The sequence below is a fragment of the Nannobrachium achirus genome (assembly GCF_963921795.1).
Source record: "Nannobrachium achirus genome assembly, chromosome: 1".
NCBI lineage: Eukaryota > Metazoa > Chordata > Actinopteri > Myctophiformes > Myctophidae > Nannobrachium > Nannobrachium achirus.
In genome coordinates this window covers 20,132,723-20,204,811 of record NC_137810.1, presented here as the reverse complement: position 1 = coordinate 20,204,811, position 72,089 = coordinate 20,132,723, and positions in this window count along the sequence as shown.

The window sequence follows — 72,089 nt, the reverse complement described above, 5'->3', positions numbered from 1 at the left end:
TGTTTGGTCAGTTTTTATGGTATAGTTGTCTCCTGAAGGTTCTGTGGTGCAAAAACTAAGTGTGATTAAAATGCGTAGATTTTTTTAATCGCGTAAATTTTCTGTATTGAATTAATCGCAATTAATCAGTTAAAGTCCCAGCCTTAATATATATATATATATATATATATATATATATATATATATATATATATATATATATATATATACATTAATACAAATCATGAAGGGTCCCGACCCACAGGCTGACTACCACTACCCTAGGGGCAGTGTTTCTCAACCGCCGTTCCATGGGCGTTTTGGGCATATTTGACTGGACTAGTAACTGAGCTTTATATTGTCTTGTGTCTACACTACAGTCCTCAAAGGAGAGTACTTGCAAATTGCCAGTCCCTGGCACATATTAAAGGGTTGAGAAGCACTGCTCCAGGGCACCTCAGTGGTTCATTGTTCTTTGATTTTTTGGAGTAACTGTGTTCAACTCAACTGTGCGGATGTTCTAGCCAAGTATAATATTGCTTTACATTTCCATAGCATTTTATTCTTTCAGTGACTGGTACCAGGTAGCTAATAGGGATTATAAATCCCACCTAAGTAGCCTACAGGCATGATTGGAACGTCGTTTGACATCCAAATATTGCTTATCATCAAAGCAGGAACGTGATTTTACCTTGTGTATGTTTGCAGTGCAGAAGCCCTCGAATGAAATGTGGACCTAATTACATTTTATCTGATGCCCCACAGCGGGTCCTGCCCTCGGAGAAATTAATATCGGAGTGTCCACTGCACCCTGTCTCAATTACATTTATTTTCAAACACATCATGCTGCCATTCCTCTTGTTAATGTGTAATGTGGGAAGTGCATAATGCTCTCTCGTCAGGCCCCAAAGACCAACAGAAGGGCTGCTGTACTGTTGCCTGCTAATGTACCTGTTTTAGCGAAGGAAAGGAGAAGAAAAATCAGGAACAACACAGAAAACTCTGCCAAGCTTTCTCGCTCACCTGCATGGGCTGTCTCGCTGTCGCCCAAACCTGTTACTTTGAATTTCCTGCGCCGCGTGCATGTGTACGGCATTCGGCGAACAATCTGTCACCGTGTTCGGAAGCTTCAAAGTAAGGACTGTGTTGTTTACAGTTTTGTGGCTTGAAAGAGAAGTCTGCTGCTGCAGCCAGCTTCGCTGGGACTGGGGGTGCCTCATGGGGTTCCACTGCCTGCCTGCTGTGGCCACGTTGTACTCTATACCCACTCCTCCAGTGGAGAAGCAGTCTGCTCTCTTCTGTACTGTAGTTGTTTTGCAGTGTTCTCACAACGTGTGGTAATAATGCCACGGCTCCACTATGTGGGCGTACTCTTGGCCCTGTGATGACTCACGGGGATGCAGACAGTGACCCAGGAATGGTGCTATATGGAGATGAGAATGCACATAATGAGCCTCATAGGCTAACTTGAAAGTTTGTTACAGGAACTGCTTGTTTATGTATATGTGCAGTGGGGGTCAGGGTGCACAATGTACTAAGAACACAGCAGCTGCAATGAGACTGTAATGGATGGCTGGTCGTGAGAGAGAGAGAGAGAGAGAGAGAAAGAGTGTGCATGTGTGCATGTGTTGCAGTTGCGGTCTTATATCATGGAATAGTGTTGCTCAGCTACCTGGCTGGCATCAGAAAATACGATGTATTCATATTCATGACTGTATACACTGGCAGCTGTTGATTGCTCGTAAATATAACATAACACCATGGAAATAAATGAATGTAATTCCTCTCATTAGTGGAAACAATATATACATTATCTGCATAACATTAATCAAAGATTTTCCCCTCAACTGTTCAGGCACTAATAAGGCCATCAATAATATTTCCTCATTATTCGTAGAAATCATCGTTGTCGTAACAAGTCATTACCAGCAATTGGTTGTATTGTTCTGCAAAATGTAATGAAGTATGTAGGCTGTCGATGCAACCCACACTGTGCAACACAACGGAATAACTGCATTCTCATAAAATAATCAGTTTCCACCCACATACTGTCAGCAGGGAATATAGCTGTGCTGGTGTACCTTTCACTCACTTCTGTTCAACCTTTAGCAGAAGAGCATCATCTTGTGTGATGTTTCCTTCCTGAAGAATGAGGATGAAACCCCTTAAAGGGATATTACACTTTCAAAAAAGTCCCTCTCCACATACACACCCATTGTAACTTCAAACTCCATTTTAACCATGATAGATTCATTAAAAACACACATTATTTTTTCTGGTGACTCATAATACCTTCCTAATACGTGAGCAGACCGTGTTTTTTCAATAACCTTTTTCTTTTATTTTTAATAATTCTTTGGGAAAATGGAAAACATTAAATACAATAATATTTTATTGAAAATAAATGAAAAAAGTTATTGAAAAAACACGGTCTGCTCACGTATTAGGAGGGTATTATGAGTCACCAGAAAAAATAATGTGTGTTTCTAATGAATCTATCATGGTTAAAATGGAGTTTGAAGTTACAATGGGTGTGTATGTGGAGAAGGCCTGGGCGTGTTGGAGCTGGTAACATTTACATCAAATATCTAAATACTGAATGAAGCAAATTAAAAACTGTTCAGGGTGTTCATACAAGCCTGATTAGACCTACAAGTTTTTTTGAAAGTGTAATATCCCTTTAAATGATACACTTTGACAAAAAGTATAAACTTCATTATTTATTAGCAGAAGCTCAGTAATTACATTTGAAGGTGTTGACAAGGGTACCAGTTTTAATGCTGGCTGTTAATGTGAGTCGGGCCACCCTTACATGATTGCAAAAATAGCAAATCTACAAGGTCATTGCACTGAGACGCATTGTGAACTTGAAGATATGCTACACATCTTGTGAACATTTTAACGTAGATTTATTTTGCGGTGCCAGCCGCTTTACATTTGACCGTGTGTGTCTGTCCATCGGTCCGAGTGCAGCATAAACAGCTGCAGCTGATTGCAACAAAAATGCAACCGATTACGCTAATTAAACACAAACAGGAGACAGTGCAAAACATATGCCACTTAAAGACAAGGCACACACACACACATACACACACACACACACACACAAGCCAGCACCGCACAAAGGCATGCGAAGTGCGAGCACGCACGCACGCACGCACGCACGCACGCACGCACGCACGCACGCACGCACGCACGCACGCACACACACACACACACACACACACACACACACACACACACACACACACAGGCCCAACACCGTCAGCACACTCATCAAATAGAGTAGTACCGTATGAATACCAGCACCCACACATCAAACAGAGTAGTACCGCCTGAAAACCCACACACGCTCATCAAACAGAGTAATGACATGCCACAGTTTCCCCCAGAATAGGGATGTTTGATTTCATGTGGTAAAAAAAAAAAAAAAGATTGGTTACTTGCCTCAGCCACAAAACCAGTGTTTTTTAATCGTATTTGTGGAGCTGATAGATCGGTTACTTACCTCGGCCATAAAACCACTGTTTTGTAACCGTATTTGTGGAGCTGATAGAATTTCTGCATTGCTGAGTACATTTGAGTACAGACCCAGTACAGAACTAGAGCCGGCTGTCAGTGTGTGGCCCTGTTTTTTTCTTGTTGTGGTGAGAGAGAGAGAGACAGCAACATGGTAGCACCATCACAGGCATTATATAAAAATAAAACCCCAGACAATCTCTGGGCCACTGCTTAATCCGCTCAAATAAATACCTGACACTCAATTTCCAGCAAGGCCGTCCAGAGATTCTTTGAAGGCTACTGTCAGCATTGAGGTCAACTCCATCTGCTGAAGGACAGGGGTGGATGGCCGTTCCCTTTTCGCTCAGCAACATGACCCACTGTGGGCCATAGAAAAGATGCATATCGTCGTTGTCGGGTGAAAACCTTGTATGTCCAAAACCGTTCGTTTTGCATTTATCATTTTAAAAATGATTTAAACTAGTGAAAACAGCTGATCTACAAGCACACAACGCCTCGCACCGCAAGGCGTTGTGTGCTTGTAGATCGGCTGTTTTCACTACTTTTGTGCCACGGCCTTGTATGATGAAGCAGGGCTTTACTTTGCTAAAGAACGTACACATTAATGAAACTTGGATATACGAGGATTCCACCCGACAATGACGATATGGAAGATTAAGGCTGTAAATAGTGATGCCACCATGTACAGTAGCATGGCCATGTCCTATGACATATTAACGAGACTGACAATGTCATATGGAACTGTATCACACACTAACATGCATTGAGATGAACAGATGCCAAAAGCAATCTTCTGCAGTAGCAACTGTATACAGGGCCGTTTTTAGCTATAGGCGGACTAGGCGGTCGCCTAGAGCGCCACCTAGAGGGGGCGCCAAGGGGGCGCCGAAATGGAGGGAGTGGACCCAAACCAGCCCAAAACCGACCCAAAACCGACTAAATTCACGGCAAAACCCGCAAAAATCGCAAAGCGCGCGCGGGAGTGGGGGGGCGCATTCGAGAGAGCTCGCCTAGAGCGCCGATTAGGCGCGCTACGGCCCTGACTGTATACTGCAGGAGTTACTGCAAATGACACGGTTGTGAAAGAACTTTCTCTGGGTACATTTATTTGATTCATTATAAAAAGTCACTCTTAAAGATGGGGTGCCATGATTCCCCCCCCCCCCCCCCTCTCTAAAACATGATTATCAGCTATTATGATTATACTAGGAGGAAGATTTTTTCCAAAAAAGTGTACAGAAAGAGTTAAAATTAGGTTTTTATGTGGCCACACCCACCAGTTCATTAAGTATGCCTGGTTGTCATGGTGGGTGGTGACCCAGCTGCAGTTTGCCACACCCACAGTGTTGGGTGAATGGTAAAAGGGGAGTGGTTGATTCTATGATGTAATTGTATCTGTGTTTTTGGACCGGCACTTTTGACCCACAAGGTTGCAGCCTCCAGGAAAAAAAACCTAAATACAAAGGGAATACATAATTGCTCTTAACAACCACACCAGGGGGTCTAATGAAGTAATGTCAACCTATAGACACATGAAAAACAGAAAAAGTACAAATCTATGGCACCGCCTCTTTAAGGGATCTACAGTGTGCACTGTGCAGTCCTTCTTGTTTGCCTTTGGATCTCTGTTAGTTTTGGCTCCTGGCTTCAAAAAGGTTTTTGTGTGCAACGTCATTTCATCCTTTCATTCAGGGTTTTAATTGTAATTAATTGGGGCATTACAATGGAAGGTATTATAGTACATTGTTTGCTGTTGTCCTTTCTCGAACACGCACACACGTGTGCACGCACGCACGCACGCACGCGCGCGCACACACACACACACACACACACACACACACACACACACACACACACACACACACACACACACACACACACACACACACACACACACACACACATACACACACACACACAAGACACAATACCACCCCCACTTGTTCTTTGTCTTGGCGCAATTTAAAAATGTCTTCAGTTGATGAGGACTCCAAAGGAGGAGTAAAATATATTGCATGGAAGCTCTTAGAAGGACAAAAAAGGCATTCCTTCCTGTGCTTCTCCAGAGAGTTTTTAAATCCTATTTTCGAAAAGAAAAGCATACTCACAGGGTTGGGGAGGGGGAGCTTTATAAAGTCAGCGTACAAGAGCATACAGCCCCATATCACTCTTCACAGTTGCTGCATTTATCCTCTAATTCCTGATTATTCTGCAGTGAGCTGCTAGGTGTGCTCGGTTTACAAGAGAATAGAAGACTGATTTCTTCCCTGGGGGTGCAGTAGCTGAATGCATTCCTTTTTTTTCTCCTTTAAATTAGAGCTTTAAATTTTAATGGAAACTGCTCAGCGATTTTGTGAAGCAGAGGTGATTATCATTGGGAATAATGGATTTTAAGAACAAGTCACTCACTCATAGTTTTATTTTCCTTTTTTCTTTTTCTGGTCATTGGACTGTATTATTGGCCGTTTTCTAGCATTGGGACATCATTTTGGCTCTTTATTCAATCTTCAGGCACTTTAGCCACTTCAGGGATCCTAGGCTTACTTCATACTCGGTTGTACGTGTCGCATGGTGTAATAGCACATCTACAAGCTCATAATACATCGGCACCATGCTGTGAGCTTGTAGATCTACCTGTGACACAGCCACACAACAAGGTATAAATCAGGCTTTAGGCTTTATAGAGATTATTGTTGTTGTTTATTTATTTTTGTCATTATTAGTATCTGAGGAAACACTAGCTTATATTAAAATAGTTTTTTGTGGACTTTATTCAGATACCTTGATTGTGAAGAAAGATAGAGAAGGAACAATGAAATAATTGCTGTACTTGAAGGACGTCATGATGAACCAGACTCAGTTTACAGCCTCATTCCCTGTTTAGAGCTCAAGAGACCCCATGCTTATGATTTAAAATAAAGAAACGTTTTGAAAGTCCGGCCTTTATGCACAGCTTAATCACCCAACAGCATGCTCTTAAGCTCTCATTAGAATTGTTTAGTTATTGGCGGGACATACGCCAAAGAGGGAAGATGAACAGAGGGATGGACGTGTGAGCAAAACACTAACAGGAAACCGACAGCAATATGTCTTGTTTGAGTGGCACGGACTCTACTAATTATTCATTCCTCTAATTGAAGAAGTAAGGGGTGGGAATCAATAACTTCATTGAGCCTCCCTCGTTCTGGCATGCATGGCTCTTGTAGTTAAGACCAGACGGCGTAGATGGGTCTTTTATCAGCACCAGGGCGCGCTGTGTTTACAACACATCCCTTATCTCTCCCAACTCCCATCTCTCCTCCATCAAGAATCCAATTATGTTCCCGATATTAACCCCTTTGGAGAATTAACCCCGGCCTCGCACCTCGGCTCTTTGAGTAAATAAAAGTAGGCGAGGAACCTGCTGCCATTTTTAAATGAGGAAATAAATAATTGATGTTGTGTTTCGCCTTTCTCGCTCTGTGCGCCACTGATCCTGCCCACCTGGAGGGCTGCTAAATAAGTTCCTACACTGGCTGAGCACAGCACAGCAGTCCATTGATCCCCGCCCTGCAGAAAGGCTCTCCCCTCAGGTGGGCATCAGAAGGTGGAGGAGAAAGGGTATGAAAAGAACGACGTGGGGGCAGGGATGGAATACATACAGTAGTGTACAAAAGATCGACACGCACGCACGCACGCACGCACACACACACACACAGGCACAAACACACACACACACACACACACACACACACACACACACACACACACACACACACACACACACACACACACACACACACACACACCACATTGTACAAAATAACTCACCTGCCCTCGAGATAGTATAGATGGAAAGAGAGTCATAATGTGTGTGTGTCCATACATTATGTGTGTCTACTGTATGTGTGCATGCATGCTGCATGCGAGAGAGAGAGAGAGAGATGTAGTGGGTATGAATGAGCACGACTGTTTCTGCACTGCCCTGGTCAATAGGAATACGCTTGTCCTTGATGCAGGGATTAAATTATAGGTTTTGCAAAACAATGTTCATTATTCAATTGTCTCATATTTTATTCTGACAATAAAAATTACAATCAATCTATCGGTCAATCAATCAAACAAACAAACCACTGGAGAACGGTTGTGTGCAATCCATCTCCGGTCAGGGGAGAGTACCGAGGAGTTGTGATGGTGGAGAGCCATCTACTGTAAACGCCTACAGCCACAACTGGAGAGAAGCAGTCATTCATTAAACACACACGCACAACACACACAACGCACGCACGCACGCACGCACGCACGCACACACACACACACACACACACACACACACACACACACACACACACACACACACACACACACACACACACACACACACACACACACACACACACGCACGCACTCTCTCTTTCTCACAAGCTCCACTGCTATCCTTGCCCCCTCTACGCAAAGATCCAGTTCCAAAGGCAGGGACTCTAACTCAATGTGATTTCATTCATCACCCAGAATTAGATTTTGTGTTGCTATTTAATAATTTACATCTCCTGAAAAGCACTCTTAGATTTCAATCTCGGTTGCAAACAACACTGAGATGACGACTGGAGGAAACTACGGCTAGCGGCTGTGATTTCCCTTAGTGAATAGCACAAGGGGTGAAAATCCTGTGTAAACACTGTGGCAAAGGATGAATTGTTATTTGAGTCTCGGGTCTTGTTGCGACACATTATGAGCTTGTACATCTGCTATTTTTGCCTATGTTTGTTTTCACTGAATGCCCAGAATAGGGTGCATGTGGCCAGACATATATTACTGTGTAGATAATCAGCAGAGGCTTTTTTCTTTCTTTTTCTTTTTTTGCACCGGTAGATTTGTCTGGTTTCCAGGCTAGTTAGGGACTAGCCTAGTTGAGCTGGGCCACTTCTAAGGACTAGAGGGGCGGATACAACTTGCGCTGAAATCCAACACCTATGTGCCCGCCTCTATGCCCCGCCCTATATGCGCCCATGAGCTCTTCCATCACAATCGCGTTGTCCTGCTTGTTATTCTTAATGATTAATGAAATGGAAAATACAAGGCTCACTCCCGGGACTCCCTGTTTCCCAGGTGTTTCGCCCAGGAACCACAGTTCCGGGGGAGCTTACCCAGGCTTTTCCTTTGTAGATATATAGATGGTTACTAGTGTGGAACTGGTAGAAAATGTTAAGTATACTGCATTATGATGTACTATATAATGTTAAGACTGGGCTGGCAGTATTGGCTCACCATTCTTGTAGGCCCAGTTTCTATTGGCGTGAATTACTTTAGATCCAGCTATACTTAAAATAAGTGGTCTTTTCTTCAATATTACGGTAAACACAGGAACAATTCAATCTTGGTAAGATGACTGTGTTCAAATAATAAATGACTATTAATGCTAATGGACAGGAGATTAGTCTATTTTATGGGTGGCATTTAATTTTAATTGGTTAACGCACGCACGCACGCACGCACGCACGCACGCACACACACACACACACACACACACACACACACACACACACACACACACACACACACACACACACACACACACACACACACACACACACACACACACACACACACACACACAAACATGCCCTCTGCTTCTCTCTCTTTCTCTCTCACTGTACTTGCCAGATGGGACTTATTAGCATACCAGTGAGCACCATCATAAAAACACAACCCAAATTGAATAATTTTTGGACAGCAACAATGAGTTGCATGCACTTTTATAATAAGGTGGTCGGCACCGAGGGAATCTGTGAATGATTTTCCTCCAGTTAATTCCAAGTGCTACTGTGTAACAAAGTTGTGTTTATAAAAAAAAAAAAACATTTAGCATCCTTCTTCAAAACACATTTCAACAACAACATACCCAAAACACATTTCAACCACACCAACAATACATGAGGTCATTCACACTTACCGGTACGTTTAAACAATGCCATTGTTTTGTATAGACAGATTGTAAGACCCTGAGGCGGATGCTGAGGCTTCTTTCAACGAAAATGTGCATCTGAAACTAAAACATTTTAATGGCAGGAGTGGGGTTAATGTAGCTGGGTGCAATGGATGAGGCAACGTAGGGTGGCAAAATGCACACAGATCAAAACAGATTAAAATGCTCAAACCCGGTATGCATTGACAGTTGACGTGGAAACCAAAATGACATACAGTACAGTACAGTATAATGCAGGCAACCGTATCATGTGGTGGGGGTTCGAGATGAGGGTATAAAGTAAACACACGGCTTCCCAGGCTTATAGTTTCAACCATCAGCAAGTGTGGGGCAAAAACAAATCCTGTAACACAGTGACTCCACAATGAGAGGAAGAGAGTCAGAGCGGCCTATTTGACATAGATCAGTGGCTCTCAAACCTTTACATTTCAAGGTCTTCCCTTAACTCTGACAGTGTACAAAATGGAACCAAATGGACCAAGACTGGCCCATTTGGTTCCATTTGTACACTGTTAGAGTTACAGACTTGTAAGGGTCAATTTAGACCCCCATAAAGGAACCTATAGAGAATCCCTGAAACCCACTTTGAGAACCACTGCCATATACTGTAGATGACACAGGTTTTCATCAGGTCTGCCCTTCTTATCAACCGTGTCATGCCCTCTGTTCTGTAAGATCTTTATACTTCGTTGTGTGACACCGGTGTGCAACCAAGTGTAATGGGGCTTTAAAGACACACCCCATGAGTCCTTCACAATATCTTCCCTTCTGTTTCTGTGTGTGCGTGTGCGTGTGCACGCATGGGTGTTCGTGTGTTCTTGTCCTGCTGCTCACTCACTTGGATCCTGCACACCTTTCCATCCATCAGCTCTACAGTGGTAGTGACATGCTTCACATCTGCCAAACCTTTGTGTTTTGGTTCCTAGTTTGTACAAACTTTTTTCCTTGCGCCAGGATTTTTTCCTTGCGTCAGGATTGTAGTTTGCCTGCTAAACATGCTTGCCTGCCAGTGTGCCTGGCTGCCATTCACCGTCGCTATTAAATTCCCAACCATTCTAAACATTCTTAAACCTCGCCTTATCTCCCGCGTGTCTGTGTTCTGCGTTTGGGTTCGTTCTGAACTTCATAACAGCGTCAATAACTGAGGGATTTCTGAGGGGGATTTGACTGGGCTCAGACTGGTGAGCAGTGATCCCTGATGCCGAGCTGTCTTATCTGACAAGGGTGTGTGTGTGTGTGTGTGTGTGTGTGTGTGTGTGTGTGTGTGTGTGTGTGTGTGTGTGTGTGTGTGTGTGTGTGTGTGTGTGTGTGTGTGTGTGTGTGTGTGTGTGTGTGTGTGTGTGTGTGTGTGTGTGTGTGTCAGAGAGAGTAAGCGCACTGTTTCTTTACAGTATGTTTGTCTTGAATGTTGTTTGGTATGTGTACTATTTGATGGTGTATATAGTGTTTGATACTGTTATGTGTTCAGTGTTTGTGTACTGTTTGAAGGGTGTTACATATTGTCATTTCCAGTAGAAACCTTGTATGTCTTTTCAGAAAAAAGAAAAATACAAAGGAAAAGAAAACAATTGACCTAATGTAGTTATTGTACTCACAAGCTTTTGTTAATACAAAAAGCAGTAATATAAAAACAAATGCATATCTACTAGGTCACATAACGCATCCATGCTAAGTGTTGTGAGCTTGTGTGTGTATGACAAAGTAGGATATTCATTTACAAAAAAAAAAAAAAGTTGAAATATGGAAATACAAGGTTTCTGCTCAATGGCAACAATATGCATGTGTGTATTAGGGCATTAACCAAAAAGTGGACAAGTCCACTCACTCCCACCAGAGATAGTCGAAAGTCGAAGTTGAAAAAGAAAATAATAATAATACTTTCTATTGTTAAAATAGCAGATCTACATGCTCACAACGCCTCGCGATTTTGAGCATATAGATCGTCTATTTTCACAATTTCTGCCTCTATATTTGACAATTTGGAAAATGTTTAATTATTTTTTAATTAATGAATTAATTCATTTGCCATTTTAGAGTATTAAAAAGTCCTTAAATTGGCACTTTAGAAATGTGAAGATACCCTCTATAGTATACACTTAAACTTTATGTTGGTTTGTTTACAGTTGAGTGAGAAAACAATGTTTCACATTAAGTTAATCATCTGGGGACCCCCCAAAATAATTGGGGGGTCGTGACGTGTGATGACGTCATCAAACGATAAAGTCGACTTCAACTCAACTTTTTTCTGAGTCGAGTCACCTTGCAAAAATCATCGTTAATGCCCTAGTGTGTATGTATTTGTTCACGGGGTATGACATGATTCTTTATTTATTATTGCCGTGTATTTGTGTTTACTTGCATGTGTGCGTGCCTGTGGCCCCACAGTGGATCACTAGACAGTGGGGCCTTTTCCACTAAAAGAACCTTGGTTCAAGAACCAGTGCCGTTCAACTTTCTTGGAAGCCAGCGCCCAGTGAGTAGCCTAGTTGACCCCACAAAGAGCTTGAGGGCATGTTATAGCTCCATCTCAGTGGTGTAAAGTAACATTTACTCAAGTACTTCTACTCCATTACATCTCAGAGACAAAATGTATCTTTTACTCCACTACAATTATTTGAAAACTTTAGTTACTAGTTACTTTTTGATTATTATTACAAAACATACATCACCCACTTCAGCCCTATACATTTCTGCCATTTGAAAGTAGCCGATCTACAAGCTCACAATACGTCTACTTTTTTATTCATTTGAAAACTTGTGAAATGGTTCTGCATTATGAGTATACGTTTGGTACTTTACCAAATTACTGTACTTTTACCCAAGTACATTTTGAAATCCGGACTTTTATTTGTAACAGAGTATTTCTATATTGCAGTATTGATACTTTTACTGAAGTAAAAAATGCTAGCACTTTTCCCACATCACTGCATGTTATCCCCCCCCCCCCCCCCCAATCCTCCTCTTCTCTCTCCTTCTGCTCATCCCTCATCCATGGCGTCTGCACAGACTGTAGCAGAGATTATGTCTGCCTGTCAGCCTCTGCTCTGACAGGTTAGTGCACATTGATTTATTTATCCCTCCACCCCACCTCATCCTGCACTCATGAAAAATATAGCGTGATTGGCACATATCCCCGGCTCTTGATTGTTGCTGCTGCACAAGATTCTACGGGGGGAGTCACTACTCTGGTTTTGATACACAGGCAAAGCTCTGCTGACAACCAGAACTGTGTACTATACTGTAGGTGTGGCGAGCAGTCAACGCCTCTTTATCAGTAAACGCAGACATTCTCTTGTCTCCCAGATGTCTCCCTGGGGAGATGTCATTAAATGCCGAGTCATAAACTGAGCAGGGTTTGACTATATTTCCATATCCACACTCTGAGGAATTCTCACAACAGCTAGGTATGTAAAACATCATCATTCTGTATCTTTTTGGAGATGTGTATGCTAATTTGTCTGCATGAATGGAGGAGGCATCCTTTAAAGAGAGACTGATGAGGTTTGGATGAAGGACAATCTTTTAATTGCTGTTGTGCTTAGAGCTATGAAATTGTGTTTCCCCCAGTACGCAACTAAACCCTGTTACCGGTGCCAAAGTGAAGGCGTTTTCTTCCAGCGATTCTCAACTCGTAGGCAGGGTCCCACTGGTGGGCCGGGAGTATATTGCAAGTGGGCCCCCAAATAATTGCCAAAACATTAAGATTTTAAAAGGTTATGTTTAAAGAAATGTCATGGATTTCTTTTTGTGATACCAAAACATTAGTATACTACATAAGTTCCACTGATTCAAGCCAGAAAAGTTTTCTGAGAACACAATCTATTGATTGCTCATTAAAATAATCATTTACTGATAAATGTATGCAATGATTGTGGTCCATTCCGCTGCTGTGAGAGGTCATGGGTGGGCCCGCGAACCCTTTCAAGATTTTCTATGGGGCCCAGGGGCCCTAATAGACAAAAGGTTGACAACCGCTGTTTTATTGTCCATAATCGATTGCATCATAACCTTCCTTCATATCCTCCATAACCTTCCTGTTATATGACCTGTTATGTGATCGTTTCCTCTCTCTCTCTTCTCTTCCTGTAACTGCAATGTCAAGAGCTTGCACAAAGAGAAATTCCACCCACTCTTTTACACCGTACGTGATTTGAAGTTGATTCTGAACATTTACCTTTATGTTGGTGCACGTTACAAGCATACCAAACACACGCAAAAATATATCTATATATGGCTAGCAAAAGATCTTAAGTGACACCTCCAAAATAAGTGTTAATGCATGTGTACAGTACAGTATGAGATCAATATAATAGTTGAATGAGAAAAAAAGTGAATACATACTTTAGTATGTCAAGGTGTTTGATGTTTAGCTTTTTCGACAAAAACACACATTTTATATCACCAGGGAGCTCATCACATTTTATTGGGTTTAGGAGAGGGAACACTAGAAATCTCTGTTGGAACTGTTACTCCCGCGACACGAGTCCGGATAAGCGGTTGAAGATGGATGGATGGATTATTTACAGTTGAGCCTTACCTCCAAATTTGTATCCCATGTCAAGGGCACGTGAGCTTTCTGTAAATACATTTCAATTTAGCAAATTGTGGTTTTATTTCTGAGAACACAAATTTGTAAATGCTCACTTATTCTCGATTCAATATTAAAGGGATTCAAGACTTACTTTAGATGTGACCATATTGTAGATTAAGAAGGATGAGAGTTTGTCAAGCATATTTCCACACGGACTGGGTCTGTCTGGGAGCATGGCTCATTAGCTGTTTCCCTTCCATAGAACACCTCTGTCTGAACAACATCTTTGAGACAGATTTAACGAGGCCTCACTATATCATTATATCATTAATATCACTATCTAGACAATCTCCATTTTGCCTGCAGCACACCACTCGTGCACCTAGTCACTGGGGATTTTCTTTGCGAGTGCTTTACTTTGACTTGTATGGCATTTCTGAGGCGTCACAAATTCGTGCTGTTAATCTTAATTGAGGGACTATGAAAGGCCCTCAACGTGCATACAGGGAAGTGCCTCAGAATCTTTTCATGAATGCAGTAGGAGGGTTTAGGTTGAATCATTATACAAGGAAACTATCATATCGTCGTTTCAAATTTGTACATTCTTTCGCAAAGAAGTAAAGCCCTGCTTCATCTTACAAGGCCGTCGCACAAAAGTAGTGAAAACAGCAGATCTACAAGCACACAACGCCTCGCTTGTAGATCGGCTGTTTTCACTAGTTTGAATCATTTTTAAAATGATAAATAATACAAGGTTTTCACCCGACAACGACGATATTCTATTTATCCTCTCAGAATACGTTTTGAAAGTGATCAGAAGATTGTCAGATATAAATGGTATAAAAGTAAATCTCAATGCTGGAATGAAATAACACAACTAGAATGTGTTCAGAAGAGCTAAGACCTCTGCTCATGACAATCTTGTCACGGTGTTGCAGTGCCTCATTTGGCCAATATAACTTCATGATGCATTTCCCTACACATGGAGTAGCTACCAGCACTCAGTGGCCTCTGGAGGTTGACAGTGAAACAATGTGACCAGTTAATCATTTCTCCCTGGGTCCATGATAAACCTTTTCTCACAGTAATGTGGGGTTATGTTAAACTGATCAGAAGTGATGTGCCTTTATATCACAGGCCATGCCCCACTGCCATACACCCCTTATTGCTATTTGGCGTAAAAGGTTAAGCCAGCCGCATACTATAAATGATGCTATACCTTTTTAGGCTTGGGGAGGACCTCTTGAACCGAACAACATTCTGTGAGAACAAAACTGTTTTATACTTGATGCGGCTCCTCTCTGGGTTCTGAACTTGACCCACCCACTGTATTTTTTTTCTTTTTACGATATTTTTTAGGCCTTTTTCTGCCTTTATTGATAGGTGTACAACAGTAGGCTGACAGGGACACGCAGCAAAGGTCTTCAGGATCGGGACTCGAACCTGCAACACTGCAAGGGCTGGATTACCCTAGGTGCCGGAAACAAGGATTTTAATACAAATCTTAACTGTTTCTTTACGTCAACCTTTGACATGCTTTGACATTAGTTTCACAGATTCTGGTGACAGATGAAATCATTGCCATCTGGTTGTGTTTGTAGTAAAACACGAGCTGCCCATTAGACTGATATCCCAATGTTAGATTAGTGTGAGGTTAGGGTTGGTTATAATGCGTGCCATTGGACCAATGGGTATTAATGGGTCGTCGGGCTAATGGCACGGCACTCTCCTATCCTCCTCATCCGGCCTTTCCTTAAAACTGTCTATGATATATTGACACTGACAGATTGCGGAAATAAAACCATATGACTCAGAAGCACACTCACATACAATGTTCAGTTTGTGGAGGTGTTCGGCTAGTTAGAAAATCTCGAAGAACTACCTAAGCAAATCTCGGCACTTCTTTTCTCCATGCACAATGGTGTCATGTTGTTCTTATTGACCTTCCAAAGCCTCGTTCTAGTTCACTTGGGAGTCTGCTGCAGTCTTTTATTCAGTTCTTCCTTGGCTCAGTACAAACCTTTCCACCAAGTTTTGTGCAAATACCTTTGTTATTGCTCAAAATGATCCTGCTAACAATGACAGATGAAGGGACAGACAGAGAAACAGATGGCGGAAAACTGAAAATGTTCAGTTTAGAACACATTTTGTCTATCACATATCCAACTACAGTACTATATCCTCCAAACTGACAAGACTTCTTTCCTGGTTTTATTGATTGATTGAATATTTTATTAGACAAAAATGGAGAACAGTACAAGTATAGTCAATACAATAAAGTATAGTACAGTATAGTACAAGTACAGCTAAACACCCTGCCTAAAAGGAGCATCCCAAATAAGTCCTTTTACAGTGGTCTGCCGGATAGACGGACTCCAGTTGCCACAATGAGAATTACGATTGTGTTACTGAAAGTAGCTGAATAACACTGTACTGTATGTAGCTTAGTATTCACTAAATAATAGTTTTGCAGCAAACTATACTCCACAACACTACAACAAACTTCATGAGCTATATTTGTTAGTCCATTTATTATAAGAGAAATGACTAATGAAGCAGTGCCAGGGCTAGTTTCGTACTCTGTTCCGTGTATGTGCGGTCCATTGTATTTCTTTTTTTAGACTTTACTTTCCCACTAGTCCAAATGGAAATCACCATCATAATATGCCCCATTAGTCCAAAAGCAGTTCTGATGTCTTTGTTATTTCCTGACTGTCAGACATATCTGCATCTCAGCATGGGTCCATGACTCACCGCCATCTGGATATCTGGAAAAAATAAATCTCACTCTTGGTAGGCACAATTATTTTAAGCACTCTGCTGTAGGAGAGTTTCAAACCGCACACACTTTCTGGGCACAACTTAAATCGCTCTGAATCCTGTCAAAACAGACAACAAAGAATGAATGCATAAACACTGCTCTGGAACCGATGTGGCATCTACCCGGTGTGAGCCCGTGTTCTGGGTCCACAGTTTACATGCACTGTCTCAGTGTGAGGCAGCAAATGAAGGTGATCCGCTGTAAGAAAGTGCATCGCATTAGACTGACAGACAGGGGAATTGGGAGAAGCAGTGCTGGAAGCACACTGGCAGTGACGGCAGTGCCAGATGGGAGAGGGAAGCTCTGCCCATGAGAGCCGCCAGTAAGCAGAGACAAGTGGTGCCAGCCCAACTGTGTCTAACAGGAGGTCCAGCTATTTAATCAAACCCAACACTGAAACCGCACCAGTGCCAGATGCAATTCAAATCCTCCTTATATAACCCAAATGCCAATTAGCTTTATATAGCTCCCCACCACACCCACAGTCAGAGCTCTTAAAGGAGCTGTTTAATATCTTTGGTGGGATCAATTTAATCTTTAATAGCAAGGCAGATTGAAGATGTGATGTTTTTGTTTGCATGTGATGGAATCCAGCGAGTATAAGCACAAAGTATGAATGTTTGATCGTACATTACAGCTCACAGTTCTGTGTCTGTGTTGATACTGAGGTACAGCATACTGTACAGTATGTACTTGTGGTCACATTTTCAATTTCAAATGTATTTAATGTCAGTGTCAACCTTATTCTCAAGAAACTAGTCACATTATAGATGATGAGTGGATGTTTCTGCATCGTACTGAGGAGTATATTCTACAAAAAAAATACAATAAATTGCAGCTGTCTTGTATATATGCTAACGCTTCATGCCTATGTATGTTTTGGTCAATTTCCAAGCAGTTACGTGCCATTTCTGATGTTGTTGCCTCCTGCTGGGAGCTAACAATGTAAATATTATGTCTCTTTATGATGGCTGCCATGTGTCTGTCTGAACTATGAGATTATTGGAGAAACATGAAGAGGGGATCAGAGGCCACACAAACAGGAAATAACTTGAAATGACTTGAGTAAATTTAGAGGCGTTAGATGTTCATCACTTTGATATGGCTTCACGGGTGCGACAAGGCCAGAGCCGTCATGGGGGCTGGGAGTCTCTTCTGTTGATAGAAAGGACACAATCCTTGTCAGCAAAGTCATCTTTTTCAGCGTGCAACATCTGTGCTCATTCTGTGCCGCGCTGTAAGCAAGCCATTAATCTAAACCACCACTGCTCCTTATCGCACATGAGACGACAGACACGCTCACACTATGTATAGACAGTGAAAAATAGATATCAGATTCCCCCCCCTCCACTACATTCATCCGTGTCTCTCTTTCTGTGGCTGCACTGTGCTGTTATCAACCACCAAAATGCCCCTCTCTCTGCCTTGAGAGGTCATTTGAATTTGACACGGGGGTGTATTATCCACTTCTCTGAACAATTCAACAGACAAAAAAAAGGGAAGAAAAAAAAGAAGAAAGAAAAGAAGCAACTCCTCCAGAAATAGCACGGTGCCTTTTGACCTCTGTTTCAGGAGTGCCATTGCTCGTGCACTAGCTGGATCAATGCACAGTGGTGATGACGCAGTGGCATTTCCATGAGGCGATGGATGCTGTGGGGTCTATAAGGCAACATACTGTAGTGGCATTTGCATAGGGATGTTGTTGGCGGTGCATGGGAGAAACGAAGGGGGGGAGGGGGGGTCGTGTAAGGCCTGGTTGCACAGCAGTTATCACCACGTCCTTCACTGATGGTGTTCGACAGTCGTTTTGCCCTACCTGTGGTGGTGCGGCGATGGAACGTGAAATATTCTATTTTCTTTACACCATCTGCAATTCCAGCAGCGACCCAGGTAATGGCATGGGTCTGCACGTCCCGGCCGCCATCCATCGGTGGGTGGCAAATGAATAGATTTAAATAAAGATTTGAATTGCATCTGTAGCGCAGAGAGGCAGGTCATTTAGACCTAACTCTTCCCACCCTTTCTGAGCACAGCGGGTCTTTCAAACGTGAGGACAAGATGTGCAGCAAGGGGTTCTGAATGGAGCCAATCTCAAAAGTTATTCATATCAAGTACGAATACATTTCATATTAAGAGAGCCATGTTGAAGCTGCGCCGAGGTGTGTCTTCTACAGAAAATAGTTTATGCTCTGGAAATGATTACCAAAAACTACCATTATACAGAGTCAGAGTGACATCGTATGAATAAGTCTAAATTGGTGTAATTTTTCCCAAACATCTGACTTAGCACTTTTTCGTGAGAGTCATTAGGACTTATCATTATCCTCATTCAAGTGGTTAACATTTCTAAATGGAATTTAAATTGCATGGTAGGATTTTGACTGCCGTAAATTATTTTGGTATGGTCATTGGTCATACGTTCACAGATATGTTATAATATTCCATTAGAATTTCAAAACTTGTCTCTCAAAGTCTGGAGTTCTAATTGCAATGAGTGTTTATCGGATTGAAACGGATTTGGTGCATTATACGCATGAAACCACTTTACAACTTTTCCACTGTTTGTAGTTGAAATATTGGCCTGATATACTGACGTACCCAGGGGCGTCACCAGGGGTAGGAAAGTGGGACTGAGTTACCAGGGCCCCAAGGTGGAGGGGCCCTAGTAACTTTAGCTATTGAAAAAATAGCAGATATACAAGCTCACAGCGCGGCACCGAGTGCCGCGCTGCGAGCTTGTAGATCTGCTATTTTTGAAAAGTCGTGAAAATGTGCGCAAATCTTTGAATATATGTGTTTTTTAAGTGAACATTTGTAACTCAAATTTTGCTTCTGGGGGGGGGGGGGGTCCCTGGAACAAAATATTTTGAGATGGGGGGTCCTTCACATGAAAAAGTTTGAGCATCACTGACATGAAAACATAGGTTTCTTGGCACACATTTTCACGATTTTTCAAAAATAGCAGATCTACAAGCTCGCAGCGCGGCACTCGGTGCCGCGCTGTGAGCTTGTATATCTGCTATTTTTCAATAGTTAACGTTCATGGGGAGGCCCGCAGTGAATCCTTGTACCCTGGGCCCAGAATTTGGTGTGACGACCCTGGAGGTACCAAGCTTAGACTGTTATCAGACATCATATTGTGTTGATATATTGGAGTCTAGAGACTTTGCAAGAGACACCTAGCATGAAATCGTTATATTGGCTCTCATCAAAAGATGGCATTGGCTGATACACGCACCTAACTGAAGCTTCAGGTGAGTTACTGTCTGCTGACCTTGTTATCAAACATCAGTGTCATGGTTGTTTGTATTGTGAAGTTAATAGTACAAGCAAAGTGACCTTTCAGGTATGCAGCTTTCGGAGCACTGCAGTTCAAATCACTCCTATTTCATGCTCCTGTGTCTCCTCTTTGTCTGTTGTATAAACAATACAACAAACAAAGAGGAGATTCTATAAGAATTCAAGATATCATGTCAACTGATTAAGGTTAATTAAACAAATAAATACAAAACTACCTCAGGGAGAAAATGCTTTAATGAAATGCATCCAATTTGTATTTTTCAAAATGATCGAGCTCCTTTGATATCTGTGTGATCAAGAGATTGCTCATTGTACTCAATTGTCTCAGTAGATTAATATCACACCAGTGAGCTACTCAAGCACTAACAATGATTGTAGGGAGAAATATATATATATAGCTTGGAAATAGCTAAAATGATTGATTGATTGGGGGAAAATACATCACCATGTCCAAGAGAAGGAATTTCCATATTTTCTATACTGTCTCAGAAACTGCTTACCTTTTCTCTAAACTGACCACCAAGCGCAGGGCTGTGACAGAGTGCTTCTGTTATAAGACTGGTTGTGATGCAGCAGTTCTGGGCTGGCTGACCTTTGTAATGTGGCCTGTGTTTGCTTTATAAGTGCTCCTCTCTTCCAGGCTCATCCTGAACCTTTTTCCAAAATGTCTGAAGATTTTCAAAAGCTCACAGTGCGTTGCATCGCGATGTGTTGTGAACTTGTGGATCTGCTATTTTCATTATTAACAAATAAATAAATATAACATTGTACAGCAAAGTATAAAACAAGGCTTAATCAATCTAATCAATATAGTGAGTCGATTATAATTAGTTCAACAATTCCATTCAACATTTGTCACACTGATTTGTTGATGGATAAAGAATAAGGCCGCTCTCGATTACCGGTATGCAAAATTAATTGAGAATGTAATCAACAGATTAGCACTAAAAAGTTGCTTGTTTGTTTATGTACCTCTTGAAATCAAATAATCTTTTGAAGTAAAGTCTTGTATGGTTAAACAATGATGCCATGCAACAAACAGTTGCAATGGCTATACCTGATTTTGGCCCAGGCTTGAGTTTTTCTTTTTCTTTTTTTTCCCTCTCACACACCTCCCTGTGAAAAGGAATCTGTAATTGATTTTCACAGGGGACAAAACAGAATGTGCTCCTATTACCTTCTATGATTGAATATCATCATGTGTCATTACAGTGGGAGTGTAGGCCTACTGTATGTAGCTGAGAATACATCTGAGAGGTTCAGTATCTTATCTCTACCTTTATGCATGATAAGCCAGAGGGTCTGTGGTCTGCAATATCTATGAACAAATCACTCCATCTTGCCAGATTTGTGTGTTTGTCGAGAGCCCTCGCCTGTGCGCGCCTCATAGAACAATCATATCACACCTTAACAGTAGTGCTGAGAATGCAAGGCTGGGTCTATTGAAAAGCTGTTTCTTTTGTGACACGCGACACATAGCATCTGCAAGTCATCCGACACATTGCAGAATTATATCTTCCCCTCTCCAGAGATGAGTTGTGCCCATGAAGACAAACTGCAGTGATGAATCTCCATAATCTGCCCTCCTCCTTCACAGTCACTCTGAACGTGCAGTCACTGCTCTAGAGACAAGTGAAACCTGGACGTGCCTGTATGGATTGGATCCTGCAGGGTTCGATTTTTTGGGGGGAAAAGGAGTGGGGGAAAAAGTATACCGTACATCTTCGTATGACAAATATAGTGAAAATAGCCCATACAAGCTCTGTTTGCTATTTGTGATTATTATTATTCTTTTTACAATTTTTAAAAATGATCAAATCTGACCAATATACGAGTAGGGACCAGGGCCGGCTTTGTCGAGCGTCTAGACCAGTGGTTTTCAAAGTATGGGTGACGGGGCACCCTGGGGTGCCGTGATGGCAGTCCAGGGGTGCCTCAGAATAATTTGAAGATATTTGGAATTCATCAATATCACTACATCAATATCACTTCATTATGTGAAGACCTGATTTGCACTGTACTTGAGGAGTTATTTTTCCATCTACGGCCAACTCTCTTCACCAAAAATAGCAAAGAAACCCTGTTCTAGACGATCACAGTTGGCCCTTATTCGGGGAAGGGGGGCCGGGCGGGGAGGGTGATATTTGTCACCGCAGGTACACTTACGGGCTGGGCAGCACCTGTCAGCGGCAGTCATGAGTCAGTAGGATACAACAGCAGTGAGGAATTAATTGGCATAAGACTAAATTGGGGAGAAAAAGGGGTCATTACCATGCTGAGTTGTGATGGGCATTTCGGTCAAACGTTTTTTTCTTTCTTTTTTTTTTTTTGCCACAGACATACAACATGATTGGTTGATAATAATATTATATTAATATTATTACCAGACCTAGCCATAAATGTATACCAGTGGGCTCTGAATGTGCCATATAGTGTCTAAGTCAATGGGCTTCACATCGTAAAACAATACTAGTTCTAGATTAATGTCCTATCTATTCTGAAGAAAACCTTGACACTAGTGAGTCAGGTACTGTAGAATACCTTTATACTGGCTGAATAATGACTATAGGCATCAATGAAACATGGTCCAAGTCTATTCCATGTTTGGGATTTCAATAATTTGGTCTTATCAGTACAGTCAGTGCTTTCACCACACATTATGAACAAAAGAAGAATATTCTAATGAAAAAAGTAAGGAGTTAAGTAATATTTGCAATGGTGGACATACAGTACTGTAGTCTTTCCACATACTTATTTGTCTGTGGCAAACACAAGATTGATGCATCTTTGGAATAGTCTTCACAGCTTAATTGTCTGATAAAGACAGCACACATGTTCTACTTTTTGTCATGTCTTCCTAAAACAAGCATGCATTTCAATGTATAATGGCAGTCTTTATTCCTTTATGCCATGAATATAACCTGATCACAACAACTATTGTTTTTCTTTCATGGTTAGACCATTTTAAAACCCTAATTCTGTCAAACAACTAATCAACTCAACTTCAATAGTTCTTTCCCTTGCAATGTCTGCTCGATGAAAAAATAAAAGACAATAACTGTATTATTTTCTTTTCTTTTTTTTCATAATTTCTTGTTCTGAGTAAGAATAAAATGTGTCACAATTGCGTTGAGTAAAGAGTAACACTTTAATGCAAGCCTCTGTAATAATCGGCAAGACAAAAGCCAGCGATTCTTTATGTGCCTGTGCGTCTGACAACACTGAGAAGCACTGACAGGGAGTATGCAGAGAGAAGAGGTTGAAGTTCCGCTCTGCTCCAGAGTGGGCTTGTCGGCAGCAATCAGATTTGTGTGATGAGCTCCTGATGAGAGGGTAATGTGCACTGCAGCATCATTGTCAGGCACGTGCACATAGACATCAAAGGGGGCTTGGGCCCCTGCCCTTTTATCCGTCGTTTAAAAGTGCCCACTCCAGACCATGAATGCAAGTAGCATATTTTCAATATTTTCAACAAAAGGCCCCTTTAGATATTTCAGTCCCTGCCCTCTCTAACATTTTCTGCACGTCCCTGATCATTGTCCTCCGTCCTCATCTCGCAGTGCAGCTTCCTCCATGTAGTTTGGGTTTTCATTGCTTCCCTCACCCCTCTTTTCCTACTAATCATGAAATCCAATTTAGAGGCAGGATGACTACACAGAAGGTTCCACTTCTCCTGTCCGTTTATGAACCTCAGACATTCTTAGGATCTTGAAACATTGTTGGCTTTAGTTTGCAAAGCTCACAGATCTTTCGATTTTCACCCGATAGCGTGCGCGTGTGTACTGTATGTCTGTCCTTTGCAGTCCCGAAGGGAGTACAGCACCGCGTGTGAAGTCGATGAGCAGTTTTCCAGAACTGGCATGCGGCTCAGTTACTGTACATGTGAAGTCCCTGCTCCATTCCTTTCTTGCTATTTTATTATTACATTGTCAGCCCGAACCTGACCTGTCAGGCCGGGTCCCGCTGGGTCTGGGCTGAAATTGAGAACTCTAATCCATTCTAGTCACCAGGTCTTATTCACGTAGGTTGGATAGATGTGAGTTTACTAGGAAGATATATCTTGGACAATTATGTTCTTATGTTTTACTTATATTTTGTTTGTTGAGAATGCTAAGAATATTATTTAGATGATTGCATTTGGTTTAGATGATAGGTTTATTGTTTAAGTGTTATTGAGGCACTATGATCTCTCACTGCACTCTCCTTGTTTGACTATTTACCTTGTTGTTTATTGACTAGAGTTCATACTCATACTCTGCTTATTCTGATCTCATGCTGCTCTGGATAAGAGTCAGCACAGCTACACAACATCAACACGTCAACACAACTGCACAAAATTCACACAGACACGCACACACGCACACGCGCACGCACGCACACGCACACACACACACACACACACACACACACACACACACACACACACACACACACACACACACACGTAAAGCGTCGTTCCCACTGGTCACGATAAAGATAACTATAACGATATGTCGGCATTCACATCAATTACTGTATGTCTGCGTTATCGTTGTGGTGTGGACGCTATCATATTACCATCCACATGAGTTGAGAACAAATTTTAAAACAATATCTTTATCTTTGTCATGCTTGATGGTGGGAACGTCACTTAAAATGTATATAAGATGTGTGAAACTCTACCAAAAGTTTCAAATAGGTCAAGTAGGTGTCATTAATACACAATAAGAAATAACATGGTACTTTAACCTCTAAATATCAACTTCACAATAATATACTTTGAATACACATTGTTGTATATATGGCACATTAATGTTTATTTGGAGGCTAGTAGTTCTCAAACTGTGCTGTCACACACTGGTGGTGTGCCTTGGCTTGAGAGCTGGACAGGTGTGCCTTGTTTGCCTGGGCAAGTCTTGCCCTAGTGAATTAGCTTGCTAGTTGAGACCAGCTGCCAATGGGAAGGATTACGAAATGTAACCGATGCTTGCTTGCTTGCTTGCTTGCTTGCTTGCTTGCTTGCTTGCTTTCTTTCTTTCTTTCTTTCACTCACTCACGCTCACATAAAATGTGTGCATAACAAGTAGTGTTTACTATGCTGTTTGAATGACACCAGAGGACCCAAAACATACATAATTTCACAAGACACTAGAGGAACTGAACGGTCCAGAGAATTGTGATCCTTCGGGGAAAACAAACAAATAGAGTGCAGTGCATGTCTAGTATGTATTTTTATGCCAGTGTACATAATTATTTAGAGCTGCACATACATATGCATATACATATATTATTTATAGAGAGCATATAACATTAATAATCATTTCATGGTATATTCAACCAGCTAGCTGCATTATTCTTGGATGCATCTTTCTGATACTGTTCCTCTCATTACAAGTGCCTTGTGGTTAAAGATGCAACCTGTGTGGAGGGATGATCTTGCTCTTCTCAACTCTGCTGAGACAGCCGTCTCTGCTGTCTCCCAAGGATCCTCCTAATCCTAACCCTAACCCACACACAAACATGTATATACACACTTGCACACATACCCGCCCATTCCCTGTTCTATCTCCTCCCATCCAAAAAACGTTATCAGAGCATCTCATCGCACACCACCCGTCTCAGTAATAGTTTTTATGCTCAAGCAATCAGGTTGCTTAACGAAGAGATGAAAGCGAGACCTAGGTAGTCATGTGCACTGTACGCAGTTACACTGTATGGTTTTTGTTGTTTTTGGGTTGTCTTGGGTGACTTGTTGTTGTCTTGTTGTTGTGGGTTGATGTTTTTGTGTGTAATAAGGCTGAGAGTGCTCCTGGCACAAGCATTTCATTGTATGTCTGTACCTGTATGGATATGCATGTGACTAATAAACCTAAACCTAAACTTAGCTTCACACAATTCCAGGCTATTTTGTGATCCTAAAACTGTGTTTTGTTATATTGTGTAGATTCTTGTCTAATATGACTAATAATAAAACAAAGGAAATCCACATTCTATCAGACCCTATCACAGATGGTTAAATGAACACTGCAGATTTTACTGTGTTACCCTGATATATTCACAACGCTGCAGCATATTAGATCTGATAAAACTGAAAGAGAGAGAGAGAGGGAAAGAGAGAGTGTGTGCCCCCGTGTGCGTGTGTGCATGTTGCCCACAGTTTACTATATTTCCCTTATTTGGGCTGTCTATGTCAGCCACAGATGCCATCACTCCGTCTAGTGTCCAGATAATTACAGGACTTGGCACAGCCCTTCCAAAGGCAACAATTATGGCATTGTGTAAAAGGTGAATGAATTAATTGCATACAGCTCTGACAGCCAAACCAGCAACACAAAGTCTTTCTTGTCTTGTGTGGTTATCACTATTTTCATAACCTCCTCCTTGAAAACAAAAAAACTTTTTTTTTTTTTTTTTTGTGAATCATGTTATAATGAGAAAAGCAAACTGTATTTGCAGGATAGAGGATGCAACTTGAACATCCAACCAAAACCTGATCTGGTCCTTCATTATGTTATGTTTTGCTTGGTTTATGCCTTCTGCTCAATGCATTGTCTGTAAAGTGTTTTCGTATCAAAGTCAGTGGTGAGTTTAATAGTGAAACCCTTTGTTCAAGCTCATAGGAATGCTTCTCCAACCATGCTGAGGAGCTGTTAAATGCAATCTTAAATATTTGCTAATATGGATAATAACTAATCTTTCACTGTCTGTTTTCGTATCTTCTTGCTGTTTCTTGAGGGAACGATAACGATTTGTTTGTTCAGTTATGAAATAAACTTGAATCACATACTGTAGATGGCCGGTCAAATTAACAGAGGCTTTGTTGGAGTCGGACTGGATGAATCAATATAAGAAATAACATAGGAAATAAAGTCCTACCCCCCAACCCGCCCTCATTCTATCTCACCCCTCTCACTGCTGAAAGTGTGAAAAAATCAAGTTTATATTAAAAGTTACCTATCGATGTTTTGTGATTACATTTCTTGGTTTGGCTCCTTCATTAAAATCTATAAAGCACTGCGGTGCATTAGTCTTGTCAAGCTGGGCTGATCTCTGTGGAGAGGTGATCTGGCAGTGGGCTCTCCAATATGGAGTGATGAGTGATGTGTCATGTGTAAATTGTTCCACATCGGATCATTCATTATTGATTTCTGTCTGTTGGCGCTGGGATCTTTTGAGACCTGAGCTTCAATGGGAAAAAGTGATTACTTTTTCATCATCCAATGGATATTTCATCATTAGTTCCTCTTCCTTCTACCCAAATATTGCCAGCTGCCCTCATGACAGGCAATTATGCCCCGGACATGTCAATCATTTTCCCTCTGATTCCATGTACAGACGTACATCACACACAGTCCATTTACAATTTTTCACTTGGAGTGTGAAAGTTCTATGCGTGTGGTAACTGTGGTTGTGCAGCATGACGTGTTTTGAGCTTGTAGATTATTTGGGGTTTATCTCAGATGGTCCATTTGGTTACATTTGTACACTCTCAGAGTTAAATGAACTCTTGGGACTTTACACTGTACCCATGCACTGAATGTGACACAGATTTCTCCACTGTTTCAGTCTGCTTTGCACTTTCCATGGACTGCTGATCTGTGCACTGCCATAAGATCCCACTGATGTGCAATACTAATGATAATGCTAGTCGTTCTCCGCATGCTGAGGTAAATATAAAGGCACATTGGAGTTGGCATTTAAATGCAAATGCTGGTTTGAATTGGCAAAATGATCATACCGAAATACTCCCACTGGCAGTTGAAATGTTGTGCACATATCTCTGTTACTTTATGCAGGGCTATAACAGTAACGAGGATGGCGATAATGGTGATTACAGAAATATCGCTGTCATTTTACAAGGTGGATTGGAATGCGATGGAGCAAAAATAAAAGCGAGGTAGAGATGAAGGGAAGCTGGGAGGGTATGACATTGTGTACATAAACAGCTCTTGTTCTATGTTCAGAGTGAAACTGCTCGTAGATTGTCCCATCTGGAGGCATGGCGGGAGGTGGGCTGACTTGACAGGAGAGTATCTGATGTGTTAGCGGGAGGATGGGCTCCTGCTGAACTGCACCACAGCACAGCATACCACATACAGTACCACACCACATCACTGCACAGTAGTGCACACCACATCACACTACACCACATCAGATCAAATCACATCACATCACATCACAGGCAGATAGATAGAACAAGAGTACAGAGAGAAGCCCTCGTGCTTATCATCATGGGTTTATAAACTTGCACGTTTAAGCCTGAAGCATATACTCCAAATAAAATTTAAAGTTTTTCAGCTTTGGGCAGGTCAATAAAGACACAATTATTTAATTGCGGCACTAATTAAGAAACACTTTGACTTGCCGAAATTTGTTTCAGCAGTTGTTGCAGATTTCTTAACACCACAGAGACATGTGCACATCATGTGTGATTGGTCAGAAACTCAACGCATTGTTGTTGTGAACAGTTTTGAAGAAAGTTAGCTGAGGAGGTTAGGAGGTACAAACCTTTATAATCTATTCTCTATCTGTGGGACTACAAACGCAACCAGAGAGCAATTAATTTATGGAGAGATAGCTCACACTGTGTGCTATCTCAAAAGACAAATTATGTCAAAGCATGTTGGAGGTTGATTTAAACAAACATAGTGGAGAGGATCTGTGGTGAAATTACCATTCCAGCATACAGTGTGCAAGGTTTAATGTTCAGAAGTCAGAGTGGAGCAAAGCGTATAAAACTCTTTCATCATCAGAGAACTTTTTGGCAAGACCTGACAGAATTTGGAGTATGCTTTGCTGCAAGCTTTATAAGAAGATATAATGTGAGTGCATGCATGCGCACATCATTCTGAGCACAAGCATGCATAAAATGCATGCACGTACATGCAGGCACACACACACGCACGCACACATGCACATATGTATGCCTACGCACGCACTCACGGACAAACACACGGACAAACACACACACACACACACACACACACACACACACACACACACACACACACACACACACACACACACACACACACACACACACACACACACACACACACACTTTGAATACTTTATTTGGTTCCACAAATTACATTTCATAAACAGGGAAACAAATATATCAGGGTTAATCAATACTGAGCACTTATGGGTACACATAGCACCTCCTTCTCCACACGGAAAAGAAATATATGCACATATATGATCAAATATATGCACATGTATGATCATATATGCATCATATATGTTGCATATATGCCATATTGAGGATAATATATGTGCATATATGTGGATATATAAGACATATATGTGTCATATACGGCTTATATATATCCACATATATGCCATAGTCATGGTCATATATTTGCATATATGTCATCCATAATGCCTCATATATGTTCATATATGTCTGACCTTTTGCATGTATGTCATAAATAATGCCTCATATATGCTCATATATGTCTGACCTTTTGCATACATGTCATACATAATGCCTCATATATATGCTTATATATGTATGACCTTTTGCATATATGTCATACATAATGCCTCATATATATAGCTCATATGTCTGACGTTTTGCATACATGCCATACATAATGCCTACATCTCACTTTTATTTGCAAAATAATGTGCATATAAGTTTAATATAACACAATTTATCATAGTACTGCAGGTCACCCCGGTTGCTGGGGGGCCGACTTATGGCCTTTTTAGCGTGCTGCGGTCTACGAATGGCTGTTTCCGCGCCACCGAGGCGGACGCGTGGATACCGGCCCCGGCTCTCCCGGTCGCTCCTAGGCCTAGTTACGGCATTTTATGTGCACTGCAGTGGAGGGGGTGCCTCACTAGGGGGTGCAATCACTTTTGGATCTGTTCTGGAGCAGCTGGAGTCGGTGGCCCCCCGGGAATTCCCCATGAGCAGCCCTGTTGGGGTCATTTTTGCACTTTTTGGAAGCTGGAACAGGGGGCCCCTGGAGCTCCGGGGGTCCTGGGAGGGGTGGAGGTTGTGGTTTGCCAGGCAAGGACTGTGTGTGCAAAGTTTGGCATGGATTGGGGCATCGGTGGCAGAGATATGAGTTGGGGAAAAGTGTGACGTGACGGACAGCCAGCATTTTCACGCGACGGGACCAACTACATCGGACTCAATGTAAAAAATCAAGTCAGAATAAGTATATTTTATCTGAAAAAATATATAATTGATGCCGTCCAATTTTTTTTTATATAAAACTAATTATGTATAATACAGATTTATTAATATAATTATAGGCTATTAATTATATTATTAAAATTATATAGTATGTATTATAATTATAATAGGTGTAATAATTATTGTTATTATCATTATCAATCAATTTATTATCTTTGCATACAGTAAGTGTTGCATACAGTAAGTGTTGTTCATCACATGAGAAACAATGCATTGTTGCATCAGCAGTTATAGGGTTAAGTGCCCAAACTTGGTTAGACCAGTGACATCACACAGTGCTTTGACAGTGCTCTGCCTTGCAGCAGACTGAAACTGGATTGAACCGGTTTGTTTGAATTGCTTTCAGTGACTCACTGCCAGTCTGCCACTGCCAGTGAGTGTAGGCTGAAGGCTCTCTCATGGACTACATTTATATCTCCTTTTGGTAGGTGAAATTTAAACAATACATAACCACTGGATAATGTAACTGTTACATGTTTGTTAAGAATGTTGTCTGTGGTGTTTTTGTCTGTGGTTTTTCCTGAAGGGCCCATGCTAACCAGTAGACAAATACAAAGCTAATGCTAACGCTAGCTGATGCTAAAGTTATTACAATACATCCTAAAGGAACTGAATGTTCCAACTGTGTTGAATAGCTTATACTATGCCCTTTTGATAGAAGTGGCAGTTATTTTGTTTAGTGTTATCAATGCTTTGCTGTGTACTGTAGTATGTGTGGCTAACAAAGCTAACATTAGTTAGCAACTGTTCCATGTTAGCAGCATGTGTTGTTTGTAGCTAACATAGCTAATGACAATTTGCTAGTTGTTCAATGGTAGCAGAGAGTGTACAAATGGAATCAAACAACCCCTAACAGGTTAATTTGGTTCCATTTGTACACTGTTAGAGTTACATGTAAGGGGAGACCTTGACATTGTAATCTGTTGTTGACTGTTAGCCATGCAAGCCCCCAAAATAATCACATTTGAACTGCATGGGGACCTCCCAAAATATTCAAATTTTAACTGGGGACCCTCCACCCACCAAGCACTTGGAATGCAGTGAGCTTGTAGATCTTCTATTTTCACATTTGTTGCCTCTTTCTTATATCAGCTGACAATTTGGCCAATGTTTGACCAGTTCTTATTTAGTGTTGTTTACTTTTGATATTAGATCTTATAGTGGAGCTGATGTTAACACCACTGACACTAGCCAGACAAAATGACACACATCTGACACTCAAAGGAGGCATGTGCTTGATCCATCATCATGTGTCAGATCATTTAATTTAATTTCTGGAATCAAATTGGTGTGTGTGTGTGTGTGTGTGTGTGTGTGTGTGTGTGTGTGTGTGTGTGTGTGTGTGTGTGTGTGTGTGTGTGTGTGTGTGTGTGTGTGTGTGTGTGTGTGTGTGTGTGTGTGTGTGTGCACTGTAGGAAGAGTCCTTCAAGGCGTGATAAAGAGGACTACGCAAATCATTGCCTTGTTTCCATACCTGGCCGATCCCCAGGGCACTTTGGGCTATGTAAGTACATAATACAAGTCTAACTTCTTTACTCCTCACTCCTGGAATTGCTCAAAAAGACAAGAGTGCGATTTAAACTAAATTTCAACACATTTTCTATATGCTGACCCTTTCTCCTAACCCCAACAAGTCGATCGCCACAGATGTCAGACCTGTTGACCTTGACTTTAGCAATTCTCCAGACAAGGGCATGTGTTTAGTTTTTTAAGGAGAAAAAATAAAACAGGTTCTTGTTTTTTAGGAGCCTTATTACAATCCAGCAGATGGGAGTGGGTTTTTTGCATGGAGAGTGAAAACACTTCAAAACGAAGCCTCAGGGGGACAAAAGAAGAGAAGAAACACTCAGCCACTGACAGGTATGTGATTTTGATTATAGTTAGAATTTCACATGTTAAATTATGTTTTAATGTGCATAGGCCTATAGTGCATTTTTTGCTACTGTGGTGGGCATCGCAAGGGGGTCCAGTAAAAAGACAAGTGGCCCTCTGGTGTAAGGGGTAAAAACTGTCTCAACGTTTTTGAGAAACTAAACCCAACATCACATTGTAGCAAATCGCGTGGGTGCCCACTAGGCCACTTGTTCCCAAGCAGTGGGTCGGGATCCATATGTGGGTCGCAGACACATTTTTTAACGTCCCTTATATTTGTATTGTTTTTTAAAAAAAATTTTTCCAAAACATTTTCATAAACAGTCTCCAAAAAGCTAAGGTTTTCATGAAAAAAAAATCAATACAATGATTTTACGAAGTAATTTCATTAAAGAAATAAAAGTAGTTAGTGAAAATGGCCTAAACTAGTGAAAACAGCAGATCTACAAGCTCACAGTGCGTCGCACCGCATTGTGAGCTTGTAGATCTGCTGTTTTCACTAGCTTGGGTCCTGGGCAAATGTCTAATTTCTCTTGAGCTAATAGTTTGGGAACCACTGTTCTAAGCCATGGCCCATTGGTCAGAACTAGTCCCAAGTCCCAACATACCTTTCTCCTAACCCCAACAAGTACATACCTTTCTCCTAACCCCAACAAGTTGATCGCCACAGATATCAGACCTGTTGACCTTGACTTTAGCAATTCTCCAGACAAGGGCATGTGTTTAGTTTTTTAAGGAGAAAAAATAAAACACGTTCTTGTTTTTTAGGAGCAGTATTACAATCCAGTATATGGGAGTGGGTTTCTTCAGCTAACGACAGAAACCCAGTGTCTTGAGGGCATCGCACTGATGATGGTCAAGGAGAAGATGAAACAGACCTTCACCCATCGCCAAACAATGGTTCATGACCCAGTGAAGTCCTCTGAAATATTCACCACCTTTACAAGATTTCTTGACATTGCAGGAATGGTATGTCGCTCTTACACTGTCATGCCTTAAAATCAAACTGAAATGAAAAATTACTTTAAACAGATCACATCCCTGGTCATAGGGTGAACCCATTAAAATGTATGCCATGTCGTCTGTATTCCATCATGTCTGCAAAATGGAGATACAGGATTTCAGTCTGATGTTTGGTGATGACATCGCTGCAGAAGTGGCCTACTTACTCACTACATGCAGTAAGTCCTTGAACAAAGCTGTGGACTCAACCAAACAGGCGACCATGTAGATCTGCTTCATAACGCTGAATCCACAACAGAAGAACTGGAAAATGGTACGCTGGAATTAAAGGAATAATACTAATGGAAGAGGGAATTGGTTTTGAAACCAAAATGTAAACATATTTTAGTAAACATTTCTTTGTTTCCCCCCCACCCTTGTATTTTCAGGATGGGACAGTGAAATGTCCTCCATCTTGCCTTATCCACCAGATGCCACCCTCACCTCAAGGCCGCAACAAGAGACCAGGAAAGCTCTCAGCCCGACAAGCCATTGACCACCTTTTGAAGTTTATCTAGGTAAGGTTACAGTTCTATTAAAGTTTAAGATGGCTCACTGTACTGTCCCTAATATTCACCCTTAAAACTATACTTTTGTGAAATTATGCGATGACCATGCTCATCTGTAATCAGCGACTGCCCTGTGATATGTGTCTGCTTCTAAATCTAAATCTAAATACTGAATGGAGAAATTCAAAAACTGTCCTGGGTGTTCCCAAAAGCCTGATTAGATGCTAAAATGACAAAAAGTAATTTTGAAATTGGAATATCTCTTTAAGTTACTCTAGACCCCCGGGTGTGTTGTTATAAATATCCCCTACCCTGGCTGGGTCACCCACCATTCACAAAAAATGAAGCATAGTGTTGCAGTTGTCAATTATGTCAGCTCATTTCTTTGTCTCACTTGAAACTTTACATTTTCTGTTTACTGGAGAGATGGGGAGAGAAGGTTGCTGTTGAACATGACAATCCCTGCTACTGAGAAAATAATTATTCCATAGCAATGGCATAGCAATGACTGTTATCAGAATATAGCGCTATTTAACACTTATTTGTTGTTACTCAACCTTTGAATATGTTGGGATTGTCATAATATTTTTTCCTCTTCATTCCAGGCATTGAACACCTGCAAGCTCTACAGGGACTTGTTGAGATGGTTGGGGACATGGAGATGGCAGATCCAATGTGAAAGGTTTAGGTGTTGGCCATTGAGGTGCAAGAGCTATATCCAGGTATGTATAAATGTATTATGGATTTTACATTTTTGATGATACGATTATAGTCCAGGTAAAAATTTGGGAGGTAGACGAACATGTTCAATTTACATTTCACACTACAGTGAGAAGATTAACTATCTTAACTATATCCCATACTACGCTTTGTGATCTGTTAGAGCTAGAACATGAAGTTTCCTTTAGGCCTGCTTTACACTGGCAGTCAAATCCAGCCTCAGATTGGAATCCGATTGGATTAAATGGTCACATGGAACCAATCAGATTCCAACCCGGATGTGACACAGATCTGATTCAGGCTGGGTTTGGCTGCCAGTGTAAACCAGGCCTATAATTAGATCTCACAATGGTCTGTTTCCATGGTCCACTTGAAGAGCAGAAACTTTGTGAAATGTGTTAATCATGGAATCTCTGTTCACTGGCTGTGGACTCTGTGTTCTCGTTGGAACAGGCAGCCATTCACCACAGTGCTAAGAAGGACTGCAGTCGCCTGTCTCACCAGCTGTTTGACAAATTCTTCACAACTGAAGAACTGGAAGGATGCAGTTGTCACAGGGAGGCATGGTGTTGTTCCAGAGCTCGAGGGCAAACATATGCTGGACCCCACCAAAGTGGAAAAGATTCAAAGTAAGTTTATCTTACACTTGACTTGTGGGTTTTGTGAAGTATATTCAGATATACAGTATGATGTCACCATTGCATTGGTTATGTGGGAAATATGTGTCTGATACATTGTGCAGTAGTTAGTTAAGAAATGCATTCAACTTGATGTTGCAGTGGTGAGTCTCCCAGTCTAGTCAAATACTTTTTAATGTAATATTGTAACATCCCCCACTGACTGAGCAAAGGACCGAACATGGGGAAAACAGCCCCATATAGAACCTCACCCTCCGCTGCATACCGTTGTGCTCCTCGAGATGAGGTCCTATGTGGTTATCCCTGGGCTGCAGTAGAATGCCTCCACGCCGAGGTAGAGGTTCTATCCAAAAAGTAAAGGTAGTTCCATGCTCCCAGAGTATGATTTTCCATCCCGCGGTGCATAACAGTATGCAGCAGAGGTTCTATATGGGCGAGGGGAAAACATGTTTAATGTGCCATTATAGCTAATTTAATCTTCTCTGTCTCCAATCTTAAGGTACAGCACCGAAGCTGGATGGAAGGCAGTATCGGTGGAAACATCAAGACTGGTTGGACAACGCTGAGGTGATTCACCGTAAGGGGAAGAGCAGGCTGTTCTTCCTGAGAAGACTGGGATCGTTTAGCCACCAAACTGTTATGGCAGTTTTTATTTTTTATTAATGTGGAATAACGTGCTGGGGAGGAACTGAGCGAGTGACACCTTCAACTCAACAGACTGGTGAGGAAGGCGAGCTCCGTTGTTGGGTTCTCCTTGTAGGGGTGGAGGATTGACCAGGGTGCAAATGGCTAGAAAGCTGGATACAAACTTGAAGAAATCCTCCCACCCCCTCCACCTTCCTTGGATAGACAGAGGATCCGATAGATTCATCTACCCAGGACTGAGATGTGAGAGACTGGGAAAGTCCTTTGTGAATGTTATACAATGAGAGACACTGCGGTCGTTTGGACAACTGTAACTAAACTGGAATAATTGTTACTGACTGTTCCTGTGCGGCTTTGCTGGGAGTCCAGCCCATGTCACTTCTGCTTTTTTGCACTGACCAATGGACATTTTGCATTCTCTGTAAGTATGTGCCTGTATGTTAATTACTGCCCACACAAAATGCCACACACACACACACACACACACACACACACACACACACACACACACACACACACACACACACACACACACACACACACACACACAATGTGTGGCCATTAATGTGCCAGGCTACAGCAGTCGATATGTCGTCAGTTCAGTTTTCAAATGGAACATACAGTATCAGTGTCAGTTGAGTTCTGCTTGTATGTGAATAAATGCTAATAATGACTTCAAGATTGTGTGTTTTATTTTGTATTCCTGTAGGTATATATAGAGAGTATGGTATGTGTATCATTTAACACATATATGTACATGTATGCCACACATATATGTGCATGTAGCGTCACATATATGTGTGGCATACACGCATGTATATGAGTGGCATATATGCCCATATATGGGCTGCTTACATGTACATATATGTGTGGCATATATGTGATATATATATGGCCATATATGTGCTGGACATATATGAACATATATGTATATATATGCACATGTATGTACATATAGGCGCCAATTTTGGGTTATGTGCATATATGTTTATACATATATGTGGCATATATAAAAAAAATATATGTACATATATTTTCTTTCCGTGTGGGCACTGCTAAGCTGCCAATAATAGCTGAAACAGAGCAGACAAACACACACACACGCACGCACGCACGCACGCACGCACGCACGCACGCACACACGCACACACACACACACACACAAGCCATACATTTATCCTTCATATTTGGCATAGTAGGAGGAAAGTAGAGGCTCGTTATAGCCATCAAATGCTGCTTACCATGAGGACTCCTGTTGTCCTGGTGGTTAACCAGACAGTAGTGAATGCAGTCTCCTTACAGTGAAGAGACTCCACAATGTCTCTCTTTTTCACTCTCCTTTCTTTCTGAATCAGCACATGACTTTCGCACTGTTATAACAATATCATGTCTAGCAGAGGCAAGCAGAGTGTCCAATATGCCAAATGGACACATAAAAAGAGACATTAATGGACTGAAGAGGGGCATAAATCTGCCAGCTCAATCCTGCACTCCAACGCCGGTGAGACCTGGCCAAAGGCAATAAGAGGAAAAGATGCTCTGGGTGAGGGGTTTGTCCCTGGTAACTGAATATAAATAAGTGCCAGTACACATCACACATGTTACACAGGAGGGTGTAAATGTAATTATTTCTTCATTTCAGGCAAAACATGTCATGTTCTGTTTTGAAAATAAACACAAGAAAGTTACAGGTAAAAAGAAAAAAAAAGTAAGAATAATAGTGTTGTGGAAAAGTGGATTGTTTCCGTAATATAATTCAATAAATGAAACTTATAGAAACTAATAGATTAATTGCACACAAAGTGAAATATAAGCTTTTTTGTTTGGTAATTATTATGGCTACAAATGAAAAAAATCCACTATTTCAATCAGAATATTCTGTGAGACCAATCAAAAAAGGATTCATAATACAGAAATATCAACCATCTGAAAAGTATGTTCATTATATGCACTTAGGTCTGGGCTACTTTTGAACAAATGACTCGTTCAATGCGATGTGCATGGCATGGAGGCCATCAGCCTGTGGCACTGTTGAGGTATATAGAAGCTCAGATTTTCATTGATGGCGGCCTTCAGCTTGTATGCATTTTAGGGTCTGGTGTCTGACCGTGTCTCTCATCTTCCTCTTGACAGTACCCCATAGATCCTTTATGGGGTTCAGGTCAGGAGAGTTGGCAGGTCGATCAAGCACAGTAATACCATGGTCAGCTAACCAGATATTAGTTGTTTTAGCACTGTGGAAAAGTACCAGGTCAGGCTGGAAAAGAAAATCAAGAATCTCCATAAAGCTTGTGATTTGCATTTGTGATGCATTTGATTTATTACCCTGTGCTGTCCTTGCGTATTGTAAATCGCTCTGGATTAAGAACATCTGCTAAATGCCTAAATTGTAAATTGTAATTGCTTGTCCGCAGACGGAAGCATTAGATGCTCAATAATCTCCTAGTGAATGGCTGCATTGCCTCTAGACCTGACCAACACAGTAGATGACATGGCACCCCAAAACATTATGCACTGTAGAAACATCACACACTTCAAAGCATCCTGGATTATGTGCCTCTCCACTCTTCCTCCAGACTCTGGGACTTTGATTTCCAAAAGAAAAACAAAGTATGCATTTGTCTGAAAAGAGGCAGTAATGCGTGTGAAAGGAACCCCAACCACAAACAGACTGCAGTATATACTGCAGTACAACTTTATTTCATCTTCCATCGTCTCCTAAGTATACCTTGTTTTGCCGTGCTACTCCTCCACATTTTTGGTGGCACGCACTTGGGCCATATGTCAAATCGACCGGCTTCATCGGGACACGCATGCGTGCATTTTGCTAAGACATACTTTATATAGTTTAATTTATATAAATGTATTTGTGAATACATTTTCTCCATTGACTTTAATAGCCTACAAAGAATATACATAAAAATATTTTCCCAAATATGGAGATGGCTGACGTCATAGACCACATGATACTGACACAGTATGTCTATATATGGGCTTTCCAAGATATGGGCTTAATATTGATGACATCAGGGATCTCCATGCTGTATGTGGGCATATTAGTGAATACATTTTCCCCATTGACTTGAATGGGGAAACTTCAAGACGAAATTCATTTGCGAAATTTGCGTCACAGCAACCACCCTTGCAATTTCCAATTGCATCTTTCTAGTATTATCCTATTAAAATTGGCTTAAGGGAGGACCTCTGTTGTCACGCTCGTCACCATGACTCAGCCAAAACCATTATAAGGAGTTCCCAATGCAGATATGCCCAAATATGGAGTGCGTTGCCTAATCTCAATGTGTCATCATGGCATCAGGCACAAACAAATCAGTCAGCTCCATTCATGGGCACAAAAAAAAGGGCCCATAAATGGGCATAATTGATTGCCACGTACAGTAGTAGCCTAGTTGTGAGGGTCACGTAGCAGCCCAAACTCTAGATTGACCCGAACCTCTAGTAGCGATACAACTAAAATATATAATGACCTTTCAGATGACAAGGACATCTATAGACAGCGATGGAAGCTGTATGCCCAAGCCAACATGCTGTGTGCTCGCAAATGTAGCATGCTCACTACCTGTTAAGATATCTCTTTTTAGATCCTTTTGTACACCACTGTGTACTGCCCACCTTTGGTGTCGCTACAGACAAGGCATGAGACGACTCACAGTGGCCTAATGACTGCATGAGGCTGCATGCTGCTGAGCGCTCTGAGAAGCTGCAGTGCAAGCCAGATGTTTGTCAGTGTCAGGGTACCCACCTGCTCTGCTGTGCTACGCAACCTTATGTACAGGTTTATGTGTAGGGCATCAGAGTCAGTTAATGACATCATCGCTGTTATAATGGACCCTACACGACCCTACACGCAGTTCTGTCAGATTCTCATCTAGACTGTGTGTAGCGATATGAACTCTGCCTGCGTTCGTTGTGTTGTGATAGAAGTCACTCAAGTCTCTGACGAAGCTTGGCAGCAGCCATTTATTGACGGTCACTGGCAATAAGGACAATAGGACACAATCAGGACCAGCGCAGCTTCACAACGTCAGAAAACAGAGCATGTGTCTTCTCAATAACAGACTGAGAAGAGTTTTTATGACGCAAGAAATAAACGTGATGCCCCAAACTAAACATTTCTCAAATAGAGATTACACCAGTAGTTGGAGTATTGTTTCACAGGTTGCTGATCAACTCTCCCACCCAAACAACAACAAAGTAGACAACAATAATTGCAAACCAAAGACTGAACCAGATCGCTATACAGTATGCTGTCACGCTTTATGCCGCGTTATGAACTTGCCGTCACGTTTGGGTTTTTTGTGCTTACAGTCATCAGTGAGTTCAGGTTCCGGTTATTGAGTTGGTGAAATAGGCTCTCTCACTCTCTCTCTTGCCTCCCTCACCCTACCCTTATACTCGCTGACATCAGCCCAAATCAAAGCCCAAGTCAGCATGCTGATTTGTGCAGACTTTGGACATGTCCAGTCCATAATATGGGCATATCGTTTGCCGATTTGCGCTGACACCAGGCATGTAGAACATACTGTATCCACGAGTTTCCTACGCCCCATAGTGCATTGCGCAAACGTTTGCATCGATCTTCCGGCGCCGATTTACAAGCTCTCAACGGGTTGCATCTGCGACGCAACGTGAGCTTGTATGTCTGCTGTTAAACCCGGAAGTTTGGTCCGGATAGTCTCCAGTAAACTCCCGCGGAAACTTGTGGATATGGATCATATATGGTATATCTGCACACAGACACCACCAAAGACACCTGCACAACTTGAACTTTATGTAGCAGATAGATCATCATAGGTGGTTGACACATAACGATAGATGAGAACAAGAGAGAGGGAGTACGAATTAGCAGGTCTTTGCTTCCTCAGGCAACGTAGAGTAAAATCACTGTGTATTTTTTATTCAGTGCACTCACCACTTCACTCTGTGCTCTCCCCTTACAAATGATGCAGAACATTACTTCATTCAAACTGTTGTTTTAAAGACTTTTTTTGCTGAAAATTGCTGTCGTAGGTAGACAGATTGGGGCACTAATTACTTATCACCAGTAAGACTCCCTAATCGGGAGATAAGCGACCAACGGTCGCTTATCTACAAATAGGCCAAAAGTTTGTTTTTACCAATTATTACACTCTATGTGAACATTTACATCAACAAATCCCAAGTACAGGGCATCATCTGGGATACAATCCCTTTTATGCCCATATATGGAGATCCCTAACATAATCCCTTTCATGCCCATATATGGAGATCCCTAACAGAATCCCTTTTATGCCCATATATGGAGATCCCTAACAGCATCCCTTTTATGCCCATGGAGATCACTAACAGCTAACAGAATCCCTTTTATGCCCATATATGGAGATCCCTAACAGAATCCCTTTTATGCCCATATATGGAGATCCCTAACAGAATCCCTTTTATGCCCATATATGGAGATCCCTAACAGAATCCCTTTTATGCCCATATATGGAGATCCCTAACAGAATCCCTTTTATGCCCATATATGGAGATCCCTAACAGCATCCCTTTTATGCCCATATATGGAGATCACTAACAGCTAACAGAATCCCTTTTATGCCCATATATGGAGATCCCTAACAGAATCCCTTTTATGCCCATATATGGAGATCCCTAACAGAATCCCTTTTATGCCCATATATGGAGATCCCTAACAGAATCTCTTTTATGCCCAGTTGGTTGCTAGGGTAAAAAAACATGGTTGCTATGGTAAACAGTTGGTTGCTAGGGTAAACAGTTGGTTGCTAGGGTAAAACCATGGTTGCTAAGGTGGTTGCTAACGTACACTAACAGACCAGCAACAACAGACTGTTGCCACAGCAACGTACACAAAGGTTTGTGTACACATGTGGTGTGATGTCATACTGAAGATATATGACATCACACCATACACAAACAAAGGTGTGACGGACGTGTGACGTGTGACGGACGGACGGACGGACGGACGGACGGACGGACGGACGGTGGAGGTTTTCATAGTAAACTGCTCCCTGACGGTCGCAACAAGTACTGTATAGCAAAGTTTGAATGGCAATTCCACATAGCTTTTCTCTCTCTGTTGTTTGCCAATACAACCTGTCTGTTATAGTTGTGGGCTCGCCGAAGGCGAGAACACTTTGTTATCCTCATTATTTATAGAGTGAGTTCCGCCGCATATTTGTGCCGCATATTTGTGCCGCAGACAGTAGAGAGGCAGAGCCACTAGCCAATGAGTATTGGAGTATTGGAGTATTGGTTGAGCTTCACATGACAGTTAGCACACTGCAGAATATAGTCACGTTGGCAAACATAAGAAATGAAGAACAATTTATTTCATTAAGAGTTTTTATTTTAGTTATTGTTGTGGGCTCGCCTGAAAGGCGAGAACACTATGTTATCCTCATTATTGTGGGCTCGCCTGAAAGGCGAGAAAGAACACTGTTATCTTCATTATTTATATAATAATATATAGTGAGTTCCGTCGCGGACAGTATAAAGGCAGTTATTTATATAGTGAGTTCCGTCGCAGACAGTACAAGGGCAGGGCCTTAGCCAATGAGGTGCAATTGAGGTGTGGAAAATCTGGGAGTGGTGTTAGCTGGAGTATTGGTTGAGCTTCACACGACAGTTAGCACGCTGCAGAATATAGTCACGAGCGAGCCCACACTGTTTCGTAGGAACAGTATTTCTAGTTGACAAATAACATTTCACAATGTCTAATATTTTCCTTTTCTCTCCACATGAATTGTCCTGTGACATTTGACACACTATTCACCATATCACATTATCTTTTTTTATACCACAGGCCTAATTCCATTCCCACTCCATGCACATTCAAACTTTCACGCCCAGATGTTAGGTGTTTGGTACAGTGTTTGTTACTTAGGAAGCGTCGTTGATTGGTTTTCACTGCTCACGTGAAATAACCCCATTCCATTACTTAGGGACTGAGTAGCGTTCCTATTTCCAAATGACTATAAACATAAACTCTGCAACGCTCCGGAAGCGTTGAGGTATAATATTTATACAGGGCGGACTGCCCCGCCTCCAGCTATTAATTTCTTTTGCGCCTTGTTATTTATATCAGGTTGCACTGGTGACGTCACCCTGTGTTTTTTCAAGGGTTTTCCCATTGGATGACGTAAACACAGACAGACACCGCCACATACAGACACACTGAACGCAGTACTTGCTGCGCCCTCTGCTGGCGCGAGTAATTATTGAAGTATAGCTGTTGATGGATCTGTATTTACCCCCCTCATGATCAACACGATAGCAATGAAAAGGGTTTACAGTTCCCAGTATCTCTCTACCTCAGGGTGCACATCCCTGAGGACTTGTCATGGGTATGGACACTGTGGCACCTGTACCACCCCAGGCCCAGACAGCTGAGCTGAGTGTATTCAAAGTCTCACAGAAGGTCCTGAAATCCTTCTACCGGCTGTCACTCAGAGCATTCTGACGGAGGCTGTCACAGTTTAAATGGAAATAGCTCCTCTCAGGATCTCACTCATTTTTGACAATTCTGTTGCACATCTTCTGCACATTATAGGTTATAGGTATCAGAAATTGCTAAAGTTCAACACATAATATAAACATTTGCACCTACTGCAGCCTGAGCCTATGCACTTTGTGCTGCATGTACTGTATCCTAAATCCTATCCTATCGTATTGATATTGTTTTGCATGCCCTGTAAGATTATTTGATTATTCATAAATGCTCTACTTACACTGAACACACACTTTACATTTTATCTCTTTTTTTTATTCGTAATATAACGTTATAAATAATATATATAAGTTTGTATTATATATTTTTTTATTACACTGATAGCACAGCCTGGTGGAGCATGTCAAAACAACATTTTACTGACATAATTTGTATACACATGACAAATACACATCTTGAATTATATTTAAACAAATGCACATGGCACAAGTTTAGTTTATACAAAGCCTTTGGATTGTTTGAGCGGGCACTTCAAATCCAGATGCATCATATTCATCAAATGTCTGCCAGGAGGCACGCTACTTTGTTTGTGTCCGTGCGGTGCACGTGATGACAATGTTTTGACATTGTGTGAGTGTATGCAAAGGCACAGGACATTAGGGAAAGGGCTGTGATAAAGAATGCTGATCGTTAATGCACTGTGTCAATTATGTTTGTGCTGTGCCAGACTGGGAACACAAATTAGGTTGGGAATGTAGATGACAGCGGCTCCCATTTCTCTCCAAATTGACATGCTGATAATAATGTAGTTAGAGCAGGCAGCCAAAGCAATGCAACAAAGCTGATCAGTCAGTTTATCAAAGTACAAACTAGATAATGAACAAAGTGTTTACACTTGATTTTATTACCAGTAATCATTGGCATGAATGCTTTTATTTATGACAATGATGCTAGTATTTCAATTCTTTCAATTACCATGTTAGTAATTTTACTAGGGCTTCTACTGAGTGAAGATGCCCTTGCTGCCCTTGCTGCCCTTACAGCTGTACATTCATTTTTGGTTGCTTTTCAGGACCAGAAATTCCAAGATAGTGGATTTGAATTCACCTCAAAAGTGGCTGTAAAACGGGCCTGTAGAAACCAATAGGTGACGTCAACGTTCCCGTCCATATTTATTTACAGTCTATGGTCCATAATATGTATTTACAGTCTATCAGATCCATATGTATTTACAGTCTATGGGCCTGACAGGGTTCTGTATTATGTAGCCTACTCAAGTGAAGGTAACTGTGTTCTGGTGATTTCTTATGCAGATTTTTGTCAGCCACAATGCAGCATAACAAGTGAGTGTGTTTTTGACACAGCCTGTTGGGACTGGTTAGCTCTCCACAGTGTCCTTAGGAAGTACTCTTTAGCGGTTGTGTTGACAGTCCAACCTTAGATTATTCTCTTCTGGATGACAGTTACCTTTTCCCACCTTTTCCCTGGTTACCATAGAGCCCTATAGGCATTTACAGTTTTTGCAATAGGGATGGTGCTAGGACTTGACAAGGACTTGTGTTCACACACATTATAAATATATATATCTAAACTTTCATACAGTATTCTAGATTAATTGTGCATGCATTGAAATATTCAAAACCTTTTTTGTTTTCATTTAGATTTTTATGGCATACTGCTCATGAAAATCAAAACTCATATCTCAAAATATGGTAAAGGTTATGTTATTTTATGCACTTAGTACTTGGTCAGGAATACTTTTGAACAAATGTATTTTTCAACGGGGCATGGCATGAAGGTGGTTAGCCTGTGGTACTGCTGAGGTGTTATGGAAGCCCAGGTTTGCTTTGATAGAGGCCTTAAGCTCATCTGTGTGGTTGAGTCTGGTGTCTCTCATTTTCCTCTTGACAACACAACACAACACAACACAACACAACACAACACAACACAACACAACACAACACAACACAGATTCTCTGTGGGGTTCAGGTCAGGCCAGTTGGCTGGTCAGTTAAACCCAGTAATACCATGTTCAGTACAGCAGTTGCTAGTAGTTTTGGCTCTGTGGGCAGGTGCCTAGTGCTTCTGGCTAATCTCCATAAAGCTTGTCAACCTATGGAAGCACAAAGTGCTCTAAAATCCCCAGGTAGATGGCTGTGTTGACTCTGAACTTGATAAAACACAGTGGACCAACACCAGCTATACAATGCAATGCTGGTTTTGCTCCACACTGTGTTTTATCAAGTTCAGAGTCAACACAACCATCTACCCGGGGATTTTAGAGTACTTTGTGCTTCCATAGGTTGACAAGATATATGGAGATAATGATTTCCTTTAGCCAGATCTGTTTGCCATAAGAATCTAAATTATAACAAAAAAGGTTTTAATATTTCACTGTGTGCACAATGAATGTAGAATATATGAAAGTTTAAAATAAATCTATCTATCTATCTATCTATCTATCTATCTATCTATCTATCTATCTATCTATCTATCTATCAATGTTTTTAGATGGATCTGTACAGTATATTATATAATTACTTTTTTGTATTGTATTGCTTGCTGCTATAGCTGAACGCAAGTTGACCGGTGATATGCTCAATCACTTGTTATGTTGCACATCAAGTTTAATGGCTTTAGCAGCTAAATCAACTGGCGTTTGTTTAAAATTGAGCTTGCTATTGCTACATGACAGCTTAATTTGGCTCACTGCCTCAACCCACACTGCCCAGTCAAAGTCAGCTTTGCTCTTTAGATGCCTTGAGAAAATAATGTGCACATCGGAAAACAAGAGATCAGGAAACCAAGTCTGATAGGTCTTATTTATGTTGTACAAAGGTTAATTAATACATGTCAAAATAATAATGCTTTTCCCAGGACTTGAATAAAAGTGGCTCCACTTCTGCCTCCAATATCCTTCCAGTTTGGTATTTAGAAAACTTCAATCTGACGATTCCTTCTTCACACAGCCATGATGATGGTCTGATGAAATGGGCCCACGCGTGTCCATGAATCTATTAGGCTATGTTTCGGCATTACTCTGTATCTTTCCAAACTAAAGTACTACACAGTACACACCCTCGGCTCCCATCTCGAAAACTCTTCTGCCATCCAACTCACTACAACATCTGACTGCTTGACTACCACAGTACCACAGGATCTAGACTAGAGCCTTGAGCTGCTCAGTTCCTGGTCTCTGAAAGTCTGTCACAAGAAATGTGGAATATTGTGCCAAAATACACCTTTGCTTTTTGGCATATTCGGTCTGATCCTGAAAGTTTGTGCTGATGATGGTATTATATATATTTTGTATTAACCGAGTATTGTATTGCTTTATAAACATTGCTTTTAAACTGCAAAGTAGCTATACTATAAGTACCTACACAAAGGACAACTTGACATTCAATGACTGCTCCTCTTTCTTCTAAAACCCTAGTGATTGCTTGACCTATAATTGTGCTGAAATTGCAAACCGTTTAATCTTGAGATTCTTTCATATGGTTATATTTCTTCAATCCAAATGTGTAAGGATTCAGGTGGAATGCCCTCACCTTGAGGATCTCTACATTGCTAAGCTGTATGGAGTTGTGAAATAGAACACAAGACCTGTCCAAAGGTTACTTTTCCCACTTGTTTTACTATGACCCCACAGCGGTCACTTAACCCATACATACAGTACGCGACACCTTAGCAATCAAACAACCGCCCAGCCAACAACAAGCTTATCAACCTGTCACCCTCTCTTTTATCAATCCTCTTACCCAGGTTAAATAAAGGCTGGGTATGTGATAAATACCTCATAGTCTTCTGACTCACTTCCATATACACCCCTAACATGATTCATCTGATTCCCTTTCTTACCTTTTGGTTGTGGGTGTGTATCTCTCCAAAGTTAAAAGGTCACTTTCACCTTTATAACATTTTACATATACTGTACATGATTACTCTGAGAACAAGTGATTTTTATCGACTCAGTGGTTCTCAAACTTTTTAGATTTTGGCCTCAGACCCCCATCTGAAAATATTTGAAAGTATAGCTGAACTGATGTATATACTGTATGGGTTAAAGTCGTTAAACCGATTTTAATGCTGACCCCCCTGGAACTCGTTCAAGAACCACCTTTTGGTATTGGATATTTACTCATTCCTGACCTGTGAGGCCTAACTATTCATCAGTTATTTAGACGTTTGTATTTTACTCATGACCATCACAACTGTCGCACTGTTAACTGTCATCAAAGATGTAAAAAAAATTGCATCTTGCTCTAATGATTTCAATTAGTTTGATTAAATTACAACAATTGATCAACATACTGTAAATCTATTTGATCTAACTAGACCCTTTCCTCTCTCTCTCTCTCTCTCTCTCTCTCTCTCTCTCTCTCTCTGCATCCCTCTACTCCTGTGCACTTGTATGTAGATCACAGCTTCTGGACAGCCATAGCTGAGTGGCTAGAGAGGCTGTCTGGTAATCATAAGGTCACCGGTTCACCAGTCGCCCCAGTCTATGTGTCAAACTGTCCCCGAGCAAGACACTTAACCCCTAACTGCTTAACGGGTGTCATATTAATGGCACTTACCAATTGCTACAGTTAGAGTGGGTTAAATGCAGAGGACAAATTTCACATAAGTACATGATGTGAACATGCACGGTATATCATTATCAGACTTACTTCAGCTCCTGCTTTGTGCCCAAAACGATTGACTATATGTTTTTGTAGCAATTGTGGAAAACGTCCTTAATTGTCGAATGTTCATGCATGTTCAAATCATGTATACGTATTTATTTATTTATTTTTTGGTTGGAAAGAATAGCCAAATTATCATTGAGGTGCCCATGGTTGCCGCTGCCTTCGGTATGTGAATGGATGAATGTACCACACATTGTAAAGTGCTTTGGATAAAGGTGCAATGAAAATGCAGACCATTTATCATTTACCATTAGCTCCAGATTGTCACAACTCATTGTTACCCTTATTACCATATAGCTATTAAAGCTCTTTATTCAATCTCCTTTCAGCTTTGCAGTCAATGCACATCTTCTTTATAGAAAGTGTAAATGATGTATTGTAGCCTATATGAACAAATAACCAACCCTGATTTCATCTAAACCTTTTATATGCCCGCAAACACAGCAACACAGTGTGCAGTTAGTGTGCTTATTATAATACTTAAAGGCAAACAATACTGTAATATTTGTCTTTCAAAGTTTCATCTTACTGTAAAGTGTATGTCAACCATTGGGCTTTCTAAATTGGTTCCATTAAAAAAAAGAAAATATGGCCACATACAGTAATTACTGTCTCATTATAGTAGTGTGCAATGGATACATCATTTGTATCCATTTCAACCTGAAGAAGACAATAATAAGTTGTTTTGACCTGTATGGTATTCTTCAGGTCAAGACGTACAGATACAATTCACTTTAACAACAGCAATTAGCAATGTGATATAGATAGATATTCCATTCTTTATTTTAATCTTTTTATCCTGCATTCACTTTTGGATGTGTGTGTTCTATTTGGGATTGCGGAAACATAAAGTGGTTCTTTGGCTGTGTAGGATATCCCAGAGTTGTGGAAAAGAGTGTGGCGACAACGCAAGTCGTCGCCACACTCGACGACTTTGATCGTTTGATTGTTATGTCACTCATATAGACATACTGTAAGATGGATCCTGTACGTCATCTGGTGTTCCATTGCAGTGTATTAAGATGTAGGCTACAATGTACAGAGAATGAACTGTGTTTTTTTGTCTTTAGTAGTTAATAAATGCAGCATTTAAAATATTTATTTAGCACACTGATACTGATACAAGTATGTGTATGTAGTTGTCCTTTGATCGTGCTCCATTGATTTTGAAGCTAAGCCTCCATGTGACAAAAAAACTAGCTTGACCCCCAGTGAAATTGTAGTTGCCATCAATTACTGTAACAGTTTGGATAATGCCAAACCATAAAGGAGGATGCAATTCCATGTGTCGCTTCATCAAAGAAAATAATACCATTGATGGACTTCCTCATCAATCTGAACCCACAATCCATCACTGTAAACTGAACAGTGAGCGCTTTAATTTAGGGAAGAGCCGGAAGACATTCTGCTTCCCTTTCAGCCTCTGGCAATAACTTTAACATTTAGGCCTGAACACATTATGACGCAATATTTTATGCTTTAAATATAAAAAAAATAGCAGATATACAAGCTCACAGCGCGGCACCGAGTGCCGCGCTGCGAGCTTGTAGATCTGCTATTTTTGAAAAAGTCGTGAAAATGTGTGCAAATCTTTGAATATATGTATTTTCAAAGCGAACGTTTGTAACTCAAATTTTGCTTCTGGGTGGTCCCTGGAACTAGATATATGGAAATGGGGGTCCGTGGCCAAATACATATCATTTTGGGGGTCCTTCACATGAAAAGGTTTGAGCACCACTGACATAGTAGTCTCTCAAGAACAGACTAACTGAGCTCCAGTTAAGTGAAAAGGACCTTATCTTTGACGATGGCTGGCCAGATTGCTGACATAGAAACATAGGTTTTTTCCAAAAATCTTAGAAGGATTCAAAAGACACTTATAGAATCGGGTCAAAATTCTAATTTTCACGATTTTTCAAAAATAGCAGATCTACAAGCTCGCAGCGCGGCACTCGGTGCCGCGCTGTGATCTGCTATTTTGTTCATATTTAAAGCATAAAATATTGCGTCATAATGTGTTCAGGCCTAAATGGGTTAACAGCTTTTAGCAGGTTCTCACATACAATAACGTCGGGTGGAAACCTTGTATGTCCAAAACCATTGGTTTTGTATCTATCATTTTAAAAATGATTTAAAATAGTGAAAATAGCTGATCTACAAGCACACACCGCCTCGCACCGCAAGGCATTGTGTGCTTGTAGATCTGCTATTTTCTCTGTTTATTTATTTTTGGCGACAGTCTTGTATGATGAAGCAGGGCTTTATTTTACAAAAAATAAAAATAAACGTACAAATTTGAATCTAGGACATACAAGGTTTCTGCCCGAGAGTGACGATAAGTAGTCTGTAATCGAAAAGGAGCGAATACACTTCCCGGCAGCGGCACCTGCCGCGGCGTCGCCGGAACTGCCGACAACAGCCGCGGCAATGATTCCTATGCCGTGGCAATTATACCTATCCATAGGAATCATTGCCGCGGCTATAGTCGGCAGGTCCGGCGACGTCGGGGCACGTGCCGCTGCCGGAAAATGCATTCGCTGTCCCTCCTGTAATCAACCCCATCAATCGTCTCTGTTGAAAGAGTTTAGTTTGTGTTTGAAATTGATTGCAGCAAAGCTTTTATTTTTTTATTGCAGATGAAGCATAAACAAAAAAGCAAGTACAGGTACCTGTATTTTAGGAACTCTGGCTGATATCGTTGCACAAGTCCGAACTAAGGTGGGCACAGTATCTGTTAGGTATTGTAGTTTTTGTCAGGGTAATTCATAATAATATTAGTAATATGGAAAGAAAAATATTAAAAAGAAACGAAAATAAGGTTTTTGCTCACGACAGTATTACCAGTAATACTGTATATTGTTCAACACCACAAAATCACATGTCACAAATTATGTGACACGAGAAGATGGATGGAGACGTGGATATTAATACAGTTAGAGTGGAGAAATGTGTTGTATTTGGGCTTTTGCGGAATGCTAAGAAATGTGGGACCAAAGCAGTAACTTTTCTGGAGTAAAAAAAACAAACCTCGGTTCGAAGTGGAGCGGTGAATCTGAGCAGTGTGTGTGTTAGAGCCCTGCAAGCCTGCCGGGACCCCACCAGGGCCCGGCCCGCCAAAAACGGGCCGGACGGGCTCGTTTCTGAAACTCACCAACGGGCCTAGGGCCGGGCCGGGCTCAGAACCATGCTCGGAACATTTCGCGCTGTGAATTTCACACATGGCGTCTCTGTGTGCGGCTGTGCGCATAGCTAGAATGGAGAGTGTGAGTGAGTGCTGCCTCGCATAGCCTATAGTCTTCTAGGCTATGGGTTCTATCCGTATCTATAGCAACACGGCTCTGATTGGTCGTGACATGAGTACATTAGCCAATGGGCGCGACGAGCCGAGGGCTTTACGGCTTTTCTTTTGTCACACACTCACACAAACTCTGTGTCTGCGACTCACACAGCAAGACTAGAAAATTAGGAGCACTATACTGTAGATTCACCCATTTTACAGTCATTTCTCAAATAAATTATCCTGTAATGATTCCCGGCCGCCCGTATCCGTTCATTACGGAATGCGTCTTTACTCTTTAGTAGGCTAACTGGACGATACTCCGTATTTTACGAGATGGCTTGTAACCACGGAAAGCCGACAATAATATCAATCAATCAATGTCTAATTTTCTGCTGTGAGGATATACATAACATAACAAACGGTGGGTGGAGGAAGATTTCTTACTTGTGTTGTGATGTAGACTTATTTATTTTAATCAGAGCGCAAGACGAGCACAGTTATTGAGGGCTGTACATACGTCTCCCAGTCTCCGTCCTCTCCAACCATAGTTTTCGTCGGAAAGTTTCAACTTTCTGACATGTGTGCAGCTTTCCGAACTCAAATTAGGAGTAATCCTTTTCAGAAGTTGCAAGAAATGTCATTTTGTAGTTGAACCGGACATTTCCGATGCAAATTTCGGTGGTCTGTGACAGTATGGACTCCCCTTGAGAGTGTAGTTGCTGCGCGCAGCAGTGAAAGCCACGCGCGAAAATAATTAATTAAATAATAAGGTGACAGGCTTACGGGCCGGGCCGGGCTCGTTTCTGAAACTCACCAACGGGCTTGGGGCTGGGCCGGGCCTTAATTCCACGGGCCCAGGCCGAGCCGGGCCCCACATTTCAGGCCCGTGCAGGGCTCTATTGTGTGTGTCTAGTCTGCACAATAGTGCCCTAGAAGCGCTATGTGTTCTAGATCTATGTTTTTGATTTTATGTTCTAGATCTATGTTTTTGATTCTATGTGTTCTAGATCTATGTTTTTGATTCTAGGTGTTCTAGAGCTATGTTTTTGACTATATTCTAGAGCTATGTTTTTGATTCTATGTAGATCTATGTTTTTGATTCTATGTGTTCTAGATCTATGTTTTTGATTCTATGTGTTCTAGATCTATGTTTTTGATTCTATGTGTTCTAGATCTATGTTTTTGATTCTGTGTGTTCTAGATCTATGTTTTTGATTCTATGTTCTAGATCTATGTTTTTGATTCTGTGTGTTCTAGATCTATGTTTTTGATTCTATGTGTTCTAGATCTATATGTTTTTGATTCTATATGTTCTAGATCTGTTTTTGATTCTGTGTTCTAGATCTATGTTTTTGATTCTATGTGTTCTATAACTATGTTTTTGATTCTGTGTTCTAGATCTATGTTTTTACATTATGTGTGTTCTAGATCTGTGTGTGTGTGTGTGTGTGTGTGTGTGTGTGTGTGTGTGTGTGTGTGTGTGTGTGTGTGTGTGTGTGTGTGTGTGTGTGTGTGTGTGTGTGTGTGTGTGTGTGTGTGTGTGTGTGTGTGTGTGTGTGTGTGTGTGTGTGGGTGGGTGGTCTGGAGGAGGGGAAGGACAAAGTGTGTGTCATGTCTGATAAAGGGTATATATGAATATAGTCAAGCTGTAATCGCCTCCCATTTGTAAATCTGCATATTGCTGGTGTCAGTTTACCTCATGGCTGTTTCACAGAGCATAATTATGTATGGAAAAAGTCAGATCAGCCTGTCCGCTATGAAAGGGAATCACCTTTTTAATTTACTGTAAGATGTCTCTCAGCACAACGTGAGAGATTTCCTTCATCTGCACTCGTCCCGATTCGTCAAGCTCATCAGTTTTTGAACACGTCAAAAGCTCTTTGGTTCTAATGGATTTTCTGCTAATAGATTTTCTTTTTACGATAAGAGGAGAGTCTTTAAAAGCTGAAGTGAATGTTGATCTGAACAGTGACCCCCAGCCGCCCCACATGTTTTGCATGTACTCTAGCCATTTGTGCTTTGCCCTTTTGTCGTATGTTTGCAAATGGATTCTGACAATGTTTTCCATTTTCTGTGGACAGGAATGCTACGCACACCAAGTCCTTATGGTGGTGCCGGCTCACGGCAGTAAAATCTCAAGAGATTATGTCTAAAAAAACAAGAGCGTGGCCGCACACACCTTAGCCAAAGTGCCAAAAGTTTTATTGCAGTAAAAATCAAACAACGTTTCGGCAGTGCAACTGCCTTCTTCAGAGTAATGTTTTCCATTTTAACACATTATGTGATGGCAATTCTTCATAAACTGAGAAAGGAGGGAAGACACAAGTGAATCACATTAGAAACAGAGATTATTTTCTTCAAAAAGTTCAGGGCATTTTTTGAAGTTTTAATCTTCTGAATGATGTGAAGTGTTCTCTCCATTTTCTTTGTGGTATACTCCATGAACATAATAGGCTTAGTAAACAGTCACAATTATATTTCATATTGTGTGAATGGGTTCCACAAATCCACGTGTATGTTGCTCTCCATGTTTTGAAAAAGATGCTGTCTTTATGCCTTTGCAAACTGAATATTATTTTAGCCAATGCTCCGCAATATAACAAAAAAAATCATTGTGTGCCCTGTGTCAAACTTCTGCAGCTCAGCTGCCTGAGGTGAAAGAGCACTGCTGTTACTTTTTCCACCACACGGCCGGTTTGCCCATTTCAGGAGATGATGTGAACACATAGGCGACTTGAAGCTGCTGACTTTCTCTACACAGCAGACCGTTTGATGATGGTGATGATGATGTCCAGCTTCCTTCTTCTCTTTCTGTTCATGATCAGCTCCTTGGTCAGATTGACGTTGACAGAGAAGTTGTCCTCCTGGCACCACTTTGTCAGGTTATTGTCCTCTCTCATGGAGGCTGTCTCGTTGCTGTCATTGGAGTGTTGTTGGCAACGTTAATCAGCAGGTTTGAGCTCTTTGTGGCCATGGCCTGCAGTCATGGGTTGTAAGTGGTGTACATCATGTAATCTTATCTTTTCTATAACCTTTTTGAAGCGGTGAAAGCCGCTTCCAAGGAGTGGCTTTGTGTGTCCCGTTCATGTCCATATATGGTCATTTCAGTCCAGAATGGACAGGTTTTATCTGTCTCATATACATGTGTGTCCCGTGTGTGTCCGTTCATCATGTCCATATGTGTGTAACGTCCGTCCCGGTCTGATGATTGGATGATTCAAAATGTCCAATGAGACCATACTTTGAGGATTGGTCAAGCTTCACATGACAATTTGGCCCTCCAGATAAAATCCTTCATTCATTCAGAATTGAAAGAATGTATAGATCACAGAGTTCATAGCTCTAGAACACATAGAATAAGAGTTCACCGCTTCACCTGTTACCTGTTTTGAGTGTTTAATTGTGTGCAGACTGTGAAATCAATTCTGTGGAGGATTAAAAAAAATGAATGAATCTGAACTGCATTCTACAATACAGTTGAATGAATCTGAACTGTATTCTTCTTCTTTCATCTATCATCGTCCTTTGGTTCAAGATTTCTTGTTACGTAGGGGAGGCCATGAGGTGGCTGTCGTCTTCGGGGAAATCTCCGAAGGCAGTTTAGCATTTCACCAGGTTAACATTCACCCGTGTCGAAAGAATGAACCGTCGAACAGATGCTACAGTATGTCGCAATATTGACTCGCTCCCATCGTCTTTTCCCCCTATATTCTGCAAACAGCATTCTCACATGTGAGTTCTCCTTCTCCAGTGGAATGAGGGTGGTGAGGGTGTTGTGGTCATAGATTTGCTAGTAAGCAAATTAGTGAGGTTCCGAGGGGGCAGTAGCATGCTACGGTAATGTGCTAGCTACCTGAAATGCTACTCAAAGGAATTACTCCCTAAATTACTCCGATAGTGTGCACTCCTGCCACATACTTAATACATGAGTCAATCTGTCACCACGTCAATCTTCTCACTGTATTCTCATTAGGCTACTTTGATCGCTCTACTTTGTGTTGATTTTACTATTCAGGAAAAAGATCCAGTAGCTATGCTTCCGCGACCAAATCACTTGTTTCTTATTGTTGGTGTATAGGAAATGGCGATTGCACTGATAGTACGATGATAGTACCTTTCATTGTAAAGAATCATTTTGTAATTGTATACATTGGCAGAATCCACTTTGCATTCATTTATATGACTTTGAGACCTGTTTTGCAGTGCAATGTAACTCATTTAATTGGAAGACTATTTCAACTAGAAACAACAGGCACTCCAACAATACAGGCACTCCAACATGCATTCCAACATTACTATTACCAGTAAGACTCCCTAATCGGGAGATAAGCGACCGTAGGTCACTTATCTCCACAAATAGGGCAAAAATGTGTTTTGCCAAAATCTTCCTGATCCATGTTGATGACATGAGTGTAGACATACTGTGTAGTGATTTTCGTGATTTTAGGGCAAAATCTGTAGGAGCAGTGTCCAAAAATGTGTTTTTAAAAATCGGCCTGGAGGTGGCGCTATATGGGAGAGATTCATGTTGATGGGATGAGTGTAGACATACTGTGTACCGATTTGCGTGATTTTAGGGCAAAAATTGTAGGAGCAGTGTCCAAAAATGTGTTTTGCAAGAATCGGCCTCATGGTGGCGCTAGAAGAGGGCCATGTGAGAAATGAGGGGTGGGGTCTCCGCGCCGGCAAGGCGGACGAATAGGTACCGGGCCCGGCTGTCCCGGTCGCTCCTAGCCGGAGTTACGGCATTTTATGTGAGCTGCAGTGTAGGGGGTCCTCCACTGGGGGCGCCACCACTTTTGCATCCGTTCTGGAGCACCAGGAGTCGGTGGTCCCCGGGAATTCCCCGTGAGCAGCCCCGTTGGGGTGGTCATTTGGTCAGTTTAGCACATTTGGTCATTTTTTACATCTGGGGGTCCCCCAGGGACCTGGGGGTCCCTGGAGCTCCGGGGGTCCTTGGAGGTTGTAGTTTGGCAGGTAAGGAGTGTGTGTGCAAAATTTGGCATGGATCGGGGCAACGGTTGCGGAGATATGAGCAGGGCAAGAGTGTGACGTGTGAGGTGTGACAGACAGACTGACTGACTGACTGACTGACGGACTTACACTTTGTGCAGGGTTTGATAGTAAATGCGACCTACGGTCGCAATTAATATTGGAAATGCATTGGGTGCTTAAAGTCAAATATATCAAAAACTACACAAAAGATGTCATGTGGGAGTTGTTGTTATTTATGTACTTGTTGGTGGTGATGTCACCAAGAACGCTGCTCCCTCATTGGCTAAAGGCCCTGCCTTTGTACTGTCGAGTCATTGTTTTGAGGAGAATAAACTTGACCTATAAAGATTTGGTATAACATGCTGGTCTCGCCTTTCAGCGAGCCCACAACTAGAAACTAGATACTAGGTATCTGGAGTTACATAATGGCGAGGTAACTACTCAAACCAAACCTTGATTAATATCCCATGTCAGCTGGATTCTAAACCACAGCTTTGCATGCTGAGCTAGTAAGACAGAAAGACACCTTTGCCCTGATAATATTTAGGTCTTGCTAAAACCAGGATGGGTGGTAGGCGGATGGATGGATTGATGGATTTGTGGATGGATGGATTGATGGATGGGTGGGTGGGTGGATGCATGGATGGATGGATGGATGGATTCATGGATGGATTATATTGAGACTTGGTTTCCATCATGCAGAAGTAACCTTGAAGAAGATACGGAATACCTACAGTATACTAGCCTGACACTCAGCCTGAATTGACATTTCGTTTCACTTCAAACAAAAAAATTAAAGGGGTGTGGCTAGCGATTCAGGGTCTGGAACTAGGCTAACAGTATACCATACCACAATATGAGGCCAACCCTGTGGAGGACAGGTGGAAAATACATATTCTTTAAGTCACATGCCATTATGTTTTGCCAATATGTCACAACTTGTTTTTTTTATGCCATTATTGATAGGACAGTATACTGACAGGAAATGGGGGGGAGCCTGTTACATGCTGTCAGGCTGGCATTGCAGACTAGGGAGCCCACGCCGGCGGCCCAGGCCTCTTTATTATTTCTCCACATAATCCTGTTGTCTTCACAATTCTGAGGTTGATGCTGCAGTAGAAAGCCGTTCTTCACCCATTGTTTTGAGTCAAAATTAAGATTCAAGATTTATTTAAAATATATATATATTGTTATATCCCAGTGTACCGGGATTTGGGGGTTTTAGCTCAGTGACAATGCAGCAAGAAGAAGTAATAAACAACAATAAACTAGAACTGCACTCTGTCGACTTGCTCTTCACACACAAGTACACCTACTAGTCTTGTGCGCAAGCAGAGCGTGCCATGAGGAGATTTTAACCCAATTCACCAGTCCGCTTCACATGGTTCATTTTTATATAGCGCTTTTTATCCAAAGTGCTTTACATAGATTGGGTATTACATTCACCCATTCATACACACATTCATACACCGATGGCGGAGGAAACCATGCATGGCACCAACCTGCACATCGGGAGCAACTAGGGGTTCAGAGTCCTGCTCAAGGACACTTCAACACTAACTCTGGGGGATCCCGGGATCGAAGTAGGAACGTTGCGGTTCCCATCCGGCCACTCTACCGGCCATTCTACCGGCAACACATACAGTATGTTACCCATCCATAATATCCATAATATAATAGAGACCTATATTTCACTATAGTATGTATATAGTATATGTATATAACACATATATATTTATAACACATATATATATATATATATATATATATATATATATATATATATATATATATAACACCAACACATTTTCAGTATGATATTCAGTACCTCTGATGTCATACTCATGTCTCAGGCATAACCATATAAGGAATTCCCAATGCAGCTATGCCCAAATATGGATGGCTCGTCAAACCTCAATGTGTCATCATGGCATCAGGTGCAGTCAGCTCCATTAATGGCCACAAAATGGTTGCATGCCCATATATGGGCATACTGATGACATCGGGGACCTCCATATATGGGCATAAAAGTGACAAGGATTGCCAGATAAAGAGATCTCCAGCCATGGGCAATCGGGCATAAAAGGGAAAAAGACTGATCAGATTTGCTGATCAGATTTGCGGTGCTACGTAGGAGCTCTAGTAAAAGCCATGATTTACTGTGCGTGTGTGTATGTGTGTTTACTATAATTTTTTATATATATGTGGAAAAATATTGCTCCTATAAATAAAGTATAGAAGAGCAAACGAATAGAACTGCTTCATCAATAAACCACAGTTATCCATCCATCCATCTCTCCACAGCCATGATGGATAGACATGGTCCAGTCTAATTAAAGGATGAAATATTAACATTGCAGATGGATTGGGTTCAATCCATCACTATTCTGTCATCACTATTACTAAGAATTCACAGCCCGTCCCTTGTTTCCGTATCTGGGTTGCTCTGGTCCTCTACATCCATCAATCATAAATGAAAGAGAAATTGGTCTCAGTGGTGGATCTTACGTAGTTTATCTGGGCCAGTCTAATACACTAACATTTGTATGGTTTATGCAGTTTTATTTAAATGGGCCTTTTGCCTTCGGTCCCCCTGGTAGATGTTGCCTAACCTTCCAGACTCCATATGGCACTTTATAACAAACAGAGATTCACCAGTGAATGTTAATGTTCCAGCAAAACAAACACGCACGCACGCACGCACGCACGCTCACACACACACACACACACACACACACACACACACACACACACACACACACACACACACACACACACACACACACACACACACACACACTGCAAAATATGCATGCAGTAATGCGTACATTTCATGCAAGTACATACAGTAAACACACGGCAACTAGTGTGCACACTTGCACAAACACTCACATATACACAGTAGGCTACACTCACAAACCTTTTCACTCACATATTAGAAATTGTGCTTTGGAGAATATGGACTCAGGTAATTTTTTGTCTAGTGTGTGTGTGTGTGTGTGTGTGTGTGTGTGTGTGTGTGTGTGTGTGTGTGTGTGTGTGTGTGTGTGTGTGTGTGTGTGTGTGTGTGTGTGTGTGTGTGTGTGTGTGTGTGTGTGTGCATGCTTGCGTGCGTGTATGAGAGAGTGAGCTGATATTAATGATGTTGTTGGTTCTCACAGAACCATTGTCAACACATTCATTTGCTTTTAAGTGTCCCCTTTCATCAGAGAGCACATTGCTAGAGGAATGCCTATCTAACCGTTCAAACAAAATGCTAAATGGACCGCATTTATATAGTCCTTCTAGTCTTTTTGAACACTTTTACAATGTACTTCATATTCACCCATTCATACAGGGGTGCCGCACTAAATTCTGGGCCCTGGGTACAAGGATTCACTGCGGGCCCCCCATGAATGTACTTCATAGGGAGAGGAGGTTTAACCCATTTAGACTGGGTTCGCATTATTTTGTGCAGACCACTCCACCTTGGGCCCTAGTAGTAGTCCCACTCCCCCCCCCCCCTCTTGTGATGCCCCTGCGCGCACACACACACCACGGCAGAAGTGAAGGAGGTGAGTGAGTGGTTGTTGATGGTAATGTGATTTTCGAGTTTGAGGAGTTGGGAAGCTAGCCTGTAGTAAACTAGACTCCTCCTGCGAGACTATTGGGAAGCGGGGTATTTCAATAGGATGCTGGTGGATGTTAGCCTAGAATCATTGGCCGATGGCTGCACATTGGCCAGAGATGGAGAGACGGGCAGAACGGGATAATCCACAGCATGATGATGGAGAGAGGAGTTGATGGAGGAGCTGTAGTCCGTAGTTTAGTGCAGGGGTCTTCAACAGGGGGCCCGGGTCCCCTAGGGGGTCCTCAGAGTTACTACAGGGGGTCCTCCAAATCTTTGTGTGACTGTGATAGAAGATTTTTTTTTTTATGAACCACTTGAACCCTAGCCTCCATATTCTGAGAAATGTAGCCAAAAAAAGTGGTTAAATATCTGAAAACACACATTAACACGAATCCAACATACATTTGATAGCACGACCGTGCTGTCAAATGAAACTATGTGGAATATGAATAGGTTGTGGGGGTCCCTGCTTCATTTTTATCTCAACTAAGGGGTCCTTGGCCTGAAAACGTTGAAGACCCCACCCCTGGTTTAGAGGACTCCAAGTATGCCGTGTGTTGTTGCTAGCAATTAGCTGCTAGTTGCCGAGGCAGTGGCTTGTTAGCCACTAGCCACCAGCTGCCAGAGTGGCCGCTAGTTAGCTCTGCTGAGGGCTAACTGTGGAGGTAGCGGTCCCAGTCAACACGAGCTAACCGCACCGGGACAGTTGATGGGCTGTCCGGGCTTTACCTCACAGTAGCAAAGAATGGCACAGTTAGAAGGGAACTGCTGTCAGGTTGCTGGCTAGCCCTAAAGCCGCCAGCTAACCAGAAATCGGTCCCAGCCAATGAGGGCTAACCACAGCGGGACAGTTGGAAGGATGTCCAGGTATATTCCAGGATGACAGTCCAGGGAAAGCTCACAGCAATTGTATAATTGCTGAGTGCATGGTAGCCAAATGGATCAGTGGAGCCAGCGGGTAAGTGAAACATCTGTCAAGTTACAGTCCAGCAGAGGCCAGACGACGATGTGACTGCTGATAAGTAGAACTAGCAAAGGATTAAATAGCTTATTAACAAAGACAATACAAGTTGCTAGATTGCAGAAAACTAAGCTAAGTTCTGTCTGGACTGAGAAATGGTTGAACAATTAAGGCGCTCACATCCGGTACCAGTACTTATACTGGTATAATACTGTATAATACATTACGATATAGCATGATATTTTGGGGCAGAAGTCTCTGTCTTGTTATGGTTCAGCTTGTCCTTGTTGCAGTCAGATAGAGTATAACTATATGGTCTGATCCCTGAGCTTGTGGGCAGAACTACTGTACTGTAGCACCGACATGAGTGTTAGTGTATTTCTCCCCATAATATCAAAAATAAAGCATAACCACCCAGAATGTTGTCTCAGACTCCTCTTGCCCCATCAATTACTGATTGATCCAGAATTCCAGAACAGCAGCAACCTGCTCATTGGGACCAGTTATGGGTTCAGTGTCTTGCTCAAGGACACTTTGACATGGAGAGGGGAGGTGAACTCTACCTACTGTGGCACTGCTGCATGCCGCCCAAAAGTGTGTGTGTGTGTGTGTGTGTGTGTGTGTGTGTGTGTGTGTGTGTGTGTGTGTGTGTGTGTGTGTGTGCGTACGCGCGCGCCCACGCGTGCTTGTGTTCATCTGTATGTAAAGTGGGAAATCTATTATACAAGAGAACAAGGTCTCATTCTGCACACAGGAGAGGGGATGGAAAGAAACGCCGTAGGCTCCCAGCAGTTACTTTAGCAAGGATGTTGAAGGAGTGGAGCGCACCAGAACGGACCACTGCAATCTATTTCCTTGCAAAATTATGCATAGTGTAAAATGGCGCAATTTTTTATGATGCACTAGAGTCCCTAATAGCCACGACTTTAAATGTAGTCCTAGAAAAGAAGAGAGGGTTTCCCTTCTTTCTAACTTTGAAATAGGTAATCACTATTAGTTAGTATGCTACAGTAAAGTATATGCGTGTAAAATGTTTAATATTTTATTTTCCATATCACCGTACAATTTATCTGGAGAAAGGCATTCTTCTTATTTTGTCTGATTTGTGCAATATTTTAACACAAATAATTTGGCATCTTCTGAGAATAGAGCAGAATATTATAAAATCAATACACATATAATGGAGATATCGTGTACCTGGACTGTTCTCTCCTGCAAGGCACAGTCCTGGTGGGAGATTGGCCAGGCGATCGACCCCTCCAGTATGTGGGGTTACTCAGCCAGGGGCAAGTATAGACTCCCACGCCTATCAGAGTAAAAGTGTTATCATCGTGGCATAGCAACCTGCAATTCCATTTACACACACCTCAACATTTTTAGAACCATCCTCAAACACTGTCAGATGCTCTTGTCCACTCTACCAAATATGAAAAATATATTTTTGTTGAAATGTCTGTTACCATGACAGCATTAGATGTTGTATTTTAAACTCTAGAACTATTATATTTTCAAATGGATATCCTTTTGTAGCGAGTACTTTACTGATAAGCTTAAGTTGATACAGCCTAATTTATACTCTGTAGTATGATCGTGTCACATGTCGAAAAATAACAAATCTACAAGCTGACAACAGTTCACATTGTGAGGTGTTGTCAGCTTGTAAATCTGTTCTTTCTCTCTCTCTCACACACACACGCGCGCACGCACACACACACACACACACACGCACATGCACACACGCACACACATCATCATCAGTAGCCTACTATACTCCATGAAGTATAAAGATTATGTTTGGTTCAGTAGTTCATGCATTCAGCTTCAGTGAAAGTCTCACAGGGACGATCCATAAGCTTTATGCTTTGATATTCAGTCGTCATAGATGCACCGGGCTGGGGATAAAGCGCTGGATTATTTGGGTGTAAAGAAAAAGACATTGTTATTTGCAAAGGATTTACTAAGGTGAGTCAGGGGTCGTACCACATGCAAGTCAGTCCTTCTCGGCAGTGAGTCTAACCTTTATTGCACTCCATTAGCTGCAGAGATTGTCTCTCGGGTGGAGCAGTTTGGCAGGGACAAAAGACAAAGCACAGCTGGACTGATGTTCTCCCAATATGGTATTTAGTGTTGTAGAGGTCAAATGAGCTTTGGGTGATTTGTACACAGGATTTCAGTCTTTTATTGTGAGGTCAACTTCCTGCCTGCTAGATATACATTTAATGTCCTGTGTGTGTGTGTGTGTGTGTGTGTGTGTGTGTGTGTGTGTGTGTGTGTGTGTGTGTGTGTGTGTGTGTGTGTGTGTGTGTGTGTGTGTGTGTGTGTGTGTGTGTGTGTGTGTGTGTGTGTGTGTGTGTGTGTGTGTGTGTGTGTGTGTGTGTGCGTGCGTGCGTGCGTGCGTGCGTGCGTGCGTGCGTGCGTGCGTGCGTGCGTGCGTGCGTGCGTGCGTGCGTGCGTGCGTGCGTGCGTGCGTGCGTGCGTGCGTGCGTGCGTGCGTGCGTGCGTGCGTGAGAGAGAGAGAGAGAGAGAGAGAGAGATTTCTAAAGACAATTGTATACACTAACAATAGAGTCAAAACCCGGCCACCCTCAATCACCACCAGTGCTCCTTAATCTTTCCCTTCTCTTCTCTTGCATCCTCCATTACCATGACTTATGTCTTCATCATTGGGAAAGGTGAATAGAGACAACTCGTGGGGAGTGAGGTCTGGTTCTCTAGTGATGCCACATTTATTGACAGACCTTCACAAAAAGCAGCAGAGATGTAGGAGCAAGCCCAGTGACAGAGACAGTCGAAGCTAATGAAGTGTATCCTTCACAATCTATCTGCTTTCTCAAGAACGCAATCTACTGACAAAATCAATACTGATGTGGTCAAAGATTCAGCAGTGCTTGAATGGGAGCATTCACCTCAATCTATCTGTGTCATTAACTGTTCGCTCTGTGCACTTCTTTACCTGTAGTAATAAACCAATGCCATTTTGTCAGCTATTGTTGCTTTTATACACAGGTGTGTGTGTGTGTGTGTGTGTGTGTGTGTGTGTGTGTGTGTGTGTGTGTGTGTGTGTGTGCGCGTGTGCGTGTGTGTGTGCGTGTGCGTGCGCGCGTGCGTGCGTACACTCAATGGCAAGTTGCAACACATACTGTAAGAGTGAACAGTGACAATTTACACTGTTACATATTGTAGGCCTACTACTAATTCTATGTATCTTCCCTGAGTAAATGTAATCAGGGACTTAATTGAACTCCCGCAGGTTAATATTGGAATACTGATATATTATTGATTTCAGCTGTAACAGTTCCAAACATGCAAACATGACCCGCTTTAATTACTTCAGTTTATATTAGTAGTTGAATGATTAGTAGCCTAGTACTAAAATGTTTGTCTTTTTTATGTCTAATGTATATATTTTGTATTTAAGTTCATGCAGTTAACATAAGTATAATGCATTTGAAATTAAATGAAAATGTTACATAATAATTCAGGATTCCAATTCAAAAGTAGCAAAAATAGCAGATCTACTACATACGAGCTCATAACGCATTGCAGTGTGACGTGTTTTTGAGCTTGTGGATCAGCTATGTTTGCTACTTTTGTGTGACATGTGTTTTCTTTAATTAAAAATGTAAGTGATAAAAAAAAAGAAGAATGACGGAGTAGGGCATTCATTTACGGAAAAAAGTTCAAATATGAGATAACTGCCCGATAGCATATATGCAATGTGGCCCTCTGGAGTGGGTGTGGAAATCTAGTGGCCCTCTCCATCATTAAAGTTGCCCATCCCTGAACTAGACACACTAATTAAATGCAGTTCATAATAATATGAATAGCTCTTTCTCTTTGGTGTGATGCATTCTGTAGGGCAGCACTGAACCAGCACTGAACCAGTCCTCATGCTTCAAGGGCTGCAGGAATATTTCTTTCTACCTTTGAAATTGCAACGCCCAAAACATCTCATACATAATAGGAAACTAGACATTACATAAATTAGTTTTAGTGGGAGGAAGACTGGGTGGTCGATGAAAATGACAAAAACATTTACCAGAACACTGCTGTATTCATTAATTCAAATTGGTGCAAAAACATAACTGTCACCACTGGTTGGTGCAGTGGAAATATTTGCATCTATATCAATCAGCGCGATGATTAAACTTTCTTTCATACCACTGAGGAAGATTCTTGAAATTTGACGATTTTGAGTATTTCTCTTATTCCAAAAAAACGGATGAATTAGATATGCTGCATATCAATAGTCATACTGTAGTGTAGGTAGTCAGCCTGTGACATAACACAGTGTTATGTCAGTACGGGCTACTCTTTCAGAAGTGAAAGAGACAGAGTTGATGGCAGAGACAGTTTTCATTTCTCCTCAACTTACAAGGATGGCAAATGAATTTTCAACTCCTGTGTCTTCTGGCAGTGTTATCGTATCCCGCTGAATTCAGGCCATCTCACACAGTGAATCCGTGGATTGTATATCATTACAGATTCCTGTTGGAATATCTTACACTGAGCAAGATAAATTAAATGATAAGCATCTCAGTCCTATTACTGCTTATCCCCATTCTCAGTGGAAGACAGAAGTACTGACATTTCATTTCTCATTTCTTTTTTTGGTATGACAGCACATACAGCATCTGCTAGTTGGAAGGAAAAAAACATAATTCTGAGTTCTACAGGAGCTGGCAGACAGCAGACTTTGTAGAAGTTCCTCAAATCCAAAGTCTGTCATTTTTCCCATGATTTCTTTCTTTCCTTTATCAGAAATTTGGCTCAAATTCCATCTATTTTTGGCCTTTCTTCCTGGAAACCAACCATGAGTGAGTAGGGCTCAATTGACTTCCTTTATAAAATGTTTTTTAAAGTTTGCACGATTAGGCTCCAGAGGCGCCAAGTTTTGTCCATGGGGGCTGAAGCCATATCGAGCGCTACCCCCCGCCCGTTTGCATACACGCAAATAGGCTATAGGAGCGCTCCGTTGGGTGCCGCAACCCCACAGCCCCCACAGACTTGCCGCCTATGTGATTAGCTGTGGACACACACATCCGTGCACATACACATGTATGTACGAACAACACACACAGGGTTGTTTCCACAGATTGACCCAAGCTTGATAGGTGCAATCTGTTTGGCAAGACATAGGCCTGACCTAGTGCCTCACATGTAATGTTTATTTTTTGCATTTATTATTATGGAATTTACCACCATTTTAAGAGGCTAAGCTCCAACATCTAACTTTGTCCGGGCCCCAAAACATTTCTGGGATCTGAAGTGTGGCCTACATCTGGCCTACATCTTGCACAAAGCGCTCAAGGGTCACATTGGCCAAGCTTCACGTGACGCTTAATGAAATGAAGGGGAGTAGCACCCCTCATTTCACACTAGGTGTGAAGTCATTTAAATATGGTCATGCCCATATACACTGCATATTGTGACCACATCAGGGATCTCCATATAGGGGCATAAAAGGGTCAAGGACAGACAGATAGATATCTCCATAAATAGCACCGATCACTTCACACTGGGTTTGAGCGGCTAACCATCTAACCACGTAAACGGTGACATCCCCTATCCTGAGATCCACAGAACTTCCTAGTTACTTTGCGCCAGCGTAGCGCCAATGAGGGAGCACTGTTCTTGGTGACGTTACCACCAACAAGTGCGATCTAATATAAATAACAAGGCGCAAGTTGGCACCTCGACAGAGTGCCAACTTGCCCACCCACATACATACAGACAGCACCGAACAGCACCGAAAGTAGTACTTGCACGCTCTGCTGGCACACAAGTAGGCCATATATGGCCACGAGTGCACAAGGGGCTAGTTGTCACCTCGACAGAGTTAAGCCCTTTGCACACAGGCGCGTTTAACCGCACAGATAAAACGGACAATATAATTTTTTGAAAAGAAAACAATGATTCTCTATGACCTCATGCACACCGGCTCCGAATTATCCGTGCGACGAGTGGCTGCCGCCGTGCGTTTTTTTCTCGATCGAAACCAGTTCGATTTGTGCGTCTTGTCGCATGCGGTAAAAAACTCATCACTCCTTTTATGACTCCTTTTTGGATCCGCAGCGCCGATTCCGCACAGCCTTGCACACCAAATCCAATGCGTTTTATTCATGCCGCAAACGAAAAAAACGCAACTGTCCTGTGTGCAAAGGGCTTTACTTGTGCCAGCAAAGTGAGCAAGTACTTCGGTCGGTGTTTCTGTCTGTGTTTACGACCGTAGCCAATCAGGGTTCAGCATTCTTGGTGACATCACCAACAACAAGTGCGACCTGATAAAGAGCATCGCAGTTGAAGCCCCACCCCGTCTTTACTCTGGTGTCGGATGCGTTTTCCCCATTCATTTCTTCCATAGACATTTCATAAAGTATTTATTTAACGTCTTTTAAGCCTCTGACGAAGCCACCCCGGCTTGTGAGGAATCATGATAATATTCAAAATGTTTTGAATGCAACGATTAATTAGAAAGCTGAAAAAAGGGCAGGGGTACATGACTGTGTACGTACGTCATTATTTTCAAAATTGCGGAAACTACACTCCCAGAATGCATTGCGAATTACACTTATTTCATGAAATATATCCCTTAAATCACGCTCAGTTTAGTTATCCAGGCCAGCATATGGCCTGGATAATAATGATTTCCATCTCTGTGGATGCTCTTATCGTTATCTTTAAAATAGTGGATCATATTTGTAAAAGAAAGACACTCGCTCACAGAGTTCTGTTGAAGTGCAATAATCCGTTGGGCAGACAGGGGGCAGTAGCTACTTCCGTGGTAACCGCAAGATACACGGAAGAAGAAGAAGCTCCAGCAATCACAGACGTCGATTTCACCGGATGTAAATTTTTAGCAGTATGGGTAATGCAGTTCTTCTCCGTGCGATCTTTATTAAAACATGTTTTTACTAGAACTAGAGTGAATGCATACATACTCTGGGGTTCTACAGGACTGGAGCCATAGCGGCGGGTGAGCCAAACGTTTGGCGAGGCTGCACCCCGCCGAACCCCCCCCCCCCCCCCCCCCCCCCCGGTGGAGGGGGGGCGCGCCTCCACCGGCTGTGTCAGACACTGCCTCCATGCCATTTATATACAAGAATACAGCGACCCAAACAGTGACAGACCTATCTGACACAATGACAACAATCTGTAGGTCTACACAATAGACAACAGTATGCACACACATCACATCTTATGCAACCAAATTACGCACGGTGACGGCGCAACCGCGCGCGCGCACACACACACACACACACACACACACACACACACACACACACACACACACACACAGACACACACACACACACAATTATTCTGTTGATACAGGCTTTCAGCTGCGCGATAGAGAGCAGAAGTCCTAACAGTTGACCTGTTCAGGCAATAATTATACTCACAGATGAAGTGTTCCACTTCCAGAATCAGAAAGTAACCGTGATGATGATAATATCATTGTATAGTTTCCTCGCTGGCGTAATTGTCCAATGTCGACGTCATGATTAATGCCTTTGTTTGCTTGTGCATCGCTGCCTGTCTCATTTGAAAGTGTCTGTGGTATATTTTAGTTGATACAAATTACAAAAGGTTTTGAAAGTGCGCGGTCCACTGCAGCCATCATCACTACACTTCTCACTAAACGTAAACAAAACAACATTGTCTGTCTGTGAATGCTCTTCCTGTTGTCCTTCACAATAAAGTGTCCCCCTTTACTTCTTCCCAATGCGTGACATTTTACTCAGAAAAATAACAGGAAATAGGTGTAACAGAGGCAGCGCGATGACGGTCAGGCAGATTGACGTTCATTTGGACTGAGACTGACTGTCAGTCGGAGGCTGACGGCCGGGCCCCCGCGGTTCATATATTATATAATTTGCAAAATACCCAGCGTAGCATTTGGGAAGGCACAGCCTACCCTGGCCTTATTGACCCGCCGCCTATGACTGGAGCATATAGAACCATTTTACAACCACAAGCCTACTGGTAAGTGTTCATTGAATAGTTACGATTATGGCTGATAATGTAATCCCCTATGGGGTAAATTAATGGGTAGTTTACTTCCGACACCTCACTGCGATGCTCTATATAAATACCAGTAAGACTCCCTAATCGGGAGATAAGCGACCGTTGGTCGCTTATCTCCACAAATAGGCCAAAAGTTTGTTTTACCAATTATCAAGACATACGGGCAGTTGACAGTTTGCCATGGTTACTCATTGAAGTTGAATCTCCATATATGGAGACATAAGTTGCTCATACCATAGCAACCATGTTTTTTACAGGGCCTGGGATTGATGACATCAGAAATCTCCATATATGGGCATGAAAGGGATTTTGTTTCTGGAAATATGTCTGTGGGGTGCCACATTTGGAATAGAACACTTACATCACACATCTGGATATCCATACAGCCCATCTAGTTTGCCTGTGTCCATTTATGCCCATATATCTGATGACATTGGGACACTGATCTCCATATATGGGCATAAAACTTATGTTAATTAGTAAAGCCTGGGGATCTCCATATATGGGCATGAGGGGTACCCTAAAAGGGCATCATCTGGGAATAGCAAATATAGTTATCCTAGAAAGTGAAAATCTTACATCAAAGGCCATAACTACCTACCTACCACCATACTGCATTCCTCATTAAACTACCTACCAGTAAGATGCCTATAGGGAGAAAAGCAAAGGGCGAGGTTGCACCATTTCTTGGTCTTCTGGCCAGTGATGTATATCGGACCATTTAACCATATATGGAGACATCTGGTACCCAAAGATATTCACAGATATGGGCTTAATATTGATGACATAAGGGATCTCCATATATGGGCGTAAAAGGGATTTGGTTCCCCTGGCATCACAGGGATCTCCATATATGGGCATAAAATGGATTTGGTTACCCTGGCAACACGGGGATCTCCATATCTCCATATATGGGCATAAAAGGGATTTGGTTCCCCTGGCATCACAGGGATCTCCATATGGGCATAAAAGGGATTTGGTTCCCCTGACATTACAGTGATGTCAGTGGCTGGTTCTACAGAGGGGATCTCCATTTATGGGCATAAAAGGGAATGTATGTATGATGATGTCAGATATCATAGACGTCATAGGACTTTCACATAACGAATAACTGAGTAAGCATGTAAACCCGTAAAATCTATATTTGGGCATGGCTGATTTATGACCTCATCATGATGACACGAGCAAACACAGCTGAATTGTATAAACTAGAAGGGCGGCCCAGCGTCTAGTCAGCGACCTGGCCAACTCGGGAACGATGTAAATAGGGAATGAATGCCCCGCCCTTTAATGCAAACCCCATTATACCTGTTGTCATAGGACCCGTTTTGACCATCTGTTTGCCTGTGTCCATTTATGCCCATATATGGAGATATCTGTATCTATCTGTCGGCGTCCATTTTATGTATATAACATATATGGAGATCACTGCAGACAGATATAGTTCTGGGTCCATTTTATGCCCATATATGCCCATATATGGAGATATCTGTCTATTTGCGTCCATTTTATGTCGGCGTCCATTTTATGTATATAACATTATGGAGATCACTGCAGATATAGTTCTGGGTCCATTTTATGCCCATATATGCCCATATATGGAGATATCTGTCTATTTGCGTCCATTTTATGCCCATATATGGAGATCTCTGTATCTGTCTGTCTGTGTCCCTTTATGCCCTTATATGGAGATCTTTGTGATTCTGCGTCCATTTTATGCCCATATATGCCATATATGGAGATATCTGTTTATCTGCGTCCATTTTATGCCCATATATGAGATCTCTGTCGCTTTTTGTTTGTTTCTTCTTTAAGCAGAATACGCAGCCTGCTTAAATCTGCATCATTCAAGTCATCCTCCCAGTCCCACGCTTTGTTGCTTGTCTTATGTTTGTCTTTGTTTCTTTTATTTTATTTTTCTTTTTTGGAGCAGACCCCATGAATGCCCCACCCTTTAATGCAAACCCCAATATACCTGTTGTCATAGGACCCGTTTATATGGAGATCTCTGCACACACAGTACCGGTTGCTGAAAACTCTGATGTCAGACGCGCGTGCCGGTGGGAAGAACGGTTCTCGAGATACGCGGATTACATACATACATACACATTCACAGAGATTTTTTGTTGACTCATGTGGCGTACGTGATGTCAGAGCCTTTTATGAAGTGATGTCACAATGAGTCAGCGCTTGCGCCGATTTCCTCCGGAACAGTCTGATGTCAACAATCAGCTCACAATGAGTCAGCGCTTGCGCCGATTTCCTCCGGAACAGTCTGTCAACAATCAGCTCTGCATAAGGAGATTCCGAACGTTTCGCGCCGGTTTCGGAAAACCGCGAGTCGGGTCGGGTCGAGGCCCGGCACTGCACTCCGCGCGGCGGCGGGGAACGCGCGTGCCGAATCTGAAGCCGGTGGGATGAACGGTTCTCGAGATACGCGGATTACAAACAAACAAACAAACAAACAAACAGACAGACAGAGATTTGTCGCATTTATAGATAGATGATCAGTGCAGAAACCAACAGAAGTATTTGACCAAGACTCTTCGATTTAAACATCAACAAAGGTGTGACGTTTGTTGATGGTCACAAAGGTGTGACGGACGGACGGACGGACGGACGGACGGACGGACGGTGGAGGTTTTCATAGTAAACAGCTCCCTGACGGTCGCAAACAAGGCACGCTCTGCTGGCACACTAGTATAGGCCATACATGGCCTCAAGTGCACAAGCCGCAAGTTGGCACCTCGACAGAGTGCAGTTCTAGTTATTACTGTATTTGCTATTATTTTCCCCACACATTGTTATTATTTCATTAGTTAACTATCATAACCTTGGGCTATCCTTTCTGTCAAACCATTTCCAAAGCAATGGCAACATTGCAGGATTGTACCGAGCTGTTTACTTTCCACGTGACACACCAATCTTCCTGGCAGGAAGTGATTAAAGGGCAGCTGTCAGGAGATATGATTTTATCTTCCCCAAACAGGTGTAGAGCTGAGCTGACAGCAGCAACACTTACACCTCGCATGAAAAGGCCTTGACCAAGACAAATGGAAGTATGTCCTCCTCCATTTTGTCATGTACCTTATCCGAGGCTGAATCAATGCTGGTTGTGCAACCAGAAGTGTCTGAGAATATTTAGCTGCATCTAGCTGAGACTTTTCCATTTCTCTTTTAGAGGTACAAAAGGAAAATCATGTTTTTTTTTTTTTTTTTTTAGCTTATATGATGGTGCTGGCCACTTAAAGAGAATTCCGTGACAGTTGTCTGGTTTGACAGCACCATGAAACTGTCATGGATTAAAACAGGCTACCTCAGGCATGTGGTTCACAGTCACACACATAATTGTTTCTTTTTTTCTTT